This window comes from Pogona vitticeps, chromosome 2 (assembly GCF_051106095.1).
Source record: "Pogona vitticeps strain Pit_001003342236 chromosome 2, PviZW2.1, whole genome shotgun sequence".
In the NCBI taxonomy this organism is placed as follows: domain Eukaryota; kingdom Metazoa; phylum Chordata; class Lepidosauria; order Squamata; family Agamidae; genus Pogona; species Pogona vitticeps.
The window spans coordinates 287,479,536-287,551,624 of record NC_135784.1 but is presented as its reverse complement, the minus strand read 5'-3'; the positions used below and the strand labels follow the sequence as shown (position 1 = coordinate 287,551,624).

Sequence of the window (72,089 nt, the reverse complement as noted above, 5' to 3'; positions counted from 1 at the left end):
GACCAAAGGCCTATGTAGTCCTTTCTTAACTGATGTTAAAGATTTTGCCTTTGAAACCACTTTCCTTGAGCCTTGGATCCTTAAACAAAAGAAGACTTTGGGTGACAGACATGTCTTTGAGATTTAATTCCTGATACATTTTGGGTTAAAGAGACCAATTTTTCAGCAAGCAGCTTCTGCTCTGGCACTTTGGCAGTGCACAGAAATCGGGGTAATTTATTTTTGTAGCATCTAAGTAGAGCTGTGTTCATATAGTTGTTGCTGCTTCTGTTATGTAACTTAAGAGTTTCAGTCTTTCCATAGGTCACTGTGTTTTCAATGTGCATTTAAAAAGATGGCCCCATAGAACCAAGAGCGACGGGCAAAAGTCCAATCAAGATGACATTTCACATCACCTGCCGCATTTTTCACCCAGTGCTAGTTTTCATCAGTTTTGTTTAATCACAGATTCACAGAATTCATAGATCTTCACATTTCACCCTGAATGCATTAAGTCTGAAACCATCTAGCAAGGATGAGGCTGTGCACACTGGCCCCAACCTCTGCGTTCTTGTGTACACTGGTTTGTCCTCCCTCAGTCCATGACCTTGCTGCATTGATAAGTTGGCCACTTAGACGTCATCTAAAAGGATATATATCAACAAAGAGAAGGACAAAAGTGGACATTGAACCACATAAAACTGTGTATGGGTGCAAAATCAGAAGAACTTTTTTTGTGTAATTTAGACTGTTACAAAGCATCTCACTTGAATATGAAAAAGAGAGTGACCTGGGAGAAATGTATACCTGATGACTCTCCTGTCCAGGTAATCAATGGAGACAGGGAACTGTTGACGTCCTTATAGCTCTTTAATATTTAATTAAACTTGGGATTGGACCGCAGTTTAAATGGAAGGCACCTTCAAAATGAGGATTATCCTCTGGTAGCTTCTCCAGTTGAGGTCAGTCTTCCATAAAAGAACGCTACAGCTACTCTACAAGTTGAACCCCAAGATGTAAATAGGTATGAATCCTCCATGCAGTTGGGAGACCATCTTGCTTTGGTCACAAGGAACATGTCTTCTCACATTCAAGTCAAAACTAATAGAACATCCCTTAAGATCTTTGCTGCTCAGCAGAGCAAGACTGCAGAGTAGATGTCATGGAATTTGGCGACAGTAGAAATACGCAGAGTTATTGAAGACACTTACAAGTTCTTCTTTGTTGCAAGACGGTTGTATTTACAAATATTTACAGTTATTTACAGGCAGGCATCTCAACAGCATGGCAGGAACTCTTTATACAAACGGACATAATGCATGGTAGCAAGTGGTGGAAGAGGAAGAGAAAGACACAAAGACACAGTCCACTTATATACATGTACATGACATATTTTGTCCAATCAGAAGACAGATGACTTCATCCTTTGCACCTGGTCTTCTTCTGGTTTCAAGACATTGCATCATCTCCAGAATGATTCAGCATTCTCACATCTGTGTACAATGGCAGCTCGTTAATGATACACTTATACATGTTCAGGCCTATAAAATTTCTATATTCTGACAGTAGATATGGGACAAGGACTGCCCCATGCACCAGGACATGGGAGCTGACATTTGAAGTCTTCCCATATCTGGAAAAATGCTTGAATAGGGCTATCAACCACTGTGCTACAGGTGGCCACCTCCATGACAGTAACTCTTTTTAAAAGCAAGGTGCAGACTTGGGCAACTTGTACAGTCCCAGAGTACCACCAGAAGGAGTATTTGGAAAACCACTTCTGAGCATTTCATAAGAAGAAAACCCTGAAAGAGACAAGCTCTTAGAGTCAACCCGATAAAACATAATTACTATTGGTTGTTGTGGGTTTTTTGGGCTCTTTGGCCATGTTCTGAAGGTTGTTCTTCCTAACCTTTCACCAGTCTCTGTGGCCGGCATCTTCAGAGGACAGAAGTAGCACTAAAACAACCGGAAAAATGGCAGTAGCTGAACATGCCCTAAAACAAGCTTGACATAAAATTCTATTTCAAAATACTGAAATACTGGACAACACCAGTAATCATTACATTAGACTGCACAGGGAAGCCATTGAAATCCACAAATACCAGCAGAGCTTCAACAAAAAAGAAGATGCCGGCCACAGAGACTGGCGAAACGTCAGGAAGAACAACCTTCAGAACATGACCAAAGAGCCCAAAAAACCCACAACAACCATTAGATCCCAGCTGTGAAAGCCTTCGCGAATACATAATTACTATTATTATAAAATTAAACTATATAAAATATAGTTATTAGAATAATAGCTTGAACAAACAAGTAGCCCTAGTATGTTTTTGAAGGCATGCTAGTTGTATTAAAGTAATCAAAATATCTGTTTTTCATGCAAGAGTGGGTTTTATTTTGTTCTTTTTAACTGCAGTGTTTCATAGCCCCCATTCAAAAGCCAAATAATGCAAAGAAAACCAGTTAGTTGATATGTAGAAAGAACTTCCCACTGCCCTCAGTCAACAGTTGGTGGTAAACTGCCTTCTTGCTGAGGGAAAAATTAAACCACAAGTAAACCACACAATCTTTTCTGCTGCAACCAGTATAGTTTGGGTAGAGGGCCGTACAATATCCTGTTTTTAATTTGCCACAGGTGCTCATGCGGATCATGTTTCCAAGCACCCTTAAATCATATGGGCAATGTATTTTCTATTACTTTTTTTCAACATTTATAAACTAGATTAAATGGGTAAAACTGAACCTAGGAGAAAGGAGCCAGTTATAAAGCTCCAAGGATGTGTGTGCTTTATCCTTGTTAATCTTTGTTTTGATCCAAGTAATATTTCATTTGACTGTTTGTTTTCATTATGATGCATTTTGAACAAGTTTATTGAGCTGTGGTAAATTTTGAAAAGCGTTTCTGGCTATGAACAAATACCATCTGCATTTAAGTACCCTTGAAATTGAGCGGGAAGGCCATGCACATATTCATATAAAGGAGAGCTTGGGAAAGTTACATTTTTGAACTATGCATCCCAAAATCCAACAGCAACAGTGTTATGTTACATCAATAATTTAATCTGAATGCTAACATGGCACTCACAGGATTTTCACAAAGTCACCAAGATCAGAAGGGCAGTTGTTTCGTTGGCTTGCCCCAAAACCACACCAGAGGAACCAGCGAACATTTCATGTTGCCATTTTGTGTTCCTTTATTGGAAGAAAGGTGGGACATAAACAAAGTAAATATATAGCGCACTTACTTCTTGGAATAAATGAGTTGAAAATGTTCAGCCACAAGCATGTGAGAGAGGAAAACAAGAGACACTCCATTAAGGCAGGTTGCATTAGGAAACAGGCTTCAACAGATCTCATTTGTGATAATACGTTAGTACAGAAATCGTAGTAAAAAAAATGACCTTGTTACTTTGTGTGCTTGCCAGTCTGGGTGAACTGAGGTCTCTGTTTACCACAGAACCAATTCTAAAACAACATTCATATCGACAGAACGATTGCCCATACAAAACCATGCTGAACCAGTCTGTCCCCATAGATCCAGACTTTTATCCTATAATTGCTTACATTGGGGGTTGGGTCCTGGCTTAGTTAATCTCAGAGCAGAAGAATGAATCCATGGCATGCAATTTAGTCACAACTATTGTCTGCTTGATTTCACTGGGTCTATACTAAGAAAAACAAAGTCAGGATCCCACTCACTGCATAGATAGAACCCTGTCCAGCTTTACACAAATGACAAACCAAGAGGCAACATGCATCCTCCAAGGGCCCACATGTAACCCCCTCAGCAGCTGTGTCCCCTGCAGCTCATTTAAATACAACACTGGCTTGGGATGTTCTCTTGTGTTCTCTGAGAGAGAGGCAGGCAAGTATTTTTGAGGGGCCCAGCGTCACTGAAGTTCCCCATGGCACATTTTTGAGACATTAGAGAGTGCAAGCAGACTTTTTCAGTGTATTCTTGAAGGCTTTCACGGCTGAGATCTGATGGTTGTTGTGGGTTTTTCAGGCTCTTTGGCCATGTTCTTAAGGGTTTTCTTCCTAACTTTTCTCCAGTCTCTGTGGCCGGCATCTTCAGAGGACAGGAGTCAGAACTCTGACTGTGCTCTGGTGCAGTTTGTTTGGATAGCTGAGTATTTATAGCTGTGGAATCGGCTTTTGTTCTTTTCAGGAGATGGGTGATTATGGTGATCAGTATGTTTTTGTTATGGGTGTATTGTTGTGATAAGACTGAGAGATTATCTGTCACTGTGACTGATGGGTGTCATTAGCTGGTCTTTTCTGTGCAGTGATCACCATTCCTTGTAGCTGGGTAGAGTTTGTTGACATTTTGCAGGCTGTATTTTTCAGTGCTGGGAGCCAGGCTTTGTTGAGTTTTAAACTTTCTTCTTTTTTTGTTGAAGCTCTGCTGGTGTTTGAGGATTTCAATGGCTTGCCTGTGCAGTCTAACATAATGATTGCTGGTGTTGTCCAGTACTTCAGTTTTTGAAATAGAATTTCATGTCCAGCTTGTTTTAGGGCATGTTCAGCTACTGCCGATTTTTCCAGTTGTTTTAGTCTGCAGTGTCTCTCATGTTCTTTAATTCTGGTGTGGATGCTGCATTTTGTGGTTCCAATATATACCTGGCCACAACTGCAAGGTATGCGGTATACTCCTGCAGTGGTGAGGGGGTCCTTTTTGTCCTTTGTTGACCATAACATTTGTTGTATTTTTGTGGTGGGCTTGAATACTGTTTGTAGGTTGTGTTTTTTTCAAAAGTTTCCCCATGCGGTCCGTGACCCCTTTGATGTATGGCAGAAATACTTTATTTGTGGGTGGCTGTTTTTCTTCTTCAGTTTGGTGTTGTTTTCTTGGTTTGATGGCTCTTGTGATTTCATTCTTGGAATAGCCATTTGTCTGTAGGGCCCAAGTCAGATGGTTGAATTCGGTGCTGAGAAATTGAGCTTCACAGTTCCGATTTCCCTGTCTACCAGTGTTTTGATTATGCCTCTTTTTTGCTGTGGGTGGTGGTTGGAGTTTTTGTGTAGGTACCAGTCTGTGTGTGTGTGTGGGGGGGGGGCTTCTGCAGACCTTGTGTCCCAATAGGAGGTCAGTTTTGCATATACCATGACATCTAAGAATGGGAGTTGGCCCTCTCTTTCTTTTTCCATGGTGAATTGTATATTTGGGTGGATGCTGTTGGATGGATGCTGTTTTTCAGGTTTTGAAAAAAACAATTTTGGGAATAAAAAGCAAGGGGAGATTGCAGGAGTGGATGCAGCCCTCTGAGGTCTCAGGATGGGCATGTGTGGCCCTAACCTCTGTTGGTGGCCTATCTGGTGATAGAAATTCTAAGGGGGGGGGATATGCTAAAAGCTGTTTCTTTGCTGAAAATCAGCAAGAACATTAATTGAACCAGAAGCATGCTTCTGCACATGGCACATGCTTCTGGATCCAGACAGTGATGGCTTCTGATGGGGACAGGATGTTCCCCTTCCAAAATTGGAGAGAGGTACTCTTATCCTGTTTCATGAGCTGCCTACAGATCTAGAAGATTCCCAGATCTAGACTTGCATGATTTAAAGCATGGACTGGCAACACAGATCCCGTGAGTTGCATATAGATCTCCAAACCAATTTTGCAACCCCACAAAACACCCTTGAAACTATGACTTCCAGTTTCTGTGGAAAACCATGGAAGATGCATTAAAACCAAGGAAAATACTTCCTGTGGAAGGGGAGGAAGCATCCATTTTGATGGGGGAGGAGTAAAAATGGTCCCCAGACCCAACAAGTTTGTCTACCCATCTTTGAAGGATCCTGGTCATAGGAGACTTGATGGAAAATAGCATTGAGCATCCAGGAGCATCTTTTGGGCTACAGCATTGCATGTGGACAGCTACTAAACTGGTTATTAAGGAGGCAGGACATGACTCTGGGAAGAAGGAACCCTCTTTCTCTGTTCTTCACTACCAGCCCTCTGACCCAAATAATCAGCTCTGATAGAGGTGGCAATTCATCTGGGAAATATTTGCATACAGGAGTGAGCATAAGTGAGAAATTTATATCAGTTTCCTTTTTGAAAAAAAATCTGCAAAACCCTTCATATGTGGTACAGAAAGGATGTCAGAGACTGAAAAACCATAACTGATAGTTTTGTTCATTCAGGCTAAGGACACTGAGAGAGTAGGTCTTCATGATCTGGGTCTGAATCCTTATATATTCAAAAGAGTATTGCAAGGTCAGCTGCAGCCCATTTCCTTCGATCTCAGGGCCAAAGTTGGACATCAGAAGCTCATCCCATGTGATGTCACAGGGCCACAGCTTGGCAAGTGTTGAGAGAAGAGCTAAAGCTGCTTCTATCCCTAGGACATGAGTAAATTCCAGCTAGTCAGACAGTACTGTAACTGAGAGCCGGGGGGGGGGGGGAAGAGACACTCTCTTTGACCACATGGTAGAGGACAAAATGGCCCCGGATCTGTAGCATTTCCCGACCGTCCCACCAGGGCTCCTATCCTAGTAGTCCTTACCCACAGAATGTGTGACACGTGGGGAGTTTTGCCGACTCTACATTGCTGACCCTGCACGGGGAGGTTTTTTCTTAGTTTCTGTGGTTGTGGTGCCAGAGCTTGTGTAAACAGTCACATTGCTGGTATTCAACTCCTAGTGTTGCTCCATATCACATGAAGGGGGTCAATTCTATCTGTCCATCATCTGTGTCCCCATCCCCTCTTCTCACTGTCTCCCAGGCACGGGATTTTCAGATTTTTTTTTACTACAGCTACCAGAATTTACTAGGGATTTTCCCAGCTAGAATTCTGGTAGCCAAGCCCAACACTTGCCTAACCATGTCCCTTTGGCATCACCCATAGCACCATTTAGCCACCACCTTTCTTCCACTGAAGTCTGCCACTGTATTTGAGTATCTTAAAAGTTTTGCCCTATAGAGAGGTTAGGAGCACCAAAACATGGCTCTTCTAAGTATGAATGTTGAATCTAATCAAGAGAAACAGAGGTATACATGTGGTCTAAAACCTTGAACATAAGCCACCAGCTAGCCAATTATTACGGCTACCACTAAATGCTTTATGTACATCTCTCTCTCTCTCTCTCTCTCTCTCTCGCTCGCTCGCTCACTCGCTCTCGCTCTCGCTCTCGCTCTCACTTCCAGACTGGGCACATGTCAATGGGTTTATCCATCTTCTGGACTGACCATGATCACTCAACAGCATGTACTGAGTTTTATGGGATATGAAATTGTACACACATTTCCTCCAGAGAAATAGTGTGGAAACAAATGTGGAAGAGAAATGAAGAGAGAAAAGAAAACATAAATGAAAGGCTGGCAAGACTATTTTTAAAAGAAGTGAGCTTATTTATCTTCTGACAACCTGGTTCCGCTATTTAACCCCTGTGTCACAACTGGAGCTGTGCACAATATTTACCTCAGAACTCAAAGTCACCCTAACTGAGCCTCTGTTCCAAGGTTCACTGAGTTCATGAACGTCAGCCAACTCATGAAGGTTTGGCAAACATGCACTGAGGTTATTCACTCAGCTTGAAAGCAGACAAGCCTACTGCCCTAGATAGCCTTACAAAACTGATTTCCTCCCTCCACCCGTAGTAAATCTCAGCTCATTCACCACCACCCCGACACCAGCCAATCAAAACTGAAGGGAAGACATCTCAGAGTTTAGTTGGGAGAGACAAATGGAGAGGGAGAGAGTTGAATGCACTCTGGAATAATGAGAAAAGAACATGCATGCGCTCTTCCTCATCCCTGAGGAAAACTGGACACACACATACATGTACATTCATACATACCACACCTGCCGGCTCTGAAATTAATGTTCCAAGAGAGGAGGGGGGGAAAAGAAATAGTTACAGGGCAACTAGGAATTAAGTCATTCTTGTTGTCCCTGAAGAGCTTGAGGCAGCATTATGAGCTGCAGTAAATCTTGAATTAGAGATAAGAGTAAGTAATAAACATGAGAAAATAAGCGAAGCCATGTGGAATCTGACCAAAGGCCAATTTAGCCCAACATTCAGGTTAAATCATGGCCGACCAGTTGCCTATGGGAAGTCCCATAGCAGGACATGAGTGTAACAGCAAGACAGAACAGCAACTGAGAAATGTTGCTTCTGATACTGGAGGTGATAAACTGAAATCCTGGCTAAGATTCATGAAGTCCCTAACCTTCACAAACATAGATCATAAGTTGAATATGAGCCAACAGTGTGATGTGGGTACAAAAAAGGCAAATGCTGTTTTAGGCTGCATTGATAGAAGTTCCCAAATCCCTTGAGGCAATAATTCCCCTCTATCTGGCACTGGTTAAATCTCATCTTGAGGACTGTGTCCAGTTCTGGGCACCACACTTCAAGAAGGATGCTGACAAATTCGAATCTGTTCAGAGGAGGGCAACAAGAATGATTAGGAGGTTGGAGAACAAGCTCTGTGAAGAAAGACTGAAAGAACTGGGCATATTTAACTTTGATTGAAGACTGAGGGGAGATACTTTTCAAATATTTGAAAGGCTGTCATACAGAAGAGGGCAAGATCTGTATTTGATCATCCCAGAGTGCAAGACGCACAACAATGGATTCATATTACAGGAATCCAGATTTCTATTGAATATCAAGAAAAACCTCCTAACTGTTAGAGCAGTATGGCAATGAAACCAATTACCTCAAGAGGTGGTGAGTGCTCCAGAACATGCAAGACACATTTAGGCATCTGCCTGGCAAATACAGTATCCTTTGATTTGTATTCTTGCATTGAGCAGAGGTTGGACTCAAAGGCCTTATAGGCCCCTTCCAACTTCATTATTTTATGATTCTATGAAATTTTCTTTTCAAAATGTTCAAGTTGGCTGGTGTCACTGCAACTGAAGGCAGTGAATTCACATTCAAGTGTGGGCTGTGCAACCATGGACTTTATTCTATCTATCCCGCATCATCCACCATTCAGTTTCAGTGGATGACTCTGAGTTTCAGCCTTGTATCACAGGAAGAAAAGCATCTTCCTATTCATTTCTCACCATCATGCATAATTTTACAGACATCTATCATGTTACTTGGTGGCGCTGTGGGCTAAACCGCAGAAGCCTGTGCTGCAGAGTCAGAAGACCAAGCAGTCGTAAGACCGAATCCACACGAGGGAGTGAGCGCCCGTCGCTTCTCCCAGCTCCCGCCAACCTAGTGGTTCGAAAGCATGCAAATGCAAGTAAATAAATAGGAACCACCTCGGTGGGAAGGTAACAGTGTTCCGTGTCTAAGTCGCACTGGCCATGTGACCACGGGAGATTGTCTTCAGACAAAACGCTGGCTCTATGGCTTGGAAATGGGGATGAGCACCGCCCCCTAGAGTCGAACACGACTAGACAAAAATTGTCAAGGGGAACCTTTACCTTTACCTATCATGTTACTTACCTTTTCTTTAGAGTAAATAACCCCAAACATTTTAACTTTCCCTCAAGAATTGTTTTTAAGGATGTGAAGGGAAAAAAACCAAGATTGATTTCAGTAATTTTCCAAGTTTCAGTAAGTGGAGCCTCCCTGATGAGACATCCCCCTACAGTAGTAAGATTTCCTGCCTTATTGCAAAATCAAGTTGCCCACTTTCTCTGTTTATTTATTTAATTATTTTATTGTATTTTTCTCAACAGTTCTTTTTCACAAGAAACAACACTGTTCAGCACTGTTTCCATGGAATTCTGCACAGGAAAGATGGCATTTTCTGCAGTAAGTAGATGAATTCTATGTATTTCATCTCTCCAGAAAAGATTATGAATGATCAGGGGAAGTGCTTAATTGTCAGCAGATAAGGCTATGAAGGGTTGTTTGCTGTTTGGACTCGAGGAGCATGCCAAATGGCACACTTTCCCCTAAGACCTCAAACAACCTTTTATAGCCTCCCCAAAATGGCCAATCCAGGCAGTTTTTGAGTTTAGTTTTTAAAGAAAAGTATAGGTCTTTTTCACTTGGAGGAGGGGGGATTTGAGTGATGTGTGCCTTCTACAGAAAATGCAAGCGCTTTAGATGGGGTTACTGCAGAAGTGCAAGAAGGAGAAACAAGATCAGTCATAATAATTCCTGTTTTTAAATGGAAACATAAAGACAAAAGATGTTTTTTTAAAAATCTGAATGCAACGTGTCACTGTGGATGAGTGGAGCAACTTGAGTAGAACAAGATATTTAAACAGCACGTTCTGCTATGGTTATGGCCTTGCAGAGCACAACATAATACTCTGTAACAGACCAGAACACTTCAGTGAGTCTCAGCTATAACTAAGTTTGTTGACCGTTTCTTTATTATAAAGCAGCTTTTGCGGCTTTGATAGTTTCCTAAGCCTCGCTTACAATATCATCCAGGGAAAACCATCACATGTTGTGGTTTGGTTTTGTTCCTAACAGTCAGAGATGCTGGAAAGTACTATGAATTACCTTGAAAGGTGGTGACTTTCATTTATTAGAAGTATTTAAAAAGAATTTGAATGACCATCTGGCAGGGATGCTTTAGCTTTGAAATGTCTGCATTGGCAGGGGAATGGACTAGATGACCCTTCAATTCCCTTCCACATTTATAGTTTTGCAAATCTGTGACACATGTTTTGTGTGTGGTGTGTTTTTATATGGCTGGAATAAACTTCATCACGTGACATGAACTGTGGCACAGTATTAGAAAAGGCTAACACAAGGGCAAACCACCTTTAAAAATACTGCAGAAGGGGAAACAATGTGAAAAATGAAGTGATTCCAGATCCAGTATGATGGAGAATAAAGCTGGGAAGCCTTGGGAACATTCACTTAGGAGTACTCACATATAATGCTTCCCGGAGTTGGCGTGCTCCTCTGAGGGCCCTTGTATATTAGGCAATCCAGGATTATTACACCATTTGGTTGTTGTTATTATTTGCAATATATAACATATCTCATGAGAAGAGAAGGCTCCTTGGAAAAGACCCTGATGTTGGGAAAATATGAAGGCAAGAGGAGAAGGGGATGACAGAGGATGAGAGGAATGGACAGGGTCATCAAAGCTACCAACACTCCAGAAGGCAGTGGAAGACAGGAAAGCCTGGCGTGCTCTAGTCCATGGGGTCACGAAGAGTCGGACACAACTTAACGACTAAACAACAACAAAATTATTTGCAAGTTTATAAAGAAACAAAAGGGGGAAAAACTGAGTTTATAAAAGTGCATTTGTACATGATGAGGAAAAATATGAAAGCAAGGAAAGGCAGGGGTTAGATTCAAGCCATTTAGCTATGATTTAAAACGATGTCAGGCAAAGAGATCTTAAATAACTTGGCAAAGTTCTGGGGTTTTGGACTACAGTTCACAGAATCCCCTAGCCACAATGGCTCCTGACACTATATGTCATAGAACATTATGCAAATAGTCTATTTTCTCTTCTCCCCCTCACAAGCTTAATTTGGGTTATTATACCCAGGAGGTAATCTATATTCATGGGGGTGGTGGTGAAAAAATGAGGGTGTGTGTGGGGAGAAGAGAAAAATTGAATATTTGCTTTTTAAATATGTCTTTGCTTTATTTTTCCTATGACGCTTTAAAAAGCGTTTTCAAAAAGTATTTTTCTCTCAATCACTTATCAGTTATTACGAGACCTTTTTCAAAAAAGGAAAAGAGAAGTAACAGAAAAGCAATTAGCAATATAGCAAAAAATGCTTAGAATTACTAATGAAATTTGTACTGAATTAGTTTTAGTAGATTGTATGTAAAATATTACATAATAAAATAAAATAACTTTTGAAACTCTGCCTTTATTTATTTAATTGAAATGTTTTTACCCCATCTTTCTCCTAAAAAAATGATCCATGGTGGCTGCAGTATTCGAAATGAACAGAATAAAAGCTAAAAATAATATTGTCGCAGTATTTTAAAAGAATGAAACAAATATGTTAAAAACTTACAGAGAAAGGCAGGAGACATCTAAAGCACATAAAAAACAAGCAAACAAACAAACAAACAAACAAATAAAATTGTCCCATTATAAAAATTCCCTTTAGTTAGCCAATCATTAAGGGAAAACTTGCTTGAAGAGAAAGGAATTGCCCTGCTTGCAGAAGGGCAGCAAAGATGGGGGCAGTTGGCCTCCTGTGGGAGGGAGTTCCAAAGTCTGAAAGAAGCCAAAGAAAAAGCCCTCTCCTCTGTCCCCATCAGATGCACCTGTGAGAGGGGTGGGGCCAAGACAAAGGCCTCCCCTGAGGATCCTAATATTCAAGCAGGCTCATAACTTCCTGCACCAGTTTCTACAGGGGCACAGTAAGACTCAACAATGCCCCAAGTAAGCTGAGTGTGGCTGCTGGAATATAGAATGTAGAGAGTTTCTCAACAAGGACTATAAAGCATAAGTTGTCTTTCACGTCCTAGAAATGAGAAATCACAAAATGTTATCCTCTCCTTTGAGATTGTGAGATAGTGTCTGTCAGGGAGAGTTTTCTCATTTCTCACAAAGATATTTGTGCAAATTTTGCAGCTGAAACTACAATAGCATCTAGTGGTCTTCCACGGACCTTTCAAAATGAGAAGCAGTAGACAGGTTGTCTTGCTATATATTTCTTCCAGCCAATGAGTCAGTCCTTCCACTTGTGTTTTTTGCCTCACAATGGAAAAAGACACTCGTTTTGCCAAGACACATTTTGGGCAAATTATGGAAAGCACAACAAGAACCTCGTCCTTCATTTCATCCTTGTGCTGGAGGTGATAAATCTTCCAGAGAGCAATGAACTTTTAACAACTCCCTCAGTATGTCATGATAGCCCTGTCACATTGAGAAGAAGTAACCACTACAATTTCTTCACACCCTTGTGCTCCACAGATTATCTGCAATGGACAACAGATAATAAACACAATGGTGGCAATCCAGTACTAAGTCACAATTAGAGAAGGCCTGTTGAATTGGTGAAGATTTGTTGAATCAACACGTAAATTCCATTGATCCAATGGGTCTAGCTGTGACTGGATTACAGCCATTTTATATTTCAACACAGCAGTGTAAACAGTTTGTTTACAAACTTTGCAATGGTCAACCATTGGACACAGTGCTAATCATGTGGTTATGCGTACATGTTACTTGTCAGAGCGTCTTTCCTCAATGTCATCTGCCTGACCCAAAAGATCTTCCCAGGCTAAACTCCTTTATGTAGCCACCCCAAAGGACACCCAGTATTCTTCTACAAGAGGCAAGGCCTTCTCTGTAATGCACCAACCTTATAGAATCAGCTCCTGGAGGCGTTACATGTGGCTCTCTCCATTATGTCATTTAGAACAGTGGTCCCCAACCTTGGGCCTCCAGATGTTCTTGGACTTCAACTCCCAGAAATCCTGGCCTGCAGAGGTGTGGTGAAGGCTTCTGGGAGTTGTAGTCCAAGAACATCTGGCGGCCCAAGTTTGGGGACCACTGATTTAGAAGACAACTTGTAACATTCCTTTTCATGGAGGTCATTCATACCAGCCCTGGTTGACAGTTTGTTTACCTCTTGTCCTGCTATTATAGGAAAACTGCCTTTGGTGCCATTTGGGTTTTATGCTCCTAATGTTTTTAACCTTCAGGTCTATTGATCATTTAATATATGTTTTAACTTATTGTCAGGCTGCCCAGCATGGTGTTTTTGCACTAATGGAGTGGTGTGTGTGTGTGTGTGTGTGTGTGTGTGTGTGTGTGAGAGAGAGAGAGAGAGAGAGAGAGAGAGAAATAAATAAATAAATAAATAAATAAATAAATAAATAAATAAATAAATAAATAAATAAATAAATAAATAATGGTGAACACGCCTGCTGAAGATTAAATATCATTGAACGCAGTGGGACTTATTTCTAAGTAAACATGCAAGTGTTCTGCACACCTGAATTTTGTTTTTTCCTAGCTTCCTTTCCTACTATGAGAACACAGCCATTTCTCCCTTTTCTCCCTGTCTCCTCCTTTTTAAGTTTGATAAGATTACCTTAGGGCTTGCTGGAACTGCAGTATGCCTCTTTGTTTCTCACTGATGAAGAAATTAAATTAATTTGAAAAATATGGCAGAACAATGCTGCAGCTCTCGGTTTGCATCTGGTACACTTTTGTGCATAATTGCTTCACAACTCTCCTTCTCCCTGCCCCCCCTCCCCCAGTTAAATGAAAACAGAGTGTTTTTGGATGTGCAGCTGAAATAAACATCCAACAATGTTTTGAGATTGCTTTTTGTCTTATCCTTGTTTTGTTTTGCCTTGTTTGGAATGAAGAATGCCCCCGTTACAAATGCACAAATGTTTTGCAGTAACTTCTCAGGTGACCTGGGCTCTTTGGATGTAAAGCCCTTCTCTTACAGGATTGACCAGGGGCGGGAGGGACTCAAAGGAAAAAACTACCCCATGTTTCTGTTACACAATATAACTCAATACCACAGAAGTCAAGTCAATGTTCCGTGGCTATACGCTCACTTGCTAGATCAGAGGTGGGTTAAAAAGGAGAAGATGACTTATGTCTACCTCGAGGTGACATGTAGCAAGGATTTCTAATTCCTGGTGTGTGGTTTTTTTTCAGAAGAGCATCAACGAAAAGTCTGTTTACCCTCCTAAATTAGAGCGGTGACATCAGTACAGCTGGGGACAGGGAAATACTCTAGAGGTAGATTTGTGAATGCAAGGATGTGTATACAAGATCCAGTTCTGAGACCCCAAGTGTCTATTTATTTATTTATCTGTCTATTTATTTATTTGATGTTTATACCACCTATATGACCAAATCTCACTTTTGGGCAGTTTACAACATAAAAATAACAACAATAATCACAACACAACATAGCATAGTTAAAAGATTAAAAAAAAAAAAACACCCTCAAAATAGACAGTACATGAGACCCTAACTTAGCCATTAATAATAATAATCATGTTCCATCACTTCTGATCTATGGTAGCCCTTTTCATGGTTTTCCAAGTAGAGAATACTCAGAAGTGATTTACCATGCCCTTCTTTTGAGGGCATCTGGAGACTGTGCAGCTTGCCCAAGGCCACACAGGCTGGCTCTTCTCCCAGGAGGCCCAGAGGGGAATCGAATTCCCAACCTCTGGCTCCGTAGCCAGGTACCTAAACCACCGAGCTATCCAGGCAGCTACAACTTTGCCATTAGAAGGTAATACTATGTTTTCCCTCCAGAGACGGAATGCTTCAGAACTCCTGTGGCTTAGCATTATGGATGCTAAACCTAAAACAAACACAATCACAAAAGGGGGGTGGGGATGGAATGGGTGGAAGTGAATTAGCAAATGGTGAAGAAAGAGGCAGCACATAAGTAGAAGCATCTAAAAGCTAAGGCTGGTGGGACACTCCCGAGTGGAACTCCAGCTGTCAACAGAGACTTTGAGACAAATCACAGCTGGCCTTCCAACTAAAAGGCTGAACGGTAGGCAAAGGCTAAACAGTAAAGCACTTTCAATTCAACAAGAAGAGATAACAAGGAACTCTCTGGAAGCTGAGTCATGGCAACTGGTCTTCTTTCCTATTAGGTTGAAATGTTTCGCTCCTCCTCCAAGTAGCTTGTTCAGTCTGAGGAGAGTTGGTAGGAGCCCCCTGACAAATACTGATGAAACCATGGTATCCTTTGATGTCACATTCCTCTTCACCAGCATTCCCACCCCCAGTGCTCTGACAACTGTAAAAAGGAGACTGGAATTAGACAACACCCTCTCCACCAGAAGCAGCCTCAGCCCAGACCAGATATGCCTGCTCCTGGACCTGTGTCTGAGCACCACTTATTTCACCGACAGAGAGGTACTTTTACAGATAGAAGCATGGGTGTGCCATGCGTCCCCCAGTGTTGCCCATTGTTGCCAACTTATACATTGAAGAAGTGGGAAAGATAAGCATAAATGCAGTGGACCCCAGTTCACCAGGGAAGGCACCAAATACAAACAGCTGGCTTTCCTGGACTGTGCAGTCATCTTAGGTTCCAATAGCAGCTTGGGAATAGAAATCTCCAAAAAGCCTTCACACACTGATCAATACAGTGCCTACAGTTTGACTCTCATCACCATTGCAACACAAACTAGGGGTCATCAGAATGCTAGACCACAGAGCAAGAAACATCCGTACCTCCACAGAAGCCAAGAAGAAGGAAGATAGCCCTGAAGGCTGTGGATACCCAAAATGGGCCTTTAACAAGGTAATGTCCCAACCTAGAAGGACAATGGAACAGTCTGAGACCCAGAGTTGACAGAAAAACCTGGTCATTCTTTACGTGGTGGGTGTGTCTGAAAAGCTCAAAAGGATTTTTGGTAAACACCACATACACATGCACTTGAAACCCACAAACACATTAAGGCAGAGACTTACTCACCCAAAAGACCAGACTCAACAAGATAGTATACATGGTCCAATGAAAAGAGGAGTGTTTGGAGCTCTACATTGGAGAAACCAGACAGCTACTAAACAGGAAAATGGCCCAGCACAGGAGGGGCAATGCCTCAGGACCACAGTCAGTAGTGTTCCCTCATTTGAAGGACAAAGGGCACTCATTTGATGATAAAGATCTACTTATTTCGGAGGAGAAGATAGGTGTATTCGCGAAGACTTTCACGGCTGGGATCTAATGGTTGTTGTGGGTCTTTCGGGCTCTTTGGCTGTGTTCTGAAGGTTGTTCTTCCTAATGTTTCGCCAGTCTCTGTGGCCGGCACCTTCAGAGGACAGCAACTTGGATGAGTAGCAAAATATTTCAACCAAATAGGAAAGAAGAGCACAGAGTGCTGTCCTCTGAAGATGCCGGCCACAGAGACTGGTGAAATATTAGGAAGAACAACCTTCAGAACACGGCCAAAGAGCCCGAAAAACCCACAACAACCAGAAGATAGGTGGTTTGGGAGAGGGATCAGGGAGGCCATACAAGTGCATACAGAAAATCACTCACTCAACAGGGTTGGAGGCCCTAGATACAATCTGTCTCATATTATCATGCTGCCCTTTTATCCCTCCCCAGAAAGATCAGGACCACATACCAGAAACACCACTGTTAATGACTGTTAATAACCCATGACAATGGGTGGAGAAGAACTCCATAAATGGGATATTCACTCAACCCCACCTCGTCCTTTGTCCTTCTAACAAGCGTATTCAGACCAGGGGGATGTGAAACCAATATGGGGGTACTGTATATCAGGGGTCTCCTACCAACTCTCCTCAGACTGAAGAAGTTACTTGGATGAGTAGCAAAATATTTCAACCAAATAGGAAAGAAGTCCAGTTATCATGACTCAACTTACAGATAACCTCACCTGGATGACTGGGAATCTTCACAAACAAGGAATTATGTTCAAATGCCTGAGTTGCTGCTCCATTCCTTACCCTTCAAATCCAGTTTGGACAGAGTCCTGGACAATTCAAATACATTTCATACTCCAGTGACAAAGAAAGGGAAGGGGGATAAAACATGGGAGTAAACAAGACCCATCTGGAACAGCCATCAGTTGCTTTAGGATGCTAAAACGGGGAAAGATACTTCAAATCCTTTATAATGTAAGTGTAACTTTTAAGAGTTCCTTTTATAGTTCTGAGGGTGTCATTCCCTAAACAGTGGAGGGTGAATGAGACACAATTGAACTGTAGAACTTTGTGTTACTGGCCCTTTTTCCATTGCAGGTGTTGATGTAACAAAGAGACGGATGGAAAGCTGGTGTGGCTTGTATCAAGGGCCAACAGCTTGTAGCATTCAGGTGTGTACAGTATATCCAAATAACTAAATGTGACTATTTTAGTTCCACTGAAGAAACAGGGCAGTAGAGCATTGCTTCTTAAAACTGTAACAATAATAACTATTTCTGGAGCCTTCAGATTCAAAATATAGATGACTACTTCGTGAAAGAAACTTTCCATGCTCCTCTATATGTGTATTACTTTAAATAGGACCCACCTCAAGGAAGAACTGAGAACAGCCTTCCCTGGCCCCATGTCCTACTTACAGGTTGGGGAGACTGCTTTTTAACTATTTCCTCTTCCTCTGGCTGGGTACAATTTTAATATGGGTCACCTGGCTTCTCTAATTAGCTTGTGACTTATTTTCCAGTAACTCCAACAGATTATGTCAAGGTGTGCAATGTTGGTGGCTCCCCCACCTTTGTCCTTGTCACAGATGGAGTGCATTAGAAAGGATGAAGCCAGACCACAATGTACTTATTTATTTGTTTTATTAGAAACACCTTGCACAAAAATGAGGGCAGGGGGAGAATAGCTGCAGAGCAGCCTGAGGAGAATTAAAGCTCTTATAGAACAATAGAAAACCCATCAGTAGGAGAATTGCATTTGAAACCTTCTGGAACATCTGTTTTAATGGAATCAAACGGGAAACACGGATGATTGCTACCATAGGTGCACATTCCTTCACACATTTGTATGTGTGTTACCAGCTTCTCCCAGTAATGTTTACTCAAAGTGTAGCCATCTTTCCCACCACACGGCTGTATTCTAGCTTTTGTGGGATGCTTAAAGGTAGGAGCTTAAAGTTTACCACATAAACTATTTAGGACTTAATAGCTCTCCTTTCCAGGATCAAGTAACGGAACTGTGCACCAAACTACACATTTCAGATAGGTACAACAAGAGATTCCTCAGATGCTGGAAAAGGTGTGATTACCCCAGCCACAGCTTTTCACATCTCCTATAGTTTGCCAGTTAACTTGCTTTGTTTTGTGGTTGGTCACTGAGCTGTAAATATGGGCTTCATTTGCATGCATGGTTGCTCAGCCATGGATCACCTCTCTGGAAGATTAATGGTGCTTCAACTTTCAGTGGCAAGTGGTCTGAAGCCTATAGTTCATTCTTCTTTCATCTCATTCAGTTTTCACAGAAGGTAAATGGTGGCCCAGTAATGACCTATTGCACAGGAAATTTGTCCACATCAAACCAGCAATTGGAGATGTTACTTTTTTGACTACAATGGCCAAAATCCCCTAGCCAGTATGATCACTGTTAATGTGGTCTGGGAATAGCTCAGAATATTTACTTATTTGGACTTCAGATCCCAGATAGGTCACAGCCAATGCAGCCCCCAAAAGGAAGGCTTTGCATTAGACAGTTGTGTATTCCCAACAACTACAATAGCTATGTACTGGCAACACTATCCCACACTTCTCACTAGTCTTGATTTGATTCTAACCTGTTGAGCTGGAGAGCAGCCAGCAATGCAGCAATGGGAAAGACAGGTGGGCAGGCAGGCCAGAGCATAGGTCTACCTCTGTGCAGATCTTTCTAGAAATAATGATGGGGAAATCTGGCATTCTTCTGCAATTGATTTTAAAAAAAATCTCAAGTTCTTTCTGTCCCTAATATGAAGAATTGCAAATGTTGGGAAACAAGTTCCCTAAAGAGCAGTGAGACTGCCACTCCCAGAAAGCATTACGGCAGCTTCGTTCTCAGGAACCATGGCAGACTCCAAAAATTAGGTCTTGATCTAGGTGTTTGTAGGTATTCTGTGAGTCCTTCAGGCTAGAACTCCCAGAATTCTATGACAGACAGACAGACAGACAGACAGACAGACAGACAGACAGACAGACAGACAGACAGACAGACAGACAGGAAGGAAGGAAGGAAGGAAGGAAGGAAGGAAGGAAGGAAGGAAGGAAGGAAGGAAGGAAGGAAGGAAGGAAGGAAGGAAGGACAACAACAACAACAACAACAACAACAAAAGAAGCAGCCTTCTGTGCTTGCTCTGGCTGGCTTTGTATGTTTTGTTTCTCAAAGTGAAAGACTGGTTATTTTGCTCAGCTATATTTGGCACAAATTACAGAGACTTTAACAAAGAAAAAAACTTCTTGGCTTAACTGGAAGCAATGAGTTTAATGGGGCTTCGAAATTCCTTGCTGAGGTGTCGTATCAAGGTGACACAGCCTCAATCAAAGACAAGACAAGGACATTAATGTTAGTGAACATTCTTTACATCGCAGAAGGTGTTCTTTTTAATTATTTTTTAAATTATTATTTTTGTATTCGCGCAGGCTTTCATGGCCGGGATCCAATGGTTGTTGTGGGTTTTTCGGGCTTCTTGGCCGTGTTCTGAAAGTGGTTCTTCCTAACGTTTCGCCAGTCTCTGTGGCTGGCATCTTCAGAGGACAGCAAACTGTGCTCTTCAGAGGACAGCAAACTGTCCTCTGAAGATGCCAGCCACAGAGACTGGCGAAACGTTAGGAAGAACCACTTTCAGAACACGGCCAAGAAGCCCGAAAAACCCACAACAACCATTATTATTTTTATTCATACGTACCAACATGCAGAACAGAGAACTAAAACCTAACAGCAATAACAACAAAAACATCAATCCTGTAGTGCCTGTGAAAGCATATCTAGTTCTGCAGTGTCCAATGGCTTCTTTAATAGCTCATCCATCATTGGTGTTTCTCCATTCCTCGATTTTTGGGCCCAGAGTAACCCAGCTGTAGTAAATATATACAGTAGACTATATTTTATTTTCTTACCAATAATTTCTGGCATTATATTCAATAATAACATTTCAGGTTTAAAACTTAATTTTTGCTGAACAATCTCTTGTGTCATTCCCCAAACCTATGAGCAATTTCCCCCCTTTTTTGCATAACCACCATACATGGTAATAAGTCCCTGGTTTTTTTTTGTTTGTTTGTTTGTTTGTTTTACATTTCCAACAATCATTGCTGATCCCTTCTGCCATGTTTGCCAATCTTATGGGAGTGAAATACCATCTACGTAACATTTTAAAGATGTTTTCTCTAAGATTAACCAGCTTCATCATTTTATAGTTATCTTTCCACATTTTTTTCCATTCATCAATACCAATATTATATCCAAAATTTTGTGCCCATTGTACCATCACCTCCTTCACCCTCTCATCCTCTAGATCATATTCTAATAGGCATGTATACATTTTTTTATTTTTTCAATTATTTTCTCATTAGTATAAATCCATATTTCATCCACCTGAAGGTGTTCTTTATTTACCCTTGCAGTAGAAACAATATATCAGATTTCGCCAATCCCTAGAATACAGCATGTCACGTATGGTAGACTGCGTGACAGACAAGGTCTTAGGATACCTGGGTTCTGTCCTGCTGGTGACAGGTGTCCCTCCTCTCCAGCTGGACCTTCTTTGGCCTCCTGGGCTTCCTTTGTGGCACTCAGCTGGTAAGTTACACCTCTCCCTTCCTCCTTCTCCAGGTGTCTTCCATCCACTGTGTCCTCTCCCTCTCCCTTTCCCTCTCCCTCTCCCTCCCTTCCTCCCCCCTCCCTCCCTCTCCCTCTCCCTCTCCCTCCCTCTCTCTCTCTCTCTCTCTCTCTCTGTTTTCCATCACAATAACTTATACTGAAGGCCCTATTGAGGTTGCTGTAAGTCAGTAACAGCATCTCTCTCTTACACATACACAGAAGTGTGTATGTTCATGGTTTTAATTATACATGGTGGTAATTAATGAGCATTTAAAAGCCGTACTTCAGTTAAACGTACGGCTTTTATTTTTGACGTAGAGTAAAATGCAGTGTGGATGCACCCTAAAATACCTGGGGGGTGGGGAGTCCAAACAGCAATCTTTACAAGGTCTCCTACTGGTAATGTCAAGTGACCCAGAAACTTTATGACCCAGGTAGAAAAGAGGCGGATGGACACTCAGCAAAATACATTTTGGAATTGAAAGAGAAGAAATGAGGGGCACTGAAAACAGAGCAGGGAAAGGGAAAGTGGGTGAAAGCCAAGAGGTGTAGTTGGAAGTTTGCTGAAGCATGATGTATTTGTAGAAAGGGAAACACTGCATATGACATATTGCCTCGTTCATGCAGCTTGCCCTTCTCTGGCACCTAGATCTTGGTCTTCCGTCGGACAGTCTTCATCCCCATTAAGATTACATTAGAGAGGGTGCTGTTCTCTGTAAACACAGAGAAACAAACAAACCTGCCATTCTTACATTTATAGCAGAACAGCAGCATGTCTCTATGGTAGGAAAAGTAATTTAATCCAACTGCTGGAGGGATATAAAATTCCCTACGGCCATATCATCCTAACAAATTAATTCCTGAAACAGAAGAATATTGCCTGTGACACCAACAAATTATAACATGTCAAAGGCAGAACATTTGGATTGTGTTAGCACCCGCAAAGCACATGTAAATGTCTTCATAAAGTTTCTTCATTGGAAGGAAAAGGGGCATCTCAGTAAGTCTGGCTTGTGTATTACCCCCCCTCCCCAGGATAAAGCTGCTTTCTTTCATATGCCTCTAAAAATGGACCCCTATGCATGTCTGTGTAGACATCCCATCTCATTCTGTGGGCCTTACTTCTGGCTAAGCAAGTATGAGATTGCAGTCTAAGACTGTAATTTGTATGTGCATCGAGTCAGAACCAACCTATAAGCAACCCTAATAGGGCTTTCAAGGTAAATAAGATAATTAAAGACTAGTTCCCTCTTCTCTGTGAGTCTTCATGGCCAAGCAGAGATTTGAACCTAGGTCTCTTGAGTCTCTCACTCTGCCCACTATGCCATACTGGATTACTTGCCAATTTATTTAGAAATAACATCCACTGACCAAGTATTTCCCAGATATTTTTGGTACTTTTGATGGGGGTGACAACCCTTAGAGATTATGGCTGGGTTTGCCGAATACTCATGTAGGAAGAGCAGAACGAGGTGGGGGGCTGTTTTTTGAGGTCCCAGAAATTGCAATCATTTAGCTAGCATGGCCAGTTTGGCAGGAAGATTCTGGAAAGTTAGAGTACATTTTCTACAATATGAATAGACTGCCTTTAAAGACAAAGTGTGAGAGGGTTCTTGCCTTTCAGGAAATAAAATACTTGCCACCCCTAAAAGTAGAGGCTAGGCATCCCCCAGAAAACAGAAAAATGGAAAGAAACAACTACATCATGGAGTTTTCAATCTCCTGAAAGGCATCAACAACACTGCACGAGCAATTCTTTATTTTCCTAATTTAAAGCTATTTTAAATTCACCACATTTTTAAAGGTAAGCCCAAGATTCTTCAGTTCTGCCCTCCTCACAAACATTCATCAGTGTCCATTTGGGTCATGATTACAGATTCTCCTTGAAGACATGGCCATGAGACCACTGTGAAGAAGTCCCACACAACAGCACTGGAGAATACAGAAATTTCTGGATCTATGTGTTAGCGTTTAGGCCCATATGTGTTCTTGTACATTTTGATAAAGGAGTAATGTCACCTGCAAACCACATGTGGACTGGCCTTTCTGTGTTGATGTTTATACCCTTGTCTTTTTAAGTCAAATTCTTTAAAGTCTTCTCTGAAGACAGCACTGAACCATTGTGTCCTACTAATATTTTCAAGCTGCATCTCTTGATTTCTTCAGCTTGGACTTGAATCAAGCATTTTGTGGGTTTTTTTTCCTTCAGTAATTTGCTTGAGGCTCCATTTCTTTTGCTTTTTTTATTTTATTTTATTTTGTTTAGGTTTTTTCCCCCTCTCTGAAGGTCTCCTCATCTCATGTCCATGAGAAAGCAAACAATGATACTCATACATCCTGGAATCTGACAACACTTCTACTGCAGTTCTTACAGAGTGGGAACTAGTGTAGAATTGGTATGTCTCAAATATCTGCATCTATTATTATTTTTAACAGAAGTACAGTACTTCAAACTGCTTGAAAGTGGTATCTTAACAGTGTAACTTGTTTACTTGTGTTTCATGTTATAACATACTATATTTTATTGGCACTTGTCTTTTAATTAAGTTACAAGTTGCCTTGGCCCCCAGATCTGGGAGAAAAATAAAATAAAAAACTAAATACAATAAAAATATATTTATTTATTTATTTATTTATTTACTTATTTATTACATGGATATGCATACCGCTCCCATTAGCACCAAGGCACTATTCTGGAAGGTTTACTTCTGTAAGTAAACTTTTTAGAACCATACTTTACAAATTTGTTCCTTAGAAACTACAGCTACTGTATTCCTGTAAATTTCATTCAGTTCTGCCAAGAAAAGAAGTTTGGTGGTAATTTCTTGACTGTAATAAAAATAAGAATTAAAAAGCTATATATACTGTGTTTATTTCTCTGCAGTCCCTTCATACAGGGGGATTTTGCCTGCAGATTTCAAGCAGTTCTTACACAAAGTATAGAACAGATATAGTAAATATTTATTGAGCAACACGTATGAAGGTTTAGCTTTCCAAATGATTGCCCAGATTTGGACCTGAATCAAATCAGGCAATCTCTAATTTGGTCCAAGTGGAACTGGGCTGTTTTTTAAATCATCAGATCAGATCCAGACTTCAGTTTTGGCCTACTCACACACTTAAAAGATATTCATCCTTACTCCTTGAATTGGCATATTAAGTTAACAGGCAGGAATGCGTTCTGTCAAGTATGAACATTGCAGTACATAGGGTTGCCATTTCTCAGACTTCCTGAACCTAGGAAGGGACCATGTCTCAGAAGTAGAATACACACTTGACAAATAGGAATTCTTTTCATTATCATCTTCTTTTCAAAGAATCAAGTAACCAGTAATGGGAAATCCTTCTGTTTAAGTCTCTGGAGAGCTGCTGCCATCTGACTAAATGCTAAACCAGAAAGACAAATAATATCATTTGTTGTAAAGCAATTTCTTAGATGTCAGGGATGGTGAACCTTTTTGGGCCCGAGTGCCCAGACTGGGAAAAAAAACTCCAGAAAACCAGTGGGTGGTGGGTGGTGGGTGGCAGAACTGGAAGTGGCAGCGGAAGGGGGAATCCTGGGCATGGAGGCGCCTTGAGACCCCACTCCTGGCCTGGTGCCTGTCAAAGCACCAGCACCTCAGCTGCCACTTTCTCCTCAGGTTTGGCTGCGCAGGGGAATAGTGATCTGGCGACTTACGGCTCGCATGCCCGCAGAGAGGGTTCTCTCTCTGTGCCAGCTGTGGCATGCGTGCCATAGGTTCGCTATCATTGTTATATGTCATTAATTCTATCAATGGGACATTAGCATTTTCCTGTAAGCAAGTATGATCACTGCTATCTAAGGACTTTATTTTATTTGTGTGATAAAATCTTTTCCTGCTCTCCGGGCAAAGAAAACAACAACAATGTGCATTGTATTTGTATGAAACGATTCACAATTACTCATTTTTATTTGAAGCATGCATTTTCTTTTCTCCTTTGAAAAATTCCTTTTATACAAACATCCTTTTCTGAAACTGGAGGCAGCCTGATTGAAATGTCTTTGGTCATACAGTTCAGTCTTCCCTAGAAGGGGGGAGAAAGATGGAAAAATCTGTCCATAATGGCTTTTCCACTTATTAAAGGCAGAGTTTTCAAAATATTAACAGACCATAAAAACATCAGTGAGTAACTTTGTTAACAGGACATGGCTGGTGGCCTGTAGTCAACTTGGTGTGTCACGCATTGTACAGGCCTTCCCCCACAAAATGCTGAAAATTGTTTTGTGATGATGCTGACACTTTTCTTTTGGAAAAAAAATTACTTCTCCAAAAATTTTAAAGAAAAGAACAGAGAAGACATGGCAATAATGAAAATTTAAGTCATCTCCCCTGACCTTATGCTCTCCAGATGTATTTGACTACTCATCTAACCATCTCCAGCTTCCATCCTCAGCAAGAGGAAACATCAAATATTCTTACATTATTAATATTTTTCAAAACTATGGGTTAAAACTGATTCTTAGTCCTAACTCAGGGGTCTCCAACATGCGGCCCGGGGGCCATTTGCTGCCCCCCAGATGATAGTTTGTGGCCCTCACCTTGCCTGCCCCCCCCAAAGCGCCCACACATCCTCTGCTGTCAAGAGTAGAAAAAAAAAAGCCTTGCCTCGCTCTCGGGCTCTCTCCCAAGACAGCACCTCTTGCACCCTCCATCCAGAACTGCAGCCTGCCAGCCGGCCCACCTGTCTGTCGGCTAAGGAAACTCCTGGGTGGCTTCCTCGGGCTCTTGCTGCGCTTGGCGGAAAATCTGATGCGGCCCAGCCTCACCCAGACTCTGCCTCCAGCGGCCCCCAGGTAAATTGAGTTTAAAACCCCTGTCCTAACTAGAATAGATCCATTGAATCCACAGGGATTAGGTACGTCAACAACTACATTAGTGTGATTGATCGTTTGGTTTATTCTAATTGGGTTTAACTATTTGATTTATATAATCTTCTTAGTCTGTTACCTGATACTTAGAGATGATTTCTGTGACAATCCCAGCTTAAATCAACATATTATTCATTCCCTTGCTCCACACAGAGGCAAATACCTCCACCACCCCACACTGTTTTTCAGGATGCTGTTCTCATCAAAACTTTCACCAGCCTCATGGCAAAGTGGTTAAACTGCTGTACTGCAGCCAAAACTGTGCTCACGACCAGGGGTTCAATCCCAGGTAGCCGACTCAAGGTTGACTCAGCCTTCTATCCCTCCAAGGCCAGTAAAACGAGTACCCAACTCGCTGGGGGGCAAGGTGTAGCCTGCACAATTAACTTGTAAACTGCCCAGAGAATGCTTGAAGCATTACGGGGTGGTATATAAGCAGCATGCTTTGCTTTTTTGCTTTACATTTATCACAGTACGAGGGCTGTAATTTTTAGGCTTTTGTGGCCTATTCAAATCTATCTTTCATGGCAGTGACAAAGAATCAGGAGTTGCTGTATTCATTAGTTCCCCAAATATATTATTATTATTATGCAAAAACACCAGGCACAGTCAATCAAAATTATAAAAACATAACAGATACAAGTTTTAACCAAAAATGGAAAACTATTGCCTATGGTGAGGAAATTGGGGATATTAGCATCAAAAGAGGAATATTTCAGGGGGGGTTCTTTGTCACCACTGCCATTTAATATCTCACTAATTCCCATGTCAATAATTTTAAATAAAACTGGATTGGGATACCATATTTCAGAACAAGCAGGAAAAATCAGTCATCTGTTTGTTATACATGGATGACCTAAAACTATATGCAGAAAGTTCCACGGAGATAGAATCACTGCTAAACACAGTGCAAATATTAAGTGAAGATATCCAAATGAAATTTGGAATTGACAAATATGCATCTCTATCTATACACTGTGGCAAGATCCAAAATTAGATAGGAACATCAGGTAGAGAAGGTGTCAGAAAATGAGGAAGCCAAGATCTTGTGGGATTACCAGATCTACACTAACAGACATCTTGAACATACCACACCAGACAGAGTAGTAATAGAATGAAGAAATGTCTTAGTCATTGACATTGCAATTCGAGTGAATGCCAGAATGAAAAATAAAGAACTGGAAAAACTAACAAAATACAGAGATCTGGCAATCAAAACATCTTTCTTCTGGATGAAACATACCTCAGTGGTCCCCATTGTCATCAGGGCTTTGGGAACTACATCAAGAAATTTCACACAGTATGATAAGCGGTTGCAGATTCCAGAAATAACACAATCAGAGCTACAAGAAAAGTCAGTAACGGAATATATACTACATCGATATCTAACAGATACTTAGGTTTTTAGTTAAAGCTTGTATCTGTTATGTAATACCAGTCAACGTTTTTATAATTTTGATTGGCTGTGCTTAGTATATTTGAATGATGATTATGATGATGTATGGCTGTAGCTATATCCCAACAAGCAAAGTTATTTAGGCCACTGGTTCTTAACCTTGGGTTACTCAGGAGTTTTGGACTGCAACTCCCAGAAGCCTTCACCACCAGCTGTCCTGACTGGAGTTTCTGGGAGTTGCAGTTCAAAAGCATCCAAGTAACAAAGATTAAGAACCACTGATTTAGGCCACAGATGGATTGAACCCAAGAAGTTAGCTGCACTCTGACTCCCTGAACAAAATGGGGGGGGGGAATGGGGAGATTTTCCATTTTATCTAAGATTAAGCACATTAAACAGAACAATATTTTCCTTCCCCTAAGCAGGGACCTTTGGGCAAGTAAAGATGATGGAACCATGGATAGGACCACATTGCAAGTCTACTGTTTGTAGATGTCAACACCATGGGCCAAATAGCTGATATTTCATTTTAGCTCATTAGTGCTCTCTCTCATGTAGGTACACATGTGGGATTGTGCTTGGGGTGGAAATTCAGATACAGAAAGGGTGCATCAATGTGCCCATATTTCGAACAAGGGAAGTTGATCCTGTGGCATAGGGGTGAAGTAAAGTATCAACCATATCTTATCTTTTTCCTTCTTTTTGAAATTCCCTGTTTTTTGAAACACAGGAACACAGAGATAGCAATTTTGGGGAGGGTATACCTGCCAGTGTGGTGTAGTGGACAGAATGATTGACTACGACTCTGGAGACTAGAGTTCCTGCTCAGCGATGGAAACTCACTGTGGAGTGGAATTGATGCTCCTTAAATATCTCATTTACTTTGAAAGCCCCATTAGAGTCAGTATAAATTGGTCCCAACTTGATGACATGTAACAATAAATGTATCTGTCTTAACTGAACAATGTAAGATAAGAGTTTTTTTAAAAAAACTCCCACTGGTCAGAATCTTATTGGTTATTTAAGCTGGCATAACTGCACAATGGCATGAATTGCAGCAGCGAATTGCCATAACATAGTAAATCTGCTTGTATTTCTCATCAAACACCAAGTCATGCAAGAATACAAGTAGCGACTCATTAATGAGTGGCAATTTGCCAAGTCAATTTACACCACTGTATTTATGCTGCTCTAAATAACCAATAGAATTCTTGCCAATGTTCTAATTACCAAAGCAAACTGTCAACAATAACACAACACACTTGACTCATAGTAACCAGATAGACAAACATCTCCTAACAGTTCTCGCTGGATCTGTAACTGCATCCAGTCACAAAGGAAAGGAAATTCCCCTTTAAGCTTGTCTGTTGAAGAAACAGGTCTTGCATGCTATAACATGTTGCTCATAAATATGTCTCCCACCCACCCAAGGTGTTGAGTGCTCCTCTACGATTTCCCAAGAGAAAGCATTCCGGGATCAGATGTGTTCCAGCCAAACTTAGTCTCACCCTAGGAACGGGTAGAAAACCACAATTTTCATCCCATAATTGCTATTGCACATTGCATGGTTGATTAAAAGGCACAAACAGAGATTTGATGATTTTAGAAGGTGACAGAATGGAGAGTAAACCACAAATATCCATCAGCAATAGCCATAACAAAATAGATGTTTTTTTAAAAAGTCTCCATCATTCATTTCCATGGGGAATATAACATGGAAACCTCTCATCAACCCTAATTATATGATGTATACAGTCACCGCATAATTACATAACTACAATGTTATACATCTATATTTCGTTCCTTACAACCCTGCAACACACTAATGTTTTGTTAGAGTTGCATTAGACCAACAATATTGAATTACAGCTCCAGGTATTAGACATACAACATTTCTTACTCATATGCAACCTTGTCATTTCTGTCCATCCACTCAAAATACTCTATATGTGACTCTGTCAATCTTAGAGCATGATCCCACTGGCATTTTTAATCAATTTCTGTTCAGGCTTTTTAAAAATCAGGTTCAAATAATGTGTTATTTAAATCAGTTGGCATGTTCACATTCACTGAATGGAAATTGATTTATCTCTGGCAATTTAAACTGGTTTTGGCATCTACACAAAATCAAATCATTTCCTTTCTCCTTTAGGAGCCCGTTTTTCGTTACCATTTGCCTATACTTTTTTAAAGTGAAAGAGTGATAATTTGATGGGTCCATTCAGCTGAGCACATCAAAAGACACTAACTGATGCATCACTAAACAGTTCTACAATTTTTTAAAAAGAGAGAGAGTAGAAGCCAGGTGGCAATGTTGCTGAGTGCTGACATTAAACAGGAGCATGAAGTAAATCGATAGCACTGTCCACACCCGCCAAACTGAATTGATTTAAATCAATTTACAAGCGAGTTATTTTAAAAAGCCCCTGCTAGTCAATTGAAAAAAAAAGCTTGCTTTAGAACCCAAGTAAATCAATTTCACTAATGGGTCGTGTGCACCAGAGATTATTGTTGTTGTTTAGTCATTAAATCGTGTCCGACTCTTCGTGACCCCATGGACCAAAGCACATCAGGCCCTCCAGTCTTCCACTGCCTCCTGGAGCTGGGTCAAATTCATGTTGGTAGCTTTGATGACACTGTCCAACCATCTCGTCCTCTGTTTTAGCCTTTTGTTTCTGTTCATGGAGTTTTCTTGACAAAGATACTGGAGTGGCTTGCCAGTTCCTGATCCAGGTGGATCGCGTTTAGTCAGAACTCTCCACTATGATGACCTGTCCGTCTTGGGTGTCCCTGCATGGCATAGCCCACAGCTTCTCTGAATTACTCAAGCCCCTTCGCCATGACAAGGCAGCAATCCGTGAAGGGGATTATAATTCTGTTTAAATAATTGCAGTTCTTTTTGCCCTTGGAACTGCACCCTCACTCAGGTGACATCCATACCATGGAGCGGCTCCCCCTCTCTGTCTCTTGGACAGTCTTTATCCATATGCAAATATTCGCCCTGTACCAGATAGTGAATAACTGTCAATTGCTCTTCATAGACACTTTGATGCTACTTAACCATGTTACATTACTGTGCAAGGATACAAACTATATTACAATTTAAGTAACCTTTTGAGCTAATAGCACTGATAACTATGGGCAGGATAAATTCTGGTTTCTCACTGTTGTTCACTTCTCCAATCTTGTTAGGTAGCTCAACGATTTAGATACCTAGCTGCAAAGCAAGAGGTTTGAGTCCCCTGTGCGGCTTTGGGCAAGCTGTACTATCCCAAAACACCACCAGCACAAGAGCATAAACCACTTTTAAGTACTTTATATCTAGAAAATGTGGGAAAGGGTCACCTTAAGTTGGAATCAGCTTGACATCATGTCACTATTTTTAAGTTTATTATATACCACACTTTGAATATTTTTCTTATCAGTCTCCATTTCTGAACTCAGATTCATCATGAATAGAGATTGGGGGTATTTGTATTCATATACGAATACGAATATCCCCCCAGAGGTGCAGCTAACGAGAGTCCGGCCCCCTGGGCCAGACCGACCACTCACAATTCCGCCGCTGCCACAGACTCCGTGCTCCCTTCCTATCACTCCAGAGCTTGCAATGGATTAGCCACTCTGAGACTTGGCAGAGAGGCTCGTCATCCCACCTTCTGCCAGGACTGGCTAATCTATTGCGAGCAATGGAGCAATAGGAAGGGACTGTGGAGCTTTTAGAAGTGGCAGAATCATGAATGGTCGGTCTGGCCCCAGGTGGCTGGACCTTCGTTATCTGCACCTGTGGGGGGGGGGATATTCGTATACGAATACAAATATCCCCATCCCTAATCATGAAATGATGCTCCTATAATGTCAGCATGCCTATTTCATATATGTAAACCAGTATACAAACGAAGATTCCATTTGGGGGTGCTGTGTGTTACGTTTGCACAAATATTAGGCTATAAATTTTATGCCCATTTCTTCTAATGTGGTTACAGAGATCACGTAACTCCTCTGTGACAATTCATTGCCAGTCTGTTTCCAGGCACAATTCAAAGTACCAGCTTGGACTTCTAAAGAGATTTGGAACCAAGCTATCTAAAAGATCACATCTCTCTTTATGAGCCTACGTGGGTTTTAAAATCAACAGGGTAGGCCTTTCTCTCTGTCCTGCCACCCTCACAGGTGAATTTGGTGGAGACAAGGGAGAGGGCCTTCTCTTTCGCTATTCCCAAACTTCCTTCTATGTGAGGTAAGGCTGGCCTCCTTTTTGCTGTCTTTTCACAAGCAAGAAAAGACATGCCCCTTCAGGTGGGCTTTTTTCTCAGTAACTGGCTGCTGAAGAGGGGGCTCTTAAAAACAGGGCTAGAGGACATGTTTGTGTGTGGTGTGTTTTTTAAAATGTGTTTCCAGAATAGGTTTAAACTGTTCTTATCCACTGATTTTTAATTTGAGATCTGTTTAATCCTTTTAAAAAATATTGCAGTAATTTGTACTTTTCATATTTAAACAAACGTTTGTTTTTAATATTGTGAAGCCATTTTGCGTCCTCCTAATGTGACAGGCAAGGATTACATATTCTAAATCAATCAATAAATACATTGTGTGCACAATTTTGGCCAGTTATACATATTTTGATAGAGAATTATCCTGTTACAATGTCTTCTTGACTGTTACGTCTATTACTGTATACAAATTTCTGTGCATTTGCCTCAGCATACACATTTTTCTTTGTCTTTTTGAAAGACCCTCAATACAGTCTTGTCTGCCTTAATTGTATTACGACAGTTAAGGCGCAGCATTATACAGTGGTGCCCCGCTTGACGATTACCCCGCTCCACGCTCCATGACAAAATCGCTTCACGACTAGGTTTTTGCAATCGCTATTGCGATCGCAAAGCAATGATTCAATGGGGAAAATCCATTTTATGATGATCGGTTCCCTGCTTCGGGAACCAATTCTTCACATTAAGACGATGAAAAACAGCTGATGGTCGGGTTTCAAAATGGCCGCCCGCTGTTTTCCGGACCTATTTCTGGAAGACAGCGACCAAAAATGGCTTCCCCTATGGAGGATCTTTGCTGGACAATGAGGTATTTCGCCCATTGGAATGCATTGAACCGGTTTTCAATGCATTTCAATGGGTTTTTTCTTTCGCTTGACGACGATATTGCTTAACAGTGATTTTAATGGAACGGATTATCGTCGTTAAGTGGGGCACCACTGAAGAAAGATACCATTATGGGTAGCTCCATTAGAAGCATTCGCTGATCCAGCAAGAACATCTCAAGGGACAAACAGGAGATATGCCAAGATATTAGATAGTGATTTTAATCTAAAGAACAAACATGAACTGGCAGAACAAGGTACTATCTTAGATTGGTGGTCAATAAACTTGTTGAAATCAAGATATGTAAAAGATAAAGCTACAGGGTTTCAGAAAGACAAAATACCTTTGGATAAGGGGTTGCTGGATTTAGAGGAAAAATATTACCAACTACACTCGGAAAAAAACAAGACTTACTTGACCTTACACCTGATAACTGCAGCTAGAATTGTATATGCCAGTAAGTGGAAGACTACAAAGGTGCCAACAAAGAAGGAATTCATTGAGAAGATTTTGGAACTAGCAGAAATGGATATTTTGACAGAAACACTAAATGATAGACTGGATAATAATAAATGGGAACCAGTTTAAGTAGAATAGATTAGATTAATATTATGTTAGAGAGCATAAGACAAGATGAAATGAATGGAACACATTGTAATAAATCACTCTGGTTGCAACGGATATAAAAATAGAAAAAATGCAATAAAATATTTTTTTTTAAAAATACCCTCAATACAAAATTTAAAATGTGAATTTGAAAGGACAACTGAGTTTGGGGTTATGTATTGGTTTCAATACATTGGTACGTGGTGGTGCTGCGGGCTAAACCACAGAAGCCTTTGTGTGTGCAGCAGGGTCAGAAGACCAGCAGTCGTAAGATCGAATCCACGTGACAGAGTGAGCTCCCATCGCTTTGTCCCAGCTCCTACCAACCTAGCAGTTCGAAAGCATGTAAATGTGAGTAGATAAATAGGTACCACCTCAGTGGGAAGGTAAACAGTGTTCCGGGTCTAAGTCGCGCTGGCCAAGTGACAACGGAAACTGTCTTCGGACAAACGCTGGCTCTATGGCTTGGAAACGGGGATGAGCACTGACCCCTAGAGTCGAACACGACTGACTAAAATGTCAAGGGGAACCTTTACTTAGCTGATTTTGCCCTTTGAAACCAACTTTTATTGGTTTCAAAGGGCAAAATCAGCTAAGTTCACATTCAAATGTGAACGGAACTAGTTTCATCTCTACATTAACCTGCTTCAGTTTCTGACACACTTCTTCAGGATGTTTTGTGTCTTGCTGGGACTAAGTGAATTTGTGCTCCAATTAACCTCACCGGCAAACGCCATGCTATCAATGGATCCCAGTTCTGAAATCAAAGCATATTTTGGAGGAAGTGAGCAACTGCAAGGTTAACTGAGTCAGAGGAGATGCTGTGCAGAATGTTTCAAACAAAATGTGTATTGTGGCAAGCATTTCTGTGTTTGAAAATCCCTGAAGTTTCTCCTTGAGGAAGAAACTGAAGTTTGCATAAACAAGAACAATAATCTAATGTTTGAACTTTTGCTGGCAAAAAGAGACCATCCTTTATAGCTGCTCACACACACACATGCACAAAGAGAGAGACAGAGAGAAGTGCACACACACTCACACACATGGTATAGAAAGGGATAAGACAGTCTAGATGTCAAATGAATGTTTTTCACCCATGTAATCCAGTTTGGCAAAGCTTGTTTCCATCTTTCCTCTAAGCCAGCCCTGTAAAAGCAATTATCTTTCATCATAATGTGAATCAAGCTTGAAAACCTCTGTGTTTCTCAAAAGCTTGACAACATTAATTGAAATCTGGGCAGTGAAGTTTGCACTTCCTGAGATAAGGTATGTTTACAGAGGAAGTTGGTTGCTAAGTTGGCCCAAGCTAACAATCCTAAAGGTTCTTGTTAAAGGATTTGTGTTATTTCTGTGGGTGGATCATAGGCTCATCCAATTATGACTGCAGTAAAAGCCAGAAATTGTGTCATACGCTTTACTAGTTCATACTGGTTTATGCATTCCTTTTACTTAACAAAACACATACAAGCAAACACACACACACACACACACACACACACACACACACACACACACACATGGGGGGGGAGAGAGGGAGAGAGAGAGAGAAGGTGGGTTGAAGCCTGCCAAAAGACGAAGAGTCACAAATATCTAATGCTAGTTTACAAAAGATACAATTTCATATTTTGACAGTGAGTTGAATCCAGAGAGGCAGGAGAAAGTTGTGTGTGTGTTTTTAAGTGATTGTCTGCAATTATAGTTGCAGGGCTGCTAAAAATAATTATGTATTTGTTACTTTTTTTAACCGTTTCCTTTTTTTTCTCCTCAGAAATTAATGATGTTTTGATTTTTCAGGGCTCAAGCTGCTGGTCTATGAGACTAAACATATTGTCCTTCTGTTGACCTTCTTGTCACCTCGAAACAACAATTACAAGGCAGTGCTTGAACCATGTAAAAATTCCTCTTCCAACTTAAATATGAAAAATAGAGAAGCAGTTAAAAAGTTAGTTACAGCACAAAACCAGTGACCATCTGTCCATTTGAGAAACCTAAACTGTAATGTATTCAGTTTGTTCTGAATTATCATGTAAGTTGTTCAAACTGTAATTATAATTCATTCAAATAGCATATTTTGCCATATATCCATTGCAATGTCTGACACCATTTTTGGGGAAGAATATTAATTAAATATTAATTCCAAGTGAAATACAAATTAATTAACTTATTGATAATAATTTGCTGCCTTTTCCATTACACCCACAGTTACTTACCTCCGTTTGCTTAACAGGAAGTCCAATCTTGGGTCTAGTGGATACTATAAACCTCTGAGGTAACAACTTTGAAGGCTTTTTGTTGGTTAAGAGAATTAATGGAATTGTGCACAATTATTTTATTGTTTAGTCTTTTTTAAAAATGGCAAATGTACCCCATAATTCTGGAACAGGGAAGTGTGCTGTAACAGAAAATAAACAATTAAATTATTGACATTAAGGATGATGGTGGGAAGGAGGAAATAAATTATCCAGAAGATCTAGGAAATCACATTCTATGCACCTGATGAAGTGAAATCTGATATCTGAACATGTACGGAATAAGAGATATGTTAGTTTAAGATACCATATCTTGTTGTTTTTAGTTTTTCTGCTTCAGGTTAAAATGGCTTCTTCTCCGTAAAATGCTTGAAATATGGCTTGAAAATTATTTGAGATCAAAATACCCAGAAAAGAGCATGCTATCTAAGGCCCTGTGACTAGTCGGATTATGGGAGATGTACTTCAACATCTGTAGAATGTTTAGAAAAAACTACAGCTCCCATAATCCCACAAGTGACTGGGGGATGCTGAGCATTCTAGTCCAAGAAAATAATGGAAAGTGAAACTTTTAACATCTGGGTGGCTAGATATTCCTCAATTCCAATAAGATTTATATATTTGTTTTCCAATTTGTCTTCTTATGAAATTAGTCTAATCCAGTTGTTCCAGTACATGGATAAGAACTCTGGCATGCTCTTTAGCCATACATACAGTATAAGAACCTAAGAAGAACCTCCTGAATTTGACTTGTGATCCAATGAATTCAGCAGCCTCTTTCTTGCCACACCTGATCAAAAGCAAAGTAACAAGTGAAGCATGCTACTTATATACCACCCCATAGTGCTTAAAACAGTCTCTGGGCAGTTTACCATTTTAGTTATGTAGGCTACACATTGCACCCACCCACCCAACAAACTAGGAACTCAATTTTCCAACCTTGGAAGGATGGAAGGCGGAGTGAACCTCTACCTGCCTACCTGTGATTGAACATGGGTTGTGAGCAGAGTTTTGGCAGCAGTACTGCAGTTTAACCACTTGACTGCAGTACTACAGTTTAACCACTGTGCCATAAGGAGCAGATGCCCCAGGGTGATATGCAAGATATGCAGGCCTGTAGGGAATTCTCCTGTTGTGTTGGTGATCCCAGGAAATTGAGGTCTGGCAGTGTGGACAGGTGATAATGTACTTCCTCTAAACCTGGATGTAGTATATTCATGCTCCAGTAATGAAGTTAATCAAATGGTGATCTCTCCTGAAATAGAACTGTGTTCTTCCTAGAATCCTTCAGCGCCATGGCTTGCATCAAAGGAACAGTCCAGCACATTATAAATTAAGCTGCCTAATAGTGCCTTGATCTTAGAGGCCTCTTCATATGGTAGATCAGTGGTTCTTAACCTTTGTTACTCGGATGCTTTTGAACTGCAACTCCCAGAAACCCCAGTCAGGACAGCTGGTGGTGAAGGCTTCTGGGAGTTGCAGTCCAAAACTCCTGAGTAACCCACGGTTAAGAACCAGTGTGGTAGATGATAGCTGCAAATAGACTGATTTTTAATTGAGGTTGTTATACACAAAATCTCATGCCAGAAAACCCAGTTCACATTTAGGATGCCACAGCATTCCTCTCAGAGTTGCAGCTACATTGGCAATTCACCCCACAACTTGTGTTGAAGTTGGCATGCCTAAAAACTGAAATATTTACCAGCAAGTAGGCTGACAGATTTCAACATCAAATCAGCGCTGTATCACCTACCAAAAAAAAAACACAAAAAAACAAAAAAACAAAGTCCACAGACGAAAAGGGAGAGATGGGGAACAGGGAAGTGTTGAGGGGGGGGTCTTGTTCCAGCTGATGATTACAGATATTTTATGTGTAGTGTGAAACTCTTTCAAAGTTGCTATCTGGGGATAATCTTACATAGTCACTAAAACATTTACTAAGGCTGCCATCAGAAGGGCATTTGTTCCACTGTTTGGTCCACTGTGGAGACCAGCTAGTTCACTCTTTTTTTTCTAATAATCAGATGATGTAATTGTTAGTGTAAACCAGCCCACTCCCAGAGCATTCCTACATCCATTTTCTGGGTCCCTGTCGGGAGTGACTACTGTTTTCTTATGTGTGGGTAGGATCGGTCAATTTTGGTTTGTTTTCAGCACATACAATTGCTGAGATTGATCCAAAGCAGAGCTCGCGGCTTTATATTTCCTTTCGGTTTTAAATTTCCCAATATCATTAAGTGGCTTGAGAAAATGGCTTAGCCACTTCATGATATTGGAAAATTAATATTTCTTCTGCTCCTCCAGTTACCTCCATGGATGGGCAGAGGAACAAAGCAAACTTTTTCAAAAAAAGGTATAACAGCACTTATGCAGTATACTAGCTGTCTCTAAACGAAGGAACAAATGAGATTTTCCTTGCCTTTTTGAAACCATGTTTCTGCCACTGACTCCCTGTGCAACCTTGGGCAAGTTACATGGTCGCAGAGCACCCTCAGAAGAGAGGACTGGTAAACCATTTCTGGTATTATACCTAGAAAACAATGGGAAGAATCATCATAAGTGAGAACTGACACGAAGATTCATAATGAGCTGCCATTGTGATTATTCTCTTTCCTTTGGATAGTTAAGGGTAACAGAAGTCGGCATTTCTTCTGAAGTCACTTTTAACTGTCACATTTTAAGCCACTCCTCGTATTATCAACTCAGGTGGCTTTGAAAGGATCAGGCTTCCCAGCTCCAAAGCTACATTGCAAACAGTTCCTACCTGCTATTAAGCAGAAGCTGTTCATACCTTTTCCTAACTTGATCTGCTATTAAAATCATTTTCTTGTATGAAAATTAAATTCCTCCAAGTACTCTAGATGTAAGAGAATCAATGTCAAAGAGATAATAGCTTAAGAAGGAAGAGAAAATAATGTCATGGTTTAAGAATATTTAGAGTATGATTCTATAACAGGAAGACTATTATTTTGAGGAGAAATTCCCATAGGGACAGGAGGGAAACTGACTTCGCAGGATTTTAAAAACCAGACAGGAGAGCATGCCAGATAAGATACTGGAGGAAACAATCATCCACTGGCAAAAAGGATGGCTCAGATCATCTAACATGTTTTTTCCATCACTAATTCCTATTATTCTATAATTAATAGTGGAATACAGTCAAAAGTGTTGGTGGTTCAATTTCTGTTGTAACCGTTGAAAGGTGGGTGGGATCTTATCTGTATTTTTCCAGACTTTCTTGGGCTTCAGCCCAAGCTGCTTAAGTCTTAGAAATCACTCAAAGTCTAGCTTTGTACTGTATTTCTAGGATTGTCTACTTTGCTGTATGCAAAGGCAAAATAATAATAATAATATTTATTTCTTTAGGCACATGATCCAAAGAGCAAGCAATGGGATTTCTAGTTGGTTTATAACCAGCCCTGGCTGGGTTTGTGTGCTCCCTCGAAGGCCCAAGTTGTCACTGTGGCTGTTCTCTTAGACCCTACATTGCTCATGGAAGCCTGAATGGCGTCTTTGGTCAAGACTGCCATTACTAGCCATGCCTATTTGTAGAGAAATTAGGTTTTGGCTACAATGATCTATACCTCATTTACCTATGAATTAGACACATTCTATACAGGCTTTGCCCTTGCAAAGTGTTCAGAAGCTACAGCTAGTGAACATCACCTAAATCAGTGGTTCTTAACCTTTGTTACTTGGATGTTTTTAAACTGCAACTCCCAGAAACCCCAGCCAGCACAGTTGGTGGTGAAGGCTTCTGGGAGTTGCAGTCCAAAACTCCTGAGTAACCCAAGGTTAAGAACCAGTGACCTAAATGGTTGCCTGACATGCATTTCAGAGGCTATGTGTCACTGGTGAGTGGAGATGGAGAGGTCACTTAAAGTGCTGACCTCAAGCAGAAGCTAACTGAGGCTGAAGACACCATACTTATCTCTGAAGTGTGCCATGCTAAGTTGAGGAAGATGCCAAGCTGAGCTGAGGGGGCACTAGCCTGAAATGGTGGGAATGCCAGGATGAGCTGAGGGGTGAGTGCCAAGCAATGTGCAGCGGCTGTGTGTCTTTTAATGAACTGTCTGCAGTGAACTACTGAAAGATAGGAACTGCTACAATATTTAAACATTAATCCTATGATTGTTGGGCTGTGTTCCATTATACCCTGTACACTGAAATGACTTGGAATGTGGCTCTTTGAAGGCTGGCTTGCACAAATTGTACCACATCAAGGGGACTATTGGTTTGGATTTTGGATAGATTACCCTTCACTTAGCTGGCTGGATAACCCAATGAGTTAGGCATTTGACTGCAGAGTCAGAGGTTGAGAGTTCAATTTCCCACTTGGCATCCCAAGAAAGAGCCAGCCTGTGTGGCCTTGGGCAAGCTGCACAGTCCCAGGATGCTCCAGAAGAAGCGAATGGAAAACCACATCTGCATATTCTCTACCTAGGAAACCCTAGAAAGGGTTGCCACAAGTTGGAATCAACTTCACACCATTCAATTATTATTATTTTCCCACCAATTAGCATAACATTCTCCTACAGGTAAAAAAAAAACAATATCTATCTCACCATAATTCCTTAGGTGTGGCAAAATATTATTATTTCTCTATTTATGAACACCAGTAATGTTCATGACTGTTTATATGGTCCCTCTCTTCCCATTTTCCATCAAAAACAATTTGTAAACTAAGTTTAGCTGAGAGGTACTGATTTTAGCAAAAACATTACACTATATTAACTCTCAGATTAGTGGTTGCTATGTAAATGATACCAAGGCTGAAACACTTTGCTAGGAAAAAGACACACAACACTAAAGGTGCTTGAGTTGCATAATATGAAAAAGCCCCAGTAATTCACATACTATTCCAATTTGCATATTATTTGGCTAATATGCAAATGAGGCTATCTAGATATGGAGAACTGGAATTGCCTTTGATTTAAACCGGTCTGCATCTAGCTGATTAGATAGCAGACTAGAAGGTGCATGATCAGGGGATGAAAATCGATTATCATCCCATGATCATGCACCTTCTAGTCTGCTACCATATGTTGCTATACAAATAGAAAGTGGAACAACTCATGTATAATATTTACTAAGAGTAAACAAAAGTGAGATTGTCATACTTGTGGCATATCATGAGAAGACAAGATTCTCTGGAAAAAACAATAATGCTAGGAAAGCATGAAGGCAGCAGGAAAAAAGGAAGACTGAATATGAGGTGGATGGATGGCTTAAAGGAAGACACAGGCTTGAATTTGCAAAAGCTGATCAGGGCTGTTGAGGACAGGACATTTCATGGAGACACCATAAGCTGGAGATGCCTTGATAGTAAATATCAACAAAGGGATGGGGAATGCATATGCAAAACACTTTATATTTATTACAAGAAACAAATAACTGAGAAACAGCTGGATATAAATTCTCTTAGCACATTTTCTTAAACCCAAACTTATAGATCAATCCTGATCCAAATTCAACTCAACATATATTAAACTAACTTTACAATATCTACATTGTTAGGATTTCTTGAAAAGGAACATTTAATTATGCATCATAATTAAGCATCACAGGCCTTCCTATCTGGCCTGCAGCCATAAAATCAGACAATGATCTCATCAGACACCATAAACTATGCAGGGTGAGGCTAGGTCACTGGCTTGGTGGAAATTCTCCAAGAAATGCTCAGGTGTTCTGAAAGAATACTGCCTGAGATTCAGTAGGTGGTGCTCTTTCCTTCCAAGTTCCTGTTATTGAATCCATTTTCAGTACAGTGAGTGTTGGGAGCAGAGCAACAGATCTGCATGAAAGGGATCTTGATTGGTGAGCAAGGTGGGAAAATGAACTCACAATGCACAATACTTTTGTATTTAAATTTTAAAAATTCTTTAAATCACCCGTGTGAGCCTGGGAACAGAATACCTTTTAGATCACTGGTTTAAATTTAGTAAAGCCTTTTCACTGAGGGCCCTTATATGTGCACATACCACACCACCTATTCAAGATCAAATTACGCCAATGTAATTGATCCAGAATTATAGATTCTATCATTCTCATCATTGTTGTTGTTGTTTAGTCATTTAGTCATGTCTGACTCTTTGTGACCCCATGGACCAGAGCACGCCAGGCCCTCCTGTCTTCCACTGCCTCCTGGAGTTGGGCTAAATTCATGTTGGCAGCTTCAATGACATTGTCCAACCATCTCATCCTCTGTCGTCCCCTTCTCCTCCTGCCTTCACACTTTCCCAACATCAGAGTCTTTTCCAGGGAGTCTTCTCTTCTCATGAGATGGCCAAAGGATTGGAGCCTCAGTTTCAGGATCTGTCCTACCAGGGAGCACTCAGGGTTGATTTCCTTCAGAATGGATAGGTTTGTTCTCCTTGAAGTCCAGGGGACTCTCAAGAGCCTCCTCCAACACCACAATTCAAAAGCATCAATTCTTCGGCGGTCAGCTTTCTTTATGGTCCAGCTCTCACTTCTGTACAGTACATCACTACAGGGAAAACCATAGCTTAGACTATTTGGACTTTTGTTGGCAAGGTGATGTCTCTGCTTTCTCATCATTACCTAACTTCATATGATAAGAGAGTTGAAATTTGCTAGACAGGCAACCCTCCATGTTCAGTAATTTTGGACAATTGCCCTTGATGGCAGGGAATGCATTGGCCAGAATATCCATTTTGGAGTAACCTGGACTCTTCCCCAGCTGTGTGAATGTGACTCCATATGGTGCACTCTAGTCCAAGGAGATCAGCAAAGCAAAGGAAATTGTGCTGCTTATGTACTGCTCCACAGCACTTAAAGCACTCTTTGGGTGGTTTACAATTTAGTTATGCAAGCTACACATTGTCCACCTCCCAGCGAGCTGGGAGCTCAGTTTACCAACTTCGGAAGGATAGAAGGCTGAGTCAACCTTGAGCCTGCTACTTGAACCCATCGGGATCGAACTCAAGTTATGAGCAGAGTCTTGACTTCAGTACTGCAGCTTAACCAGTGTTCCACAAGGCTTAAAGTTCTGTAAGATCTCTGACATTTGAAGTTACCGGGCTGCTGCAGTACCTTGAATTACATTTTACCATTGTAACTGCAAATGGCAAAGGGCAGTGGTTTTTACAACTTATTCTTCAGAAAAAGCTTGGTGGATTGTTCTGAAACTTGGCAGAGCAACTGTGAGGGGCCTGAGGGTGATCTGTGCCACTTCTGAAAGAGAAGATTCACTTTCCAGTTGCAAGCTCTTTCACAACTTAGCAGAGGAATAACAAGGCATCCAACCAAAATCAACTTCCCTAGGATTCACATTTTTCCTCCTCACATTTCCAGTAGGGAGAACAAGCTGTAGATGTGGGAACCGTGCTCTTATCTCTTGTCTGATATCAAAGATAACAGCCCATTCAATGGGAAATGATGGGAAATCCTACTATTACCTCCATTCTCAGACCAAAAATAACAGTGGGATTGCTCTACCAGCCCACTCCACTGGCATTCTCTGATGCTGGAATGCCAGTGAGGTAGGGGAGAATCTTCCAGTGACCTTGGATCTTCAACATATAGTATATCACCTGGTTAACCAAGAGAAACACAGGATGTTGCTTAATCTTTCTCATCTGCACCCAACTTTTAGAAACCATTAACTCTGATACAAATGTCACTGTTATGCAATCTGGTAAATATTTCTACATTTCAATGACCCTTTTGCCTTATTGAAGGTCCCGGGAGTACAGTAAATGACAGTTGGACATCCTGAAAGCCATGTTGGCTGGCAAAAAACATTAAAAGCAAAGAGAAGGAAAAACATACCCTTGATAAATATTTAGTTGGTTAAGGGAAAACATGCTCCATAACATGGGATTTTACTGCAGGAAGCCTCCAGGAAGTATGACTGTGCTTGAAAACAAGGTATGTGCCACTCATGCACCTGGTTAAAAGGATATGTTTTTTTTCTCCAAGCATTGCTGCCCAGAGACAGCAAATTCACCATATATTAATGGTGGGGTTGCAGACCTAAGCTGTTTGTGTTATGTCTTGTTATGCAAGTCACCTCCAACCTATAGCAAGTCTGATAGGGTTTTCCTACGTATGTGAGATGTTTAAAGAATGGTGTAAGAGCCTCATGGCACAGTGGTTAAACTGCTGTCCTGCAGCCAAAACTGTGCTCATGAGCCGGGGTTCAATCCCAGGTAGCCGGCTCAAGGTTGACTCAGCCTTCTATCCTTCCGAGGTCAGTCAGCTCACGGAGGGGGTGCGTGCATAATTAACTTGTGAACTGCCCAGAGAGTGCTTGAAGCACTATGCGGTGGTATATAAGCAGCATGCCTTTACCACTTCCAAATTCCTCTTCTGAATATCCATGGTCAAGGAGAGATTTGAACACAGCTCTCCTAAGTCCTAGTCTGATACAACATTCACTGCATCACCAAATTAGTTCTCAAAATTTAGCGGTGAATCCTTCATAATTTATCTGCCTCTGGACCATGAACTGGTCAACTTCGGTACAAGAATCTGTAATTCCCTACAGCTTGCCCTTCCTGCCAGAACTTAATTTCACAGCACAAGCTATATGCTGTCCATTACTCCCTCTTTATAAGTGAATAGGACACTGCAGTCTCCTTCCTTCCTTCCTTCCTTCCTTCCTTCCTTCCTTCCTTCCTTCCTTCCTTCCTTCCTTCTGCTTTGAAAAAATGATGAAAAATACATCTACCAGCTCTGCCTTTGTTCGTAGGGTGCAGGGGATGCCCAAAAACAATTTTTTACCTGATATGAAGGACAAGATGGTGTGCCCTCACCTGTATTCAAAATGTGCAGAAGCTGAACAGACTACCAACTGCATCTTACAAGAATTCTAGTAGTCAAGACTCTGATCACAACTTGAGCTTGATCCCAAGAAGCTAAGGTAGCCGGCTCAAGGTTGACTCAACCTTCCATCCTTCCGTGGTCAGTAAATTGAGTACCCAGCTCGAGGGGAGGGGGGCAATATCTAGCCAGCATAATAAATTGTAAACCACCACGAGAATGCTTTAAGTGCTATGTGGCAGTGTATAAGAAGCATGCTTTGCTTTGCCATACGGCTTTGGCATGTCTTCCACGTCTAAGGCAGCAAGCCACATTAGATGACACCACAAAGGTCATGTGGCATACACAGTGTTCTCCAAAAGAAGGTAACAAGCAAGAAATTATTAGCATTGATCTCAATATCTGTTGTCTGAAAGGGTTCTTCATTCTGTTTAATGGCAGGAGTAAAGCAAAACAAACCCATATACCCATACTAGGCAACTGTTTCTTAGATGGATGGTTTGCATAGGTATGATAAGAGATGGGTCTTTGGGGGATATGTCACCCTTTCCACCTTTGGGTAGACTCCTGACTGTTCACATCTACTGAACACAACCAGGGCAGTCTCTGCAAATTATAGGTGGTCTCCAGCCTAGGGAATCAGTCAGCCCCTATCAGAGGAAGGGAAAGGAAATTCAGAAAGCTGCTGACACAATACTGTCCATCATCATCAACATTTTAGAACTGTAAAGCTGGAAGGAGCCCTGTGGATCATCAAGTCCAGCCCCTGTCAAGGAGGCACAGTGGGGAATCAAACTCCCAATTCTGATAGCTAAATCACTGAACTATCCATGATGAGCCACGGATTTCAAGCAAAAAATGCTGTTTACTTCATTTCATGTTAGCAAGACTTCTACAACCAGAAAGTTCGTGTGTTAAGTTAAAAAAAAAGCCAAAGCTAATTCTTTAATCTTGGAAGCGATAAACATGTCAACTTTGATTTTAAAATGTGACTCAGACCAGCTTTTGGGTTTGGACTTACACTAATATAATGTAGATGTATACTAATTTGTCTGACATTCTGAAAACAAAGTACGCCTAAGGACAGTTTTTTTTTTCAGTTTTGTCATCCATCCCCCAAAGCAAACGTCACCAGACTTGCATTTCAGTTGAGCAAAGGGCAATACTAGACGATGGAGTAAATATGTCATTAGAAACAAAGTTTCTTTAAAAGGAAAATGCTGCTTATTCTAACAAGAGCCTGCCTCAATCTGCATTTGGAAATTAGTCTGCTTTTGTTTCATAATTGGCCAATTAGCACCTTTTCATTTGCCAGTGGCATGTCTCAGGCATGGAGGTGAAAGATTTGTGTGCCTGGAAGGAAAAGAGGAAGAAATTAAGATTCACCTTAACATGCCATCTATCCCTGAGATAGAACTTGTTGTGACATTGAGAAACACCTAAACATTGCTGGGAAGTCTGGAAGTTGAGTCATGGCAACTGGACTTCTTTCTTATTAGGTTGAAACCATTTGCTACTCATCCAAGTAGCTTCTTCAGTCAGTACTTGAATGAGCAGCGAAATGTTTCAACCCAATAAGAAAGAAGTCCAGTTGCCATGATTCAGTTTCCAGATAACCTCACCTGAAGGACTGAGAATCTTCACAGATATACTTCTGGGAAGTCTTACAGTATTTCCTTAGCTTTACAGTCTGGAAAAGGGTGCTATGATTCTATAGCAGTCTTCCTCAACCAGCCACTCTCCAGGTGTTCCAGTCTACAACAGAGAGTTCATACCAATATACTGTTCCTGGCAAAATCCATTTCTCTTCCCGTTTTATAAGGATTGTAATTATAAAGGAAACAGTGAGGCTACTGTCATAAGCCCTGCTATTCAGAAAGTCCTGAGTTTGACCCTGAAAGCTCTGCCTCCATTACAACAGTAGCTGTGCCTTTTTAATATAGCTATTACACTGGTTGGTTCATTTTCTGCTTTGTAAGTAGTCTTGTACCATCTGTACCAAATTCTGAAGCATGTGCATTCCAGTGCACTGCATTTGTTTGCTGGACCTTGGTTTGTTGCTAGATCTAACCTTTCTGGTAATACAGTATATAAAAATTTTAGGCAAATCTAGCAACACCCAATTGTAGTACGGCCCCATGGAAAGCAATGAAATGGGGCTTAATGAAACTAGTGTTTCACTTATTTCCATGGGATTTGGTTATGACTTATTTTAGTGGATTGTAGGTATTCTTGCGGGGGGGGAGGAATGTAGAGAATGAAAAGCTCTGAAGTAATCTAATTATTACTGACGACGTTTTGCTCTTTCTTTCTCAATGAGAGCCGTGTTGTTCTTTTTGTTCCAATGAGTCTGTATTTAGATCGGTTGGCTTTTATTCTGTCCAGTCCCACTATCCCAAAGACCTTCCATCATCATGATCGTTGTTGCTATGTCTTCTTCAAGTTTCCCAAAGGCAAAATGGAATGAGCTGGAAAGCTCTCCCTGAGATGGGAATGATATGAGGAGTATTTATCACAAGGAAAACCTTGTTCAAGGCAGAACTTGGAGAAGCAGAACCATTAGCAACAAGGTCTCTTGCCAGGTGACTGTAGCACATTGAGTCCTCCTCCTCCTCCAGGTCATGTGGATGACCCATTTGCACAATGCAAATAAAGCATCCTTAATTTCACTTATTATCAGGCACATATACTGCTGACTGTGTGAAACTGCTGACAAGTAGCTGCCATTAATTCTGTCTGGTCTATTGTGCCATCTCAGTAGAGATGGGCAAAGTTACTTTTCTGAACTGCTTCTCCCAGAAATCTCCCTCTCAATCTGCTCTACGACTGAGGAATTCTTTGAAGTGGAACCCAAAGAAGTAACTTTGGCAAGCTCCCTAGCTGTTCCAGGGAAGGAAAAGGAATTCCAAATTGATAATTCCCCAGTCAAAAGTTGAGCAGCAAAACCAACAGAACTTTTCCAAGTGTTCATCTTTAATAATGGTTACTTAAAAGTAGTTCTAATTCTTTTGCCACAGACAAAAGAATGCATTTCCCAGATAAGCCTCAGAAGGTCCCCAAGCTAGGAGTAAATGCAGCATTTTGTGTAAGGGGAGTGAGCTATTAGTGTAAAAATTGTCGAGCTAAAACCCAGCTATGATTGCTGCGACCATTAGGGCCAGATAGCAATCATTTTGAAAAATATTTGCTGGCTCCCCCTTTTTTAAAAAGGAAACATTATAAAGCAATCCCCATGGAGAACAGCGTTCACAAAATGTTAGACTTGGAATTAGCAGGGTCCAAACAGTTTAGTAAATCCACACCAAATGGGGAATATTGGAATCTGGTTTGACTTAACATATGTGAATGGTATTAGATTCCCTCCAAACTACCTCAGATTTTGGTTGTCCTCTCTGTTCCAGCTGACTGCAAATTGATGGACAAGGCACTTCATGTTACAGGCAAGACTAGAGAATGGGAGGGCATCCAAAATTCTGAAGACCGCAATGTTCCTTCAGTGAACTGAAGTTACAGGTTGTGTGACCAATTCTAACTGACACAATCACGAAATTGCTACCACACAAGGAGATCATTTATTCAGCCTGCCATTCACATTAATGTCCAACCATGATGATCCTTACAATCATAAGAGGATCATAAACATTGTTTTACCTACAAAGGAAAATAGGCCCTGCAATGCTGATGATTTAAATTCTTTTATTTTCATTTGGAGCTGGTTTAGAACTTGCTTTACTTCATGAGCAGCATTTTAATATTACTTTAATGTTTTATGTTTTTAATTTAAATATTTTAAAGTAAAATATTTTCAGGGGTGATCTATGGAACAAAACTGAGAACTCTGAAGCAATCTAAAAATGAGCAGAACACTAAAAATAAAACAGTTGGCATGGTTGTGTTGAAGATCTGAAAGATACTAAAATACATTCTTAAGAATGAAAATCATGAACATGCGTATACTATGGAAGACTTGATGCTAGCTGCCCTAAATACTCCTGAGGCTGCCCATTATTGGGCAAAATTTATCTGATATATTTATTAATAATAATGTGATGCTTGTGGCATGAACAAAGACAGGCAAATGAAAACCCAAGAAAAACAAAAGACCACAGTACTGAAAACACTAGAGTATAGAGACTCTGGAGGCAGTATTGCTTCCCGGCCAAATTCAAAGTGCTAGTCCTAACTTATAAAGCCCTTTACAATTTGGGACCTCGTTACCTGTCAGAGCCTCTCTCCTTAAGATCACCAACCTGGGTAACCTGATCTATCCAGGCTTCGCCATTGTGGGTGGTCACCCATAGAGAGGGCCTGGAGAACTACCACCAGGCCTTCTCAGTGGTGCCTACAACACAATGGAACCCGTCATCTCTTGATGTTGGCCAGGTTCCCTCCCTTCTGAATTTCAGGAAACCAGTTAAAAGGTGAACTCTGTCACTAGATGGGTTAAACAAACAAACAAACAAACAAACAAACAAATAAATATTGCACAAGCAGAGCACCACCACAGGAAAGGCCCTGTCCTCAGTGGTGGCCCAAGCAGAACAAGCATTGCCACTGCCTTCGGTTTTGCAGCTCTCATGCCACTCTTTCCTCAAGTTTTGCCTTCTCTTCTCCCTTCCCTCTTCTCTTATTCCATGCCCTGTTAATTGCTTCTCCTCCTTATTTTCTTGCTGATCTCCAGCTCCCTGGATGATGCATTTTCAAGCAAAGCATTGGCTCTCCTGGAAAACACACTGGCTGCCTTGAGTGGCTGAGCAGCAAATATTCTATAAGCAACTCAATGAAGAGGGCTGAGAAGCCACCCCCAGATGCAGAGCAACTGAACCCGCCAGTAGAGGGAAGGGAAAGGGGGCAGAGAGAGGTCAAGATGGTTCCAAAGAAAGGAGAGGGGCTAAAGGAACAGCTGCTCTAGTAAATGATCTAGAGAAGAGGAGGGGAAGGATCAGTGCAGCAACATCACCTCAGAGAAGCAGAGAGTCAGACTGTGGTAAGAGTGACAAGAGTGTCATTGGGCACCCTCCTGCTCGGGAAAGGTGGCACAAGTTTCATGGCAGGACCAGCAATGTCATTCCTGAATTTGCCATTCACCTCATTCATTAGACAGCAGTAGCTGGAGAAGAGCCTTTGAAGGACTCAGAAAGGTATAAATGAGAGAAAACCCATTCAGTAACCAAACCTGAGGTACTGTATTTGGAGCTTGAAAGATACACTCCCCCAGGAAGAGACTGGCAGAAATATTCTTGGAGATCAGTACCCAGAGGATCTTATAGCTGGGGTCTCCTTCTGTCCCACACCTAAACAGAAAGACATTCTAACCTCAGAAAGTCAAGATGTGGAATTTTGTTTGTATAGAGTATTCAAATAATAAATGGGTAGGGTGTGGGAGAATCAGCTCTGATTCTCTCAGGAACAGAACCAGCCATCAGTTTATCTGAACTTACAGGACAGCATGGGAAGACTTCGTTCATAAATGCTGCCCACAATTACTGGACAGTTTTTATTTGGAGGGACGTGGTGGTGCTGTGGGTTAAACCGCAGAAGCCTCTGTGCTGCAGGGTCAGAAGACCAGCAGTTGTAAGATCTAATCCACGTGATGGAGTGAGCTCCTGTCACTTTGTCCCAGCTCCTTGCCAACCTAGCAGTTCAAAAGCATGCAAATGCGAATAGATAAATAGGTACCACCTTGGTGGAGAGGTAACAGCGTTCCGTGCCTAAGTTGCGCTGGCCACGTGACAATGGAAACTGTCTTGGGACAAACGTTGGCTCTATGGCTTGGAAACAGGGATGAGCACCGCCCCCTACATGACTGACTAAATGTCAAGGGGAACCTTTACCTTCATTTGCCCAGCTGTGATACACAATGCCAGTCTCCATTCACCTGTCCCCTGTTGTTTCCTTCTATGGAGTGACCAGTTCCCATTCACTGGAACATGAGGTAAAGTTCAGGTCTTGGCAGAGTGTCTGCATGATTAGGAGTGGTTACGTTCCAATGAATCACTCAAGAAGGTCCGAGGTCCTTTAGGCTCATGGCTTGAGATACGGCCGGGTGGGGGGAGCAGACCAAGGTCCCAATGGGTATGAGTCCTCAGAGAAAGTACCTTAAGATGCCAGTAGGTCTGGGATTTATTCAAGCCTACAGAGATGTAAGCCTTCACAGGAGATGGTGCTGGATGCAGGTGAGTGCTGGATGGAACAAGGCCTCTGCAGGTCATGAAACGGCAGTAAATGACAGAACTGCCACAGATATAATGCTGTGGTGCCAGTTCCAGTACAAAAATCTATGTCATACAGATGATAGATATTGAAATTGTGTTCTGTTGAATGTTTGATGGCCTGCTGAATAATTTCCATTCAACCCCTCTTTTCCCACACTGTAGAATTTGAGACTTGTTGCATCCATCCTCTCTAATCTAATGGGATGGGTAAATTTCATTGGGTTGTCCTACTTGGAAGTAACTGTTCCAGGCTGTTTTCTGTTACTGTGTATGGTTTTCCCACCTGAAACAGGTACTGGTATGTGCTATTTGTGGATGTTTTGTGACTTAACTGTCTCAGTCCCCTATAATCTGATGAGAGGTGTGAATTTCTTTTAGTTGTCCTATTTGGAAGTTGTTGCTCCAAGCTGTTTTGCTCAATATTGGTTTTCTGCCTGGATTGAGTACTAGAATCTTGTTCTTGGATATATTTTGTGGCTTGCATTATTCCCCTCTAGACACATGAGATTCGTGGGTTTAGTTGATCCATCCTTCTTGGCAGTTGCCCTTCTGGATTGTTTTGTGGAATATCAATTTTCTGCCCAGAATGGGCAGCGGAATGTAGTTCCTGGGGATGTCTTGAGGCTTATTGCGTCAAATTCCCTCTAGTCCAATGAGGTAGATGAATTTCACTGGGCTGTTCTATTCAGAAATTTCCGTTCTAGGTTGTTTTGCATAATATGGCTTTTCTGCCCAGAATAGATACTGAAATGCTGCTCCTGGGGATGCTTTGTGGCTTGCTGAATTGCTGTGATCTAGTCACATGTACATCATGAACTTGATTGTTTATCCTACTCAAAAGTTGCCATTTTAGACTAGTTTGTTCTGATCTGGCTGGTTTAGTAACATTAAAAAGCTGATGAATGTGTAATGTTTCATTTTAAAAAGACATTGTTCTCAAGGGTGTTTATCACATCCTGCTAGTTTTGATATCAATTTTTATTAACAAGTGCCCATTCTGGTTTTTACTTAGTTCCTCATCTATGCCAGGAATGGGCAAAATGCAGCCCCCAAGGGTCTCTAGTGTAGCCTCTCAGGAACTCTGACTTCTATGCCTCTTGACAAATCTTTCCCTTACAAAAAAAGAAATTTCCCTCACACCAGTGACCAAGCTGAGATGGGGGGTTCTATCTCCCCCCCAAAATTTCTTAAAGTTTGGACAAAATGATAGCCCCTATTCAGAAGCTGAGCAGACTACTTTAATCTGAACTACACTTTATTAATGGCAGAGTGTCCACCTGAGGATATTACAGTTGGTTAGGGAGCACAAGGTCGGCCTTGTGGCCTGTATGGTTTGGTACTAGAACACCTCACTGCCACCGCTGCCCAACCTTGTGTATCCATCACTTCACACAGTTGACTCACTAACAGTAGGACCAGATCTGATATTCATGAAAGGTACATTTTAAAACCTCAGTAGCACATTTGCACCTTGGGTTTGGGGAGGAAGAGAAGAGAGGAAGGTGCCTAATACATGCTGTGTAACCTAAAGATGTTTCCAGTTTTCATTATTTTTTCCTTTTTTTCATTTGGGTTTTCTTAATAAGAAGCAAAGTCAACCCCCTTTGACTTCCTTTTTATTTCAAAGCAACATCACGGTTTGACATCTGTTTTGCTGAGAATAGCTGGCTTTGCTCTCTCAAAAACGAGCTGAAATGTCAAGCTTTCATTGCCGCTTGATCCTTGTTGCCCAGATGTGTATGTTTTTTGAGGTAATTCTTCCAAGAAGATGCTTGGAATCACTGTCCCTCTCCCTCCTCCTTCCTTACCTTTAGTTGAATCATATTATACAGATTGGTGCACATCAGGAATAACTGTATGAATAACTATATACAGTGGACTTCAAAGGGAGGGAGTTGTGGTGATGGTGTGTGTGCCTTTTTTTGTTTTTTGAACCAGAATTAAGAACAGAAGTACCCTGAATAGACAGTCCTATTTTAAAGAAATAAAATCTGAATGTTTCAAATAAAGTTTTTCAATGAAAGTTATTTGAAGTGGTTTAAAACAGCTAGGGCTGCTCTCTTACCTGAAGTTACAACAAATTCATAACCATGTACATTGTCACACATACTTCATTGTTTTGCCCTGGAACTAAACTTTCAGTGCTTCTTTGTTGTCTGAATGAATCATTGTCCAAAGAATTCATCTTGAAACCAAATATTTGCAAGATGGACTCAGCAGTAACTGGTAGGCCTTGTGATTTGTGTAAATGTATTTATCAGTTACATTTATATTTTCCATAGAATTTTTACAGTATACATTATTTCTTCTTTACATTAATATTAGCATGTTATGTATTTTAAGATATGTTTTTCCAATTTAGATTTAAATTCACTTTATTTATCGATCTATCTATCTATCTATTGATCGATCGATCGATCGATCGATCGATTGGTCGATTGATCGATCTATCGATCTATCTATCGATCTGTCGATCCATCTATCTATCTATCTATCTATCTATCTATCTATCTATCTATCTATCTAGCTAGCTAGCTAGCTAGCTAGCTAGCTAGCTAGCTATTTATTTATTTATTTATTTATTTATTTATTTATTTATTTATTTATTTATTTATTTATTTATTTATATCAGTCACCTAGTGGCATGCCACTACTCTTGGTGGTTTACAAATGTGAAACATAAACATAATACTGTAATGTATTTGAACGTTTTAGCTAATTTTTTAGCAGTTGGGCAATTTTTCTTGATCACTGCTTATTCTGAGGAGTGTTTTGTTGTTGTTACAAAAAAAAATGCCCATCCCCAAAATAATCTAAAAACAACCCCATCCAAGAGCCCATGGTGGCAATTACAGATACAAACAGAATCAAAATATGATGTAAATATAAACAGAATAGTCCCGTTAGAGAGACAGTTGCCCCAAATTTCATTTCTGATTGTTTTTGACAGTCTCTTCCAAACATTTGCAGAATTTTTCACATTCAGAATGGAAAGGGGATGTATATGTCATTAGCTGTAACTTACTTACAGTAATCTAAATAGGACTTTCAAGATATGTGAGATATTTAAGAAATGGTTTTTCCAGTCCAGATGGATGAGTGATACTTAACTATAAGAATCAATCATCTTGCTTCTTTTCAATTTGGATGTCCAATTTGGTGCCTCACCCTGCACTCTGTTGCCATTGAACTTTGTGTATACATAGCTCAGTCCCTTCATACTGGAGGTGGAGGACTGTTCAACATTATTCTTGGCCACAATCTTATTGGTATGGCTTGCATAATTTGCCATGGCTAATTTCAGCTAACTGAGAAGTTGCCAGGGCATATTTTACTTTCATTCCTGGTCACATACATGCCTAGTTACACATCTGACATGCACTTCAGTGTCAGTAAGCCTCAGTTAGCTGTAGGAATCCAATCATTATATTCATTTGTTCATTCATATTGCATCTTGCTCTTCATCATAGGAGTTCAAGGTAGCTTAAAAAAACTACAGAAAAATACAATTAAAATCACAAATTATAAATTTACAAAATCAGTATTGCAAATATCTCATACATCATAAAAGTCTGATTTAAAGAAAACCAAAAGAAATCCCAAGCATATTAACAAGCAGTAGTAGAAAACAAATTACACGTGTGCTTATTCCCCAAATAGATATGTTTCTAACTACTGCCAAAAAAACAAGGATGTTGGGAACAAGCAGATCTCCCTCAGAAGAGAGATTCATAAACAGGGTGATTTTGCATATCCCATCAGCTCATGCTCATGCTTCTCTCCACAGCACAGCTGCATACTTTGTTATCATTTAACAATAAGAGATACAAAAACAATTGGTCCTTTTCCAGTATACTCAGTGATGTACACAGTATGAGCTGGAGTACAGTAGCTAGACAATATATACTAACCCAGGACAAAAAAAGATGGATATGGAAGAATGGCCCTTTATTTATTTATTTATTTAGTTATTTAGTTATTTATTTGTTTATTTAAATTTACTTTATACCCCGCCTATCTAGTCATTACAACCACTCTAGGTGGCAAATAACCAGAAAATTGGTCTTGGGAACAAAAAAGCAAAGAATGAACTACTTCTTCTCTTTTGTTAATATTGTTGTCCTTTTCTTAACTTCACATACATCTGAAGTTAATTTTTTGGTCCAAAGGCCCAATCAGTCCATGAGCACAGTCACTCAAAGTCATCAGATCTACTGTGGGCATGCTGCCATACACACCCCATTCCCACACAGGTAATGGTGGACCCGAGGAGACTGAGGAGCCTAGAAGGTCATAAATAAAGTGCAGTCAACCCTTAGGTTTCCCATGTCTCAATTCAGTAGATTACTTATTGAGATGCAGGCTGCTGTTGCATCTGTCCAGCTGTGGGATGCAAAGAAGATCTTGCTATTCAAATTTATATGTGATTTCTATCCTGCAAGGTTTGAAATGGAGGTGCTCTTTGAGTTCGAGCTGAACATCTTTGAGGAGTGGGATATAAAGAAGAGGGTCCATTATGTTATCCAAGATGGCTAAGCACCGAGTGACAAGCTTTCTCTCAAAATCACAGATCCTGTCATCTTCCAGCTTAAATGGCCAGTAATATTTATAGCAGGAGGTCACCTGGTATGGGATAAAGAGCAAGAAGAACAAAGCAATGATGAGAGAAATGACACCACACACTCTCCTTTTTCTTGCAAGGATGCCATCTTCTTGAGCTCATGCATGACACTAAAATAGAAGAATCCCACAAGCACACATGGCATAAGGAAGGTGAAGCACATGATCACCATCTTGAACTGTGCATAGTCCTTGGTCAGTTGGTAGCCATTGGGACAATACCCTTGCCATGTTTATGAGCCTCTCCTTTTTAGCCAGATGTCAATGGCCACCAGAAGCCAAGCAGCAATGCTAACCTTGGTGGCACCATGCCGTGTCTGGAATCTATGAAGCTTTATTGGATAAACAAGTCCCAGATAACACTCTGTAGCAATGAGACACAGGAAATGGTTCTTGGCATAGAAGTTCGTGAAGAACATGGCACCAAATACTACACAGGCCCTGTGTCCAAGGACCCACTCATGATTGTGATAACTGTAACTGATCCAGAAGGGTAGCATCAGAGTCTGAAAGAGGTTGGCCAACATTACCTTTAGGGCATAGACTGAGAGAACACTGTGTTTCTTTATTTGGAATCTCAAGGCCCAAAGTGCCATGCAGTTCAAAGGCAGCCAGCTACCAGTGCTACAAAGTACATAGGGGTGGCAAAATATTTAGTGATGTTAAAAGCCAAAAAGCAGGATAGGTGAGTGGCATTCATTGCATGACCTAGTTCTGAGATGTTTTCTCACAAGACTCTGCTCCTGATGTTGATCATATTATAGCCATGGCAAAGGTTTCTCCCAATTAATGAAATTCAAATAGGCCTGTAGAAAGCAGCAGAGGTCATGCTTAGCAAGCATCTTCTTTTCATGTCCTTTGCTTAGCTGAGGTGCATCACACGTCCTAGATCAACAGAGAAAGAATCCAAAATAGAATCTAAATATGAAACTTATTTTATATGGTGCAAAGTCAATGAAATAAAAAGTAACTGTAAATGGGTGCACGAATACAAGAGCCGGTAATACCTTTTATTGTGCCACTAAAAAATTAAACAAGTAGGAAGGTTTCATGGATGAATTCCACTTCTTCAGACTAAGCACACCTGTTACATGGATGGTGCAGAAAAATTGTCCAAAAATGGATGTTACTAGAGATGGGAGGTTTGTATTCGTCTCTTGGGTGAGGTGAATACATTGCTCACCAGTACAAGTGGATGGCCCAATTGGACTCTTCCCGAATTCTTCAGGGATGGGAGGCAAGTCATGGGAATTACTGTCACATCAAACTTAAATCGCATCAGCAACTCGACTCGAACTTGACTCAATTTTTTCCCCTCTCCCAATGACTTGGATTCGACTTGTGACTCGGAACCCACCCACTCTTCCCTCCCTTTTTTTGTGGGGGGAAAATACTTGTTTTTAATAGGTACATGTACTTGCAGCTTGAGGCTTGTCAATATCCCTGAAATTTTTACACCTTGGCTCTTGAGATCAAAAGGCTCCAAATTCTCCTGGATAGCCCCCCCCCCCAACACACACATTGCTTGCTTGAAACATAAAGTTTCTTTTTAGCTATGGAGGTACAGAAAGACAAAACAATGACCCATCAGCGTTTAGCATCTTATAAATTAAGGTTTATAATTTAGTTCATTCAGCAGGTCGAAGCAGCCAATTGTGCCAAATTAAAAGTCAAATTAATGTTTTCGCCCGGTGAGCATACAGAGATTTTCTTTTATCATTTATCAGCTGAACAGGTATTCAGCACTTCGAATCCTCACCTCCTCCAAGGGGCACCCACTCAGAGGCAGCGCCCGGAGGAGGTGGGCAGGGAAGCCAGGTCACTACCTCTGAGTGGGCAAATATGTGAGATATTTAAAGAATGGTTTCACCTGTTCCACTCCCAATTGAATTTCCATATCCAAGAGTAGATTTAAATCCAGATCTCCTGAGTCCTAGTCAGGAGTTTCTATCTACTAGACTACTCTGGCTAAAGCAGGCCTGCTGAATCGATAGGATTTACATAGCATTGGCTCACCATTCAACAACTGATTCAATGGGTGTACTCTATTGCACATTCCCAGTGAAAGAGTCAAATTTTAAGGGTTGAGACACTGGCACATGGCAGGTCAACTGGACCTCTAAGTTAGTTCTTCCAACAATCAACCATGTACAGTATGTCCTTCCATTACTATAGTGGGGACTGGCAATTGAATTTAGACCCAAGTCTTAGGCAAAAGTGGAGAACCCATATATATTGTTGAGATTGAACAACCATCAGCCTCAGGCAGAGGCAACGGGGAATAATGTCTAGAGTAGTGACTCCGAACCTTCAGTCCCAGGATGTTCTTGGACTATAGTTCCCAGAAATCCTGGCCAGCACAGCTAGTGGTGAAGGCTTCTGAGAGTTTTAGTCCAAGAAAATCTGGGGACCCAGTTTGGGAAAACACAGTTGGAGGTGATCTAATTCAAGGAAGTAGGGCAAACAAGGCATTACAGATGTCAAATTGCACTTCCAGAAATTCCCTTGGGATAAACATTAAAAGGCTAGTAGAGACAGGAGCAAGAATAATGCATCCTAAGTGATATGAAGTATCAACAGGGAATGTATTCTTGAATTAACAGGGAAGTTTTCTATGCAGAAAACGAGCAATAGTTCAGTGTTCAGTAACTGATTGAGTGTGTATTTGTCTCTCTCAAATGACTGAAAGAGGCTGTATGAGGGGCTCCAAACTGCTGGGAGTGGTGGAACAGTGTTGGATAAAGCTCCCTTTTCAAAGACAGACTCCCCCAAGCCCCCTGCTGCAGAGAATTTGGCAATGGCTATGTGGGCTGGAAGATGCTGGCTGACAGCTCTCAACTCCCCCTCCCCATTAACTTTCATAAAATGTGGGATTAGGAATCTAACCTAGATGTTAACCTTTACAGTCCACACAATAATCTTCTGTTACTCTCTACTTAGATGAGACAAATTGTAAGGGGCAAATTTGCACAAGGTGCCCATTTTTGAGCAATACAGGCTCTGACTCTGTATTGGCTAGAACAAGTTCAGACATGCATTGTCTTGTGCCTATCATCCCCAAACAATGCCCTTCAGATATGTTGACTATACTGGCTAGGAAGGATCTGGGGTTCTAGTGCAGGACATCTGGAGGAAACTAGACTAGAGGTGACCGTCCTATACCATTATTTCTATATCTTGTTATTCTTGATATTTAAGATACAGAACCAAAAGCCTTTTATTCAATAGATGGTTGGATTCACCTTGCTCCATCTTTTTTGAAAGATAGCAGAGAGTCACAATGGTTTCTGACTCCCTTTGCTGTGGATCTTTAGAAGGTCTCTCCCTCCATTGTTTATACCCACAAAGATAAATGTATGTAGTGTCTTATTTTGCAAAACATAATTTAACACTCCTTGTCTAAGTTTGTAGATGCAATGTCTTCCTTAAAACAACCTCTGTGTTCCAATATGAGAGATTCTGATGAAAGCAGGTATCAGCCTGCTTGAATGCCTTCATCAGTTGAATAAGTCATTGGCAAAGGGTATGCTAACATTGCAAGGGAGATGAACGGAATGGGACAAGGAAAGGTAGCTAGCAGAATTTCACTTAGTACCTTGGTTAGATCATTCAGTCAAAGGAACCAGCCTTCCTCATAAAACACAACAATCCAGGTACTCTTCCCCAGTAGGGAAAGATTCTTGCAGCTATCTCTGTGTGTGCCCGTGGGTTTAGCACCAGTGTGAAAAGGGTAGTTAGATACTCATAAAATCTAATTTGCCAAGTGACCTTTTATGATATCACCATCTTATTATATAGTTATAATAAAGAAGTGCACCAGCCAAATACATTTCAGTTTAGACCCCACTTCAGAGTTTTGGACAAGTGAACAGCTTCTGTTCAGACAGATTCTGTTTAAGTCTGGGTTCTAAATCAAAGTTAAGACTGAGAAATCTGAAGGGATGTGTTCGCCACTGGTTATCACTAATAAAGGCTGTAATAATTGTTCCACTTACCAAAACTGAATGCATTTTGCAAGTTTAATATTGCATGTTGAGTTTATTGTCCCTGCCAAACTACAGACAAATCATTACAGTAATTTTTGTGTCACAAATGATGTATTTGTTTGTTTTGAATTAAATACAGGACCAGAATTACCATTAGGCTATGGCTATCAGTTGTACGGAAGTAGTGATGTACTCCGTAGTGATGTACGGAAGTCAGAGCTGGACCATAAAGAAAGCTGACCACCGAAGAATTGATGCTTTTGAATTGTGGTGCTGGAGGAGACTCTTGAGAGTCCCCTGGACTGCAAGGAGAACAAACCTATCCATTCTGAAGGAAATCAACCCTGAGTGCTCACTGGAAGGACAGATCCTGAAGCTGAGGCTCCAATACTTTGGCCATCTCATGAGAAGAGAAGACTCCCTGGAAAAGATGCTGATGTTAGGAAAGTGTGAAGGCAGGAGGAGAAGGAGACGACAGAGGATGAGATGGTTGGACAGCATCATCGAAGCTACCAACATGAATTTGACCCAACTCCGGGAGGCAGTGGAAGACAATGGGGCCTGGCGTGCTGTAGTCCATGGGGTCACGAAGAGTCGGACACAACTAAATGACTAAACAACAACAACATCAGTGGTTCAGGTATCTAGCTGCAGAGCCAGAGGTCAGAAGTTTGATTCTCCACTGTGCCTCCTGTAAGCAGAGCTGATCTATATAGCCTTGGGCAAGCTGCACAGTCCCAAGATGCCCCCAGAAGAAGGAAATGGTAAACCACTTCTGAGTTCTCTCTACCTGGCAAACCCTGGAAAAAAGGTCACCATAAGTCAGAATTAATTGATGGCACATGATTACTATTGTAACTAGAGAGAAGCAGCTGGGGGTTTGTCTCCGGTCACCAAACTTTAGAGGGCAACAAAATCTAGATGTGAATTTAATGAGCAGTGCTAGGAAAATAAATGGCAGCACCTCCTGGCTCTATTTACTTTCCTTTCTATGGACACATTTATTCTTTCTTTGGGGGGGGTGTTACACCACATCTCCATCCTCTTTTTTTATGGGGTGCTTGCAACTTTGCCTCAGAGAAGGATGGATGGGAGATGGTGCCAATTACTCCAGGTACCAAAATGGCTACTTACAACTATAGGTCTAGCTCTATAAGCTAAGAAGTGAAGCTCCCTTCATTTTGAGAAATGCTCAAGTCAGCCCCACAAGTTCCAGTTCTGCTCACACACCAGATTTCATTCAGATCTGGTGCACATCTATAATTTATCTGATGCTTTGGTACCTTACATTCCTTCAACTGAAGGGAGTAAATTCTTCACAGGGCACAACAGAAATGCATAAAGTGTTGTAACTTTAGGCTGGGAACTTTTGAAGGTAGTCTGTATGAGAGACAGAGATTACTTAATTAATGTCAGTTTCAAAGTCAACTTTATCATTAAAAAATTGAGAATTTAGAGTAAATGAAGCACTCACCCTGTCCTAGTCCCAAGAGACCAGCCTCCTGTCTGTTCATCTTGTCTGTTTCAGTCTGAGTTGAATTTTCCTTTTGCAATATTAGTCATATGGCAGCAGTGGTTTTCTGACAAAGCATATGAATTAAAAAACCTGAAAATCACTCCCTTGTGATCAGTATGATGTGCGTACAAAGCTCAGGGCAAACTGGGGACACTGGCTGAGAACTGGGTTTGTGGGAAGGAACTGGCTGGGCAGTAAGACACCTTTTTATAGCCATCATCTCATCACCATTTTAAACTTCTCTCATCCAAGAAACTAATTTATTTCAATCAAATTTTGTGTGTGTGTGTGTGTGCAGTGCAGACTGAAGGCCCAATCCAAAATGACCACACAACAGAGAGCAAAAGGATCTCACACACTGGTCACAACAACAACAACAACATCAACAACAAAACTCTAGTCAAGAGTGGGGTTCCATGGCTAATACCCCATGTACTTTTGGCCCCAATATGGCTTGACCAGTTGGTCTCATGGCAAATTCAGAAATTACATTAAATTAAAAAACAAGATGTGTAGATTTGTATAAAGCCATTGCATAAGCTTTGTCGCTGGATATGTTCCAGGTTTTTCTTTTTCCCTTGAGTGATCGAAATGACTCCTTCTCTGGATGTTTTTCACTGCTTCCTGCAAATTTCTTTGGTGGTTAAAGATCTTTTTGGCTTACATGCTACTTCTAATTTATGCTATTAGTTTTGTGGGTATTTTTCCAGCCACATATTTCTTAACTCTCTAATATGTAGATTCATGTGCCTATAATCATCCTTCTCCATTCAGTGGTCCAGTCATGAACCACAAAGGAATATAAATATTATTCATAAGTAAGCTTCTCCTACTATTAATTTAGCATCTTGACTAAGGATTGGGTAGAACTGCCAGCAAAAACCTTCCAGTTGATGGTCTCTTCTTGCTTTTTCTTTATCTCTGGGACAGGTGGTAATAATGTTTATGTTGGTATAATTTCCTTCCTTCCTTTTTTGGAGAGAAGAAAGTAATAACTTTTATTTTGAGTAGAAGTAAGTGCAAACTATGTAACATTGTTCTGTGCTGAATTTTCACGTTTGAAAACCTTTGCGGCTAAAAGGAGATTAGGGGGCAAAAAGGTTCTGGGGGGGCAGAAAGTTCCCCAGGGGAACAAAACCAGAAGCTTTAGCTGCTATCTGTCATTTAAGTTTCATAAAAGCTACAACAGGTTGTTCTCTCTCTTGCGTTCTTTAACCCATACAATTCTCCATCAGATGATGAACTGTCCTCCACGAGATGCCCTCTTCCAAGAACAGAAAAAGCATCTTAATTTGTTTTATTTATTTATTTCCGATACTTCTTGTGTCCTGGGACAGGGACTCAAGGTGCCTAACAAATGAATCAAAAGGTTCACAAGAAGTGCACAGCTCTGTGCAACAATAGCTTTTTTACCCAGAATGTGGGGAAGTTATTATTAGACTAAAAATCCCAGAGCCTCCCAGTGAGCATGGCTACTGTTGCTGTTGGTAGAGAATTTTGAGGGTTATTGTCAAAAAACAAACAAACAAACCAAACTTCTTCAAGCTCTGATGTTAAGAAAATGTTTTTACCCCTAGGTTATGCTTTTCTTTTTACTATAGGAATTGACTTTTTTTCATTCTTCCCTAATAATATCTTCTGTTTCACCGTAAATTTGGTTTATTAATGCAAATCTGTTAGTTATGTGGACTTTAAATTCATCCGGAATTCTGTTATGATTATATATCGACACAAGGATTTCTTTAGTGTTCTTTTTCAGCTTTATGTTGGATAATAACAATTCTTGATCAGTACCACAATCTGCTTCTGGTCTTGTTTTGGTAGAGAGAATACAGCTTCTCCGTCTCCTGCTTCCAATTATGAAGTCTGTTTGGTTTCTATATGGACCATCTGATGATGTCCATGTGAACAGCCATCTGCTCAGTTATTTGAAACAAGTATTTGCAATGAATAGATTGTTGTCTTCACAGAACTATGTGTGTCATTCTCCTGCTTCATTTCTGTCCTCTAGACCAAATTTTTGGCAACATTTATTTATGCTTTGTTCCCTACTTTTGCATCCCAGTCACCTATGAATATAAACATGTCTTTGGTGTATGAAAGATGGTTATGTTGATAGGTTTTTCATGGAGCCCAATTGGTATTATTCAATCATACCTTGCATTATAGCCTTTAATTGCCTATGCTACATCTTGCCTCAATATTGAGTCATTACATTTCTACTGATATTGTCATTTACAGAGTAGAACAACATTTTGTAGTTGTCTGACTGAAAGTATCCCATTCTAGTTTGGATTACTTTTTAAAAAGAGATTAGGCAAGTAACCTGTGGCTTGCAATGATGGCTGCATATCAATGGTTCCTAGCTTTGGGTAATCCAGATGTTCTTGGACTGCAATTCCCAGAAGCCTTAATCACGAGTTCGGTGGGGTTTCTAGGAATTGCAGTCAAAGAATAGCTGGTTTACCCACGGCTGGGAACCTCTGCTATATATTATCCACAGTCTTGGAAACAATATGCTTCTCAGTGCCAGTGATGGGGCAACATGAATCGGAAGCTGCTATTGTCCTCTTGTGCACTCACCATGAACTGGTTGGCCTCAGTAGGGACAGAATACTAAACTAGACAGGCTTTTGGTCTGATCCAGCACGACTCTTCTCGCCAGACTGAAGAAGTTACTTGGATGAGTAGCAAAATGTTTCAACCTATTAAGAAAGAAGTCCAGTTACCATGACTCAACTTCCAGATAATCTCACCTGGATGATTGAGAATCTTCACAGATATCTTCTCACTTTCTTAGGTACTACAGTACTGCCATTATCACATCTCTTGTTTTATATATATTTAGAATATTCAGAAACTGGCTGGATATTTCAGTGGCTTAGGTATCTGGCTCCAGAAAAAGGAAATAGTAAACCACTTCTGTGTATTTTCTACCTGAACGATGCTGGAAAGAACTGACTTGATGGTGCATGATGATGACAATGAGTAGAATATTTGGATGATTTAAACATCTGTGTTCTCACTGAAATTAACAAATTTACAGAAATACATTTGTTACTACAGCCATTATTAAAGTAGCCAGATATTAAGGAATGTTTAATCTTTTTGACTTCAAAACAATTACTTTTGCATATCCTTGCAATTACAAAATGCCCAGATTTTTATGATTCCTCGTATTGGCTTCCAAATACCGCAAAAGCATAATGGATTATTTCTATTTCAGACTTCATTTGGCAGACTTGACTATTTCAGTCTGTTGCACTCCGAAACAGGTACTCTATTTTGGTTATTTTCAACTCACGGAGTATCTTGTAACACAATTATAGTAGTGCCATTTGACACACACATTTCAGTTCATCATCCACTGATCATTTTATATTGATGTAATATGGAGAACAAGGGTGGTCATCCTCTTCTCTAAAATCTGGGCTCAGTAGACTGTTCAAAATTGCAAACTCTCTCTGAGACCTATTTATGCTTTATACAAAAGATTTGATTTGAGACAGAGTTTATTATTTTACAAGAGACAAAGTACTGCCAACATAGATTTGCTGTTCAAATTTGCTCTTCAGCTCCCATGTCTTCTATTTCTGTTGGAAGATCCATGTTCTTCAAAGAATGCTGGAAACCCCTTTAATTGCTTTTCCTGGTCAATCATATCCACAGTTGCACAGAGACAAACCATCCCCAGATTTTACAGGCATGGTGAAACACCTCCCTCTCTTCAACATCTATCATTCACTGCTGATTTGAACTTGCCATGGGGTTCCATCAGCCCTAGCCCCTGTGACTGATGCATCCATTACCATGGGGGCACCCTGAAGGTCTAGAACACAATTCCTCCTGCTACTGAATTCACAAATAAACTCTTTTCAGTCAGCCATAAGAAGTCAACAGCACAAACCATTTGCTTTTCCTCATCCACATTCACATGGCAAAGACATATGTAAACCATAGATTTCAAGCCACGTTGTGGTCATCTCATGCCTGCGTTATTTCTGCTGACCTCTTTGCTGTCCTAGTTTCATCTGGTCTTTGCTGTTTGAAGATATGTAGGCCAGAGTCAGATGGTACACTGTTGTCCTCCATTTACGTCTATACAAAATGAAATCCTTAGTAATTAATGATCAGGTATTGAACTGGTGATCTGTATACCAGAAGCTACAAGTACTCACGTGCGCCATTGACTTCATTGAACTAGAATGTCCTGTCCTCTATCCACAAAGTAGACTATCCTTCAGAAGCCCTCAGATATGAAATCAGTAAAGAAAAAGATTCTATTAATCTTCAGAGCATACACACACACTTGCTTCCAGCTGGGAACCATATTACTCAACCAAAGTTATGAACTGTGGAAAGGTGGAAGACTTAATGAACTCACCATGATGACCAGAGTGGAAGAACAATCTTGTAGATGTCACTACGAAAGAGAAGACAAACATAAAATTATGCTACAAATGGATCAAGACATAGCTATAGCAATAGGCTTGCATTTGTTTGAGGTTTGGAAGTGACCTCAGGCATTACAAGGAGGAACTTCAGTGCCCAGATACAAATCATAAAGCCATTCATATAAATCCGGCAGTTAAGATCTAGCCAGGGGGCACTCCTGAAAGAGCCACCCTAAAGGAGGTAAGAGTGATGGCTTGTAGACAAAGGGCCTTTTTGGCAGCTGCCCCCAGACTATGGAACACCATCCCAAGTGAGATTTGTCTGGTGCCAACACTGATGTCATTTCAGCACCAGGTCAAAACCTTCCTGTTCCAGAAGATTTTTAATTGAAATAATAGCAACTGTGGGTCCTGATGGCAATTCTTAGAGTATATATTTTAATTGTATTTTTATTGTTTTATCTTTTTATCTTATTTAAATTGTTGTAAGCCACCCAGAGACCTTTGAGTATTGTAGGTGGCATATAAGTTAAATAAATAAAAAAATATAATATAATATAATATAATATAATATAATATAATATAATATAATATAATATAATATAATATAATATAATATAATATAATATAATATAATATAATATATTCACTTAATTCTATATGCTACGCATCATGGTTTAGGTACTCTTAAGAATGCTTAATCAATAGAGGACTTCTTGATTAATGCTTGTCAGAGCTCAGAAGAACAATCCAGACTTTCTCCATTGCAATCATGACTAATAACTCCAGTCCCCAGCAAGGAAAGATACTTTGCTACAACTCCCACTTGTGCCTTTCCCTCTCCCTGTAGCCAGAAAGCAAGACTCTCTTCCATCATATGTTTTTGTAAACATTTGAGCAAACGTGCTCGCCTTTGCAAGTACCTCTACTCAGATGCTTAGAACTAAAGATGGTTTGGTGGTTCATGCTTGTTCGTCCTTCAGACAAACAGGTGTTCCGCAGTTCCCAGCCCCACCTCCTCTGGTGGGCACCCACTCAGAGCAGTGCCTGGGAGCCAGGGCAGGAAAGCTCTGGCACTGCCTCTGAGTGGGCACCCACTTCAGTAGGTGGGGCTGAGAACCATAGAAAAACCTGTTGATCCAAAGAACGAACAGGCACGAACTGCAAACTGGTGGATGCCCATCTCTACTTGTAATACATCTGGTTCACATGCCAGATGACAACTGTGTTGTTCCAGCAGAACTTTAGCATAAGCAACCACTGACGTTCTACTCTACCCATTTTTTTAAAGCCCAATACTACTAAAATGGAAAACATTTCACTTCTGTGTTCTATATTTTTCACTGAACACGAATATATTTCACTGTTCAGTCTTTAATCTATATTAGGGCATCTTGGAAATCCCATTAATGGGGCAGAATGCACAGATGAAAACAAACAACTTGTGAGACAGGAACAGCAGATCTTTCATACCTTAATCCCAAGTACTGTTAAGTAGATCTGTGCCAGAGGTTCCTAACTAGTATATCATAAACTAGGGGGAAAAGTGACTCTTTTCCCCCCATACTTGCTTTGTACCATTTTATACAAAGAGGTACTGTTCATTGTGTTCACTCTTATTCGTTCTTAATATACTTGGCTTTTGATTCTCTGCATCTCTTCAGTAATTATCCCCGATATGTTGACAAATGCAGCCTACGTGATCCAAACGGTGATAGTGGAATGATTTGTTTGTGTACAGCTAGGTCACCCATCAATGAACCATCATTGGCAAATGGAATGGATTCTCTTTCCTCTTCCTATATCAATCAACAAGCTAATGAGATTTGTGTGCATAGAGAACCCCGGAGGCACAATGCAAAATCAATACAAAGCAAACACAATTTTAAAGGCTAAATGAAATAAACAAACTCTCGGTTTAGCATTTAAAGGTGATGATGGGCCAAATTCAATTATCTGCTACCTAGAATCTTGCCAGATTACAAGTATATGATGCCTTGTCTAGGGTGCTTGGCCTCCCACAACGTCATTGCATAACATGTCAGCTCAGAACCATTAATGCACAAATCAGTAACTGGATGAGTTATCTCATGTAATAAAATACAAGATCAAAAATGTCAGCTTTTCATATGGGACAGATTACTATTTTTTCCTTGCCAGTTTCGTAGCCATTTGGTTAAGAAACCTGTGGTTAATGTCATAATACAATCACTATACAAATCACTTACCTCTATAGAGCTTTCATGGGACGTGGTGGTGCTTCAGGTTAAACCACAGAAGCCTCTGTGCTGCAAGGTCAGAAGACTAGCAGTTGTAAGATCAAATCCACGCGACAGAGTGAGCTCCCGTCACTTGTCCCAGCTCCTGCCAACCAAGCAGTTCAAAAGCGTGCAAATGCGAGTAGATAAATAAGTACCACCGTGGTGGGAAGGTAAACGATGTTCCATGTCTAGTCGCACTGGCTACGTGACCACGGAAACTGTCTTCGGACAAATGCTGGCTCTACGGCTTGGAAATGCGGATGAGCACCGCCCCCTAGAGCCAGACACGACTGGGCTAAATGTCAAGGGGAACCTTTACCTTTACCTATAGAGCTTTCAGAATAGCTAATAACACCATAATGAACAACAGGAGCGGTGAGTAGACAGGCTAGTAGTGATGATGAATATGATAAGAGAATGCCTGTAAATATATACGTACAGTAAATCTCCCTCTCAGGAAAAGTGGGTTTTTTCATTTCAGCACGGTGAAACTCGGGTTTTTGACAGAGTGACTGGCAAGATGTAAGTAACAGACAGCTGAAGATCCCTGCTATCGTGTGCCATCCTACCCAGCAAGAAAAAGGATAGAAGACCAATGGCTAAAGGTGAACCTTACATATTGTAACTAAAGACAAAACATGGAAGAGTTTCTTTTTCATAATCTTTGTATTTATTCTATTCTATGTGTATGTTTTGGTGGGTTTGGAGAGGATATTGTCTGCCTCTATGGGGATGTGTATCTAGGTGGGCAAGGAGGTAAACTTTGAGACTGTGCTAGTGTTCCACTGGACTGTGTGGGTGTTTTTTTGTTTTTTGTTTTGTTTTTTGCTGTTAGTTGTACTGGTGCTTGCTCTTGAAGTAGATTGATTATCTGTTGTCATGCCTCTCTACTTTTTTTGGGGGGGGGGGATTCTTTAGGACTTTTGGACTACCAGAAAGCATAAATGGGGAAACCCAGAACAAATGGCTTGAAAGAGGTTTTCCCTTTTCTGTAAAATGAAAGGACAGGCATACAAAAAATATGAGAATGAAAAAGGCACACCTGAAAGAACCCAAAATAAAACAAACAAGAAAAAATGGTTGTTGTGGGTTTTTCGGGCTTCTTGGACATGTTCTGGAGGTGGGTTTTCCTAACGTTTCGCACAGTTTGCTGTCCTCTGAAGATGCCGGCCACAGAGACTGGCGAAACGTTAGGAAAAACCACCTTCAGGACACGACCAAGAAGCCCGAAAAACTCACAACAACCATTAGATCCCAGCCGTGAAAGCCTTCACGAAAACAAGAAAAATTTTGTGATACACATCTTTACTAATAACTGCTTCTAAGCGATGACAAACCTCAACAGCATCTTAAAAAGCAGAGAGATCACCTTGCCAACAAAAGTCCGAATAGTCAAAGCTATGGTTTTTCCTGTCGTGATGTATGGAAGTGAGAGCTGGACCATAAAGAAGGCAGACCGCCGAAGAATTGATGCCTTTGAATTGTGGTGCTGGAGGAGGCTCTTGAGAGTCCCCTGGACTGCATGGAGAACAAACCTATCAGTTCTAAAGGAAATCAACCCTGAGTGCTCACTGGGAGGACAGATCCTGAAGCTGAGGCTCCAGTACTTTGGCCATCTTATGAGAAGAGAAGACTCCTTGGAAAAGACCTTGATGTTAGGAAAGTGTGACGGCAAGAGGAGAAGGGGACGACAGAGGATGAGATGGCTGGACAGTGTCTCCGAAGCAACCAACATGAAATTGACACAACTACGGGAAGCAGTGGAAGATAGGAGGTCCTGGCATGCTCTGGTCCATGGGGTCACGAAGAGTCGGACACGACTAAACGACTAAACGAACGAAGAGGGAGCTTCCTCATGCTCCTGAGAAAAATTCTGCTGTGATAGTTGCCATACAACAGTCAAAGTGAAGGAAGAGAAACCATATATCCAGTACATGCTGGAAAGCCACATGTAGGGCCTGCTCTACCGTTAGGCATTAGAGCCTAACCCCGAAGGTGTTGCAGGGCAATGTGGTGAAATTGGGGTGTGCTGCACAGCTTGCCATCTGGCCCTAAAAACACTTGATTGATGCTCTCAGGGATATTGAGAATGTTGTTCGGTCACCAGTATTTTCAAGTCGGATTCCATAGCCAGTGCAGCCAGCTTTTTATTAAATGTCCTAGAGCTAGGCCAACATGGGTCACACATACAGGATAACTGCTTTTTAATTTGAAAATCGTGTTATGTCATACGAATGTGTCTTACATTCCTAGGAAACATCTTAATCCTTCATCTCACCCACTATCAGGATCTTCTTAATATTTTTTCCAGGTTGTGCCCCTCCCCTTGCATTTTCAGACTACAAACCTGGAGATTTCAGGGCCAGTTAAAATATCAATCCAGTGATGTGGAGGCTGCCAACATGCAATTGTGTGATAGGCATTTTGGACACCTGGCATGATATTTGAAAGGCTACCAACAAGTGTTAATCTGCAGACTTTTTTTCAGCCTTCTCATAACCTTTGTTGTGTCTAAATCACCAATCAATATAGACAGGGGATGAGCTAGCGAGCTACTTCTGACAACCTCTGATTGGTGATAATCACAGAATGTAAGAGCTTTTTTCTCCACTGGCTGCCACTTCCTAAACATTGTGATGTAGCACCAGTATAGTGCTATGTGACTGACTTTTCCTTCAGAAGATATTCCATTCAGACCTCACTTTGAACATGAAACAACCGACCGTTCTCTCAGCCTCGCCTCTCCACTTCCCCCATTCTCACTGTTTCAGTTTAAGGAGGGCAAAACGTGTCCACAGTTCTAAAGTTTACTGTAAGGAGTCCTAAGACAATGTTAAATTGTGAAATGCTTTGGAAATGAATACGCAGAAAATGTTAAAGAATGTGACATGGAGGACCCAAAGACAACAGAGACTCAGGCCTCAGACAGTCAGTTTATCATGTGAAAATAACTGCAGCTTTGGAAAGAATGATCTGATGGTTCCAACTGGCCAAGAATCTACTCTTCTTCTAGCTTAAGTAACACAATTTTCCTGAGGGCTTCCATTATGCCAGGTGCAGTATTTCTCAATCCAATATGATTAAGGAAGAACGATGCCAGGACTGCATTGTCAGAATTCTGATTTTAAAGCATGGCTTTCAAGTCAGCTTTAGCGGGATGGCCTCCAGCCTGCTGTCGTTGGAGAGGCAGGGGCAGAATAATCTTTTTCCATGTTCCTTCTTTCTGCTTAGATACTGGGTGTTCATAAATGCCAGTGTTTGTCAGGAGGATACTACACGTGTTCCTGCAAGGCAGCTTCACGTGATTAAAAGCTAAACGTGGGCACACACAAGAATGGATTATCATACCTGCCTTTCAGAAGTGGGCGTGCATAAATTGTTTTCCCTCTCTATAGTTTGAAGTCTCAAAATATTGAAAGGGATGAACAGCCATCAGAGGAACAATTGTTAGTTGTGATGATGGTGGCGGCGGCAGTAGCAGAAGCAGCAGCAATGGCATTTTCTGAGAACTCATCCAAAGTTGTGTACAAAAGTGAAAACACAACAACTCCGTCAGATAAAAATCCAGCCATCAAGCTATAACAAATGTAGAGCCACACGCGGCCCAAATAAAATGTTACCATTTTAAAACAGCAGGCAGAAAATTATAAAGGCAGCAAACTTAAAAGGACACAAGAATATGGTGAGACAGAAAATGCCTTTTTTAAAAAAGCAAAAAAAAAAGCAAAGTGTGCTGCTTATATACCGCTCCATAGTGCTTAAAGCACTCTCTGGACAGTTTACACTTTAATTATACAGATGACACATTCCCTCTACAGCAAGCTGTGTACTCAATTTGCTGACCTCAGAAGGCTGGAAGGCTAAGTGAACCTCAAGCCAGCTACCTGGGACAGAACTGGGTGGTGAGCAGAGTTTTGGCTGCAGTACTACAGTTTGACCACTATGCCATGAGGCTCCTAAGAGATGCCTGAAGACAACGAAAAAGTAAGAAACCTGATGGAACACCAAAGATAAGACATTCCCAAAGGGCCCCAGCCATCTAATTTCACGCATCCCTAGTATGGAAAGCAGGGATTTTAAATTTCATGTGACTCAGATAGTTTTAAGACAATCATCTTCCACAATACAAGTGGTTCTAAAGGTTAAGACCAGCACTTTGAACTGAATCTGGAAGCTGAAGTAAATTTAGAGTAATATCAGCTGACGACACAAGCACCAAACAGTACTAGTCTCTAGCCCAGTCACTAGAAAAAAGTTTGTTCATACAGACAAATATATTAAACACATGTGTCCACACCTCCTTGGTTGATCATGGCATTGATTTGGTCATTTTATGCTGCCAGTGACCTCCACTAATGTCTCTGTGTTGGAGATAATAAGGAGGTGGAGAAGATTAAATTGTATGCCACTGTTAGATTTAAAGTGTTTACCACCATAAATTACTTCATCAATGTTTGAACTGTATACTTGTTTGCTTGTCATGCTACATCACAAAATTACTTACCCATTTTAAGCAGGGGCTGCTTTAACAATAAGCTGTCTGGATAGCTCAGTGCATTAGGTATCTGGCGGAGAGTTCAGTTCCACACTGTGCCTCCTGTGAGTACAGCCAACCTGCATGGCCTTGGGCAAGCAACACAGTCCCAGGATGCACCCTGAAGAAGGGAACGGTAAACCATTTCTGAGATCCTCTATCTAGAAAATGTTGGCAAGGGTCATCATAAGTCAGAACTGGCTGGACAGCACATTATTAATTATTGGTTTAACAATACAGCTGTGCAACAGCCTCGTTTATTAGCTTAGTAGCCACAATTCCCAGCTGCTTTCCCATGAGGCATTTCTTTCTGGTCCACAAATTCTGTACAAAATCTCCAGGCAGCACAAACAAGATCACACTGACAATTCTCAATTAAGTGTCATTCTACTCTAATTAAAGATTGTTTTC

General features: G+C 40.9%; 1 long non-coding RNA gene and 1 pseudogene across 2 annotated transcripts; one reads left to right on the top strand and one right to left on the bottom strand.

Annotated features, from left to right (window-relative positions):
* Positions 1–32,910: 32,910 nt before the first annotated feature.
* On the top strand, positions 32,911–64,306 carry LOC144586350 (uncharacterized). Its single transcript, XR_013541131.1, has 2 exons — positions 32,911–43,258; positions 59,113–64,306. It is a non-coding gene; the product is annotated as an uncharacterized LOC144586350 (long non-coding RNA).
* On the bottom strand, positions 54,315–58,757 carry LOC144586349 (G-protein coupled receptor 4-like; annotated as a pseudogene). Its single transcript, XR_013541130.1, has one exon. The product of XR_013541130.1 is annotated as a G-protein coupled receptor 4-like (transcript).
* Positions 64,307–72,089: the final 7,783 nt, after the last annotated feature.